Source organism: Petromyzon marinus, chromosome 3, assembly GCF_048934315.1.
Source record: "Petromyzon marinus isolate PM22_M1 ecotype Great Lakes invasive population chromosome 3, UKy_Petmar_22M1.pri1.0, whole genome shotgun sequence".
NCBI lineage: Eukaryota > Metazoa > Chordata > Hyperoartia > Petromyzontiformes > Petromyzontidae > Petromyzon > Petromyzon marinus.
The window spans coordinates 13,551,736-13,623,824 of NC_133669.1; the positions used below are offsets into that span (position 1 = coordinate 13,551,736).

The 72,089-nt window shown below is 41.7% G+C and overlaps 2 protein-coding genes across 4 annotated transcripts; one reads left to right on the plus strand and one right to left on the minus strand.

Moving 5' to 3' along the window:
• The first annotated feature begins 8,600 nt into the window (after window positions 1-8,600).
• On the plus strand, window positions 8,601-42,855 carry LOC116954137 (uncharacterized). Of its 2 annotated transcripts, XM_032974605.2 has the most exons (20): window positions 8,601-8,835; window positions 10,021-10,136; window positions 11,163-11,256; window positions 12,326-12,419; window positions 12,570-12,720; window positions 14,489-14,666; window positions 16,445-16,570; window positions 17,531-17,599; window positions 18,431-18,553; window positions 23,645-23,800; window positions 24,734-24,787; window positions 26,456-26,628; window positions 32,253-32,329; window positions 32,918-33,028; window positions 34,398-34,475; window positions 34,589-34,687; window positions 36,109-36,212; window positions 37,656-37,778; window positions 39,203-39,260; window positions 42,250-42,855. In XM_032974605.2, the coding sequence occupies exons 1-20, from the start codon at window positions 8,810-8,812 to the stop codon at window positions 42,337-42,339; spliced, it is 2,100 nt and encodes a 699-aa protein (XP_032830496.2). In that variant the 5' UTR covers window positions 8,601-8,809; the 3' UTR covers window positions 42,340-42,855. The 2 variants fall into 2 exon arrangements, with proteins under 2 accessions (XP_032830496.2, XP_075930384.1); XM_076074269.1 differs by lacking the exon at window positions 18,431-18,553.
• A 4,159-nt stretch (window positions 42,856-47,014) lies between these two features.
• Window positions 47,015-64,444, minus strand: LOC116954146 (uncharacterized). Of its 2 annotated transcripts, XM_032974616.2 has the most exons (6): window positions 63,791-64,444; window positions 54,059-54,192; window positions 53,199-53,267; window positions 52,695-52,832; window positions 50,993-51,941; window positions 47,015-50,877 (listed from the first exon to the last, which is right to left on the minus strand). In XM_032974616.2, exons 1-6 carry the CDS (start codon window positions 63,837-63,839, stop codon window positions 50,684-50,686), a joined length of 1,533 nt encoding a protein of 510 aa, XP_032830507.2. In that variant the 5' UTR covers window positions 63,840-64,444; the 3' UTR covers window positions 47,015-50,683. The 2 variants fall into 2 exon arrangements, with proteins under 2 accessions (XP_032830507.2, XP_032830515.2); XM_032974624.2 differs by having other exon boundaries at window positions 47,015-51,941; window positions 63,791-64,441.
• Window positions 64,445-72,089: the final 7,645 nt, after the last annotated feature.

Below are 72,089 nucleotides of genomic sequence, written 5' to 3' on the forward strand. Positions count from 1 at the left end.
TACCCTTTGATATGGTATTTGCATCAAACACTTAAAGAATAAAAGACATAAATCTTGACTTAAAGATTTCGTGACTGCAGGAATTCATATGCTTTGAGTCTTTCGGTAAAGTCACGTAGATAGGTTCAAAGAAAATAACAAAAAATAACAAAATACTACGACGTTTCGATCGCAACACAAGCGTTAGTCATCTTCCTGATGACTTCCTGATGACGAACGCTTGTGTTGCGATCGAAACGTCGTAGTTTTTTGTTATTTTCTTTGAACCTATCTACCTGACTTTACCGAAAGACCCAAAGAAGATAAATAAAATACAAAGCAAGTACATTTAAGCAAAAGTGTATATATTTTAATGATTGCTATAGTTTATCTGAACTGATTGGTTCTCATTAATTTTGATCAAGCTCACCAAAGTTGAGAGTTTAATGTAATATGGAAAATGTATAATGTACATTTGATGGTTGATGCAGTAAAATATGAACGACTGCCAATGCCACTATCATTGGACACAAATCAGGATTCCAACTCACTTTTTTATTTGAATAAGTGCTGTTTATTCATTTAAATTTTGTTTAAAATGTTATTACTACTAGTATGTCCTTTCAAATACACATTGTCCTTGCAAAACAGCAAACCATTTATGTTTTGTCAGGATGAAGTGAATAGATCTTAAGTAAAACAAAAGCTTAATGTGATTGTCCACTCAATTTCGGTTCTACTCAGGACTGTTAAAGATTTCGTTAATCAAAGTACACAATGCCAGTAGTGGAAATAAAAGAGAAAAACAATCATTTGTTAGTTACTCAGTTTATTCAAATAAAAACGGTAATTTTCATTCCAATAAGTTGAGGTATATCTCCTACTTCATATTAGAAACGCAACGATAGAAGTATCCAATTAAAGACCTCATGGACCTCTGTGCACTTAGTTGTCTGCCCAAGGGCCTGCAAGTGCTCGATATTGCTGCAGTGTGGAAATTACACTGACCTTAATCAAGTTTGGATGTCTGGTCTATTTATGTAACGTTACTCTTCTGTTCCATGCTATACGGTATACATTTTGTTGTTAATGTACTGAAATGTAAATCCACTGCGAGATGAAGTCCTCCACATGCCATGGTGGTCATGAGTATTGTTTGACCGTACTGTACTTCACCACATCGGTCTGTGCAGGTTGGTGAAGGGGGGTGTCCAAGACCGGTTCATATATCGGCCACTGATGTTTGTCAAGTTCACCACTGGTCTTACATTGCGTGAACCACGGCATCACCACTCCACTCCACATTATAATGTACTGGCCAAAAGGGACTGCCGATGCCTGCATCTGCCATCACCACTGAAGTTTTATTAAATTACATTGGCTAGACTCTTAGATTTGAAGCTTTCGTGACTGCAAGGATCCATACTCTTTGGTTCTATTCGGTAAAGTCACGTAGGTAAAAAATAAAAACAAAAATCACGACGTTTCGGCCACAACACAAGTGGCCTTCATCAGGTGAAGGGACCAGACTGTCCAGAGGACAGGGTTTGGGTTCGAGGCCAGGGTTTGGGTTCGAAGCTAGGGTTTGGGTTTGAGGCCAGGGTTTGGGTTTGAGGCTAGGGTTTGGGTTCGAGGCTAGGGTTTGGGTTCAAGGCTAGGGTTTGGTTTTGAGGTTAGGGTTCGGGTTTGAGACTAGGGTTTGGTTTTGAGGCCAGGGTTTGGGTTTGAGGCTAGGGTTTGGGTTTGAGGCTAGGGTTTGGGTTCAGGGCTAGCGTTTGGGTTCAAGGCTAGGGTTTGGGTTTGAGGTTTGGGTTTGGGTTTGAGGCTAGGGTTTGGGTTTGAGGCTAATGTTTGGGTTTGTTTGGGTTTGAGGTTAGGGTTTGGGTTTGAGGTTAGGATTTGGGTTTGTCCTCTGGACAGTCTGGTCCCTTCACCTGATGAAGGCCACTTGTGTTGTGGCCGAAACGTCGTGATTTTTGTTTTATTTTTATTTTTTTACCTACGTGACTTTACCGAATAGAACCAAAGAGTATTGGCTAGACTGTTTATTAAATTGTCCTCTTTTCTTGAGCAATACTTTAATCCTGCCTTATGTCCACATTGTGTGCTATCCCACGGGCTGTGAAGGGGAGAGGCTGCTCTTTTCAGCTGTCACTTGTGGGTGAGAGGTGAGCTGCAGTAGTAATTGGATGTCCGTGCAGTTGACCACCAAAACAAGCTTCTGAAATACTATCACAAGAGGACAAACATGTCAGTGCAGAAAGTGGCTTGAAAAGCGGATGGGGAAGGAAGGGTCCTGAGCCCAAGAGGCCTGTTGGGGCTGTCTTCTCTATAACATGTACTTATATAAGATACGCAAGCTACATGACAAAATACGAGTAAAAATTGCACTGTTGGTGTGGTACTTACCACTGTATATACAGCATGTATGAGTGTCATGGTGGCGAGATGTTAACTACCTCGCCTGAATCTGACCCTGATTTCTGTATATTTGGAGTTTGCATGATTGCCCCATTGTCGTGTGGATTTTCTTCTCCGGGCCCTCCAGTTTTTCCCTCCACATTTATAAACATGCGTTGAGAGTATTTCGCTGCTATTAATATCCACATGATAAGCCACTTATTTGAGCTATCATTTGTGGCCAGGTCGCTTCTGAAAAAGAGCTATATAGCTCAGTGGATTTTACCTGGTAAAATAAAAAAATAGTTTCATATGAAGCAGAAATATGATGTCGAGAATAATGACAAATACACAGCCCTTGATCAGTCCGCTGCTGAATAAAGTCACTCACAGGGGTTGTTTGAACATACTTCAAGCTGGTCAGTACGGGTTGGTGAAGGCGGTAAGGGGATTCAGGCTCAGTTCAAAGAGCATACACTCGCCACTGCGAAGAACTTTGACTGGGAATCGACCTCAATTGGCCAGCTTCATAGTGAAGTGTGTTAACTACGATAACAGCACTCCACCCTTTAAAAAAAAATTGAACTCTTTCTTAAAAATTTCCACGATACATTTCTAATACTTTCTGTAAAATAATTAAACACCGTAAAGTCTTTTAATTTACATATTTATGAGATTAAAGTGGAGATAATGTTCTTACATGTGTAGCGAGTCTACACTTTACGCAATACCGTTACACATGGGACCAAATACACATATTCATTCTAGATTTTAAGTTTTCGTGACTGCAAAGATCTATATTCTTTAGTTCTTTCGGTAAAGTCACTTAGGTGAAAAAATAAAATAAATTCAATCACGACGTTTCGATAGCAACACAAGCAATCATCGGGTGTGACAACCACAGCAAGAATTTTCTTTACTGAAGAGTACTTCAGTAAAAAAAATTGAAGAGCACTTCAGTAAAAAAATATATTGCTGTCATTGTTACACCAAAAAAATAACCGACGTGACTTTACCGAAAGACCAAAAAAATACACCTATTATCACTCTTGTTACTCATAGGACCACAATACACCTATTTCTCTTGCATACGGGATAACTATAATCGGGTCAGAGTAGCCACATGCTGCCTGACCCACGATGTCAAAGACGGGGATGAAGACGTAGCACTTGGGTTCCACTTCACCTGCAGACAGCCCGGACCTGTGATCGGGGCTTCCCTTTAATCTCTCTCGGCGCGGCGGCCTGGCTCCACCCTCGGCCGCGTCCTACTTCCAGAATATTCCCGACGGCTCCAAACGACACCGCACCTGTTCCCTCTCTGGCTCCGCCCTTAACCACGCCTCTTTTCGGGAACTCTCCAGACGTTCTCAGCTACTACCCCCGTGGCCCCTCGTTCGCCTTTGGCCCACATTACTCACCCCGGCCCATCACGTGCTTAACCCGGTGCCCGGGTGACTCGTCCTCACATGGCCCTTACCACCAGCCGCCCCCCACCGCACTCTCCCAGTGGCCCCCTCTGTGGTGATTCCCTGCGGCGCTGGTGGATGCTGCAATCCCCGAGTCTGCCGCTAGGACTCGTCAGGCTTCCTCCTGCTCGCACCCAGTACCATGCCCCTAGTGGCCCACTGAGTGGTACTGCACGGTGTGTTAGCCTCTGCGCCTGTTTCAACGGCACTTGGCTCTACGCGCCGTAGTGATCCATTCAACATCACTACACATTTATAGAGAAAAACGCATTGAGGAAATACTGACACCTAATGGGCAATGTGTGTCAACAACATGAAACAAGCTGTCGTGGCAATGTGAAATTTACGAGTTCCAATCGCAGTTAGGTTTCGACTCAGCCGATCATTCCTTTAAGATACTTTATACATGTACGATTGTTTTTGGTAAACAGTGGTTATACTATGCAAACGCTACCCCCTGTAAGTTGATAACAGAATTTCACAGTGAACTTCAACCATCATCTCTCCGACTCTTAGTCCTGAGATGGAACAATATTTCTATCACTCCATCTGTTCGGTTTGCATCCTCTTGCACACGTTCCATTCCTTTGTCACTCTTTCACTTGATCATTGGCCATCAGCCCTTCTCGTGACGCGTCCTGCCCAACCCACTTGTCAGAACAGTTTTAATGAGAGTTGGCAGTGCTCCGGCCATCTGGCTTTGGCTCCAGAATGGCCCCAATAGTTCAGCTCTGGGCTGGTTCCACAGCTGAAGGAGACCTCTCTGCTCCATCTGCAGCTCCAGGCTGGCTCCAGCAGCCCCTGCTCCAGCTCTGGAGCTACCAAAATTCCAGTTACTTTTACCCGGCTCAAATTCTGGAGCCCTAGGAACCCATAATCGGCCATATATTTTCTTGACAGTAACAGCATCGTCCTCTTGCAGTTTAAAAACAAAAAATTGTACATAGTGTAACCATGTGATAGCTTAAATTTATAATCACGCAAGGGCATCTTTGGGAGGTGTGTGCATGGCGTCTGACTTTCACGGTGGCCAGAAAGGCGTATTCATTTAGCGATGTTTTTTATTGTCAAAGTTTTGGGTAACAATTTAATCAATTTGTAGTTTAAGTTGTTGAAAGCAACACAACTTTACGTGCAAATGTCCCTCATATTGGCGCCTCGGAATGTCCTGTTCAAGTTCAAATGGTGCGCGTTAGAAATGACCCGTATTGATGAGACAATTGGCTTTGATTTAAAACTTTCGTGACTGCAGGAATTCATAGGCCAATGAGACAATTGGCCTTCTCAGTCCAGCTACAGGTATGAAAGCAACTCCTAAAATAATGTTGTTGCACTGCCCTCTGCTGCCGACCACGTAGCTCTGCAGCAGGATAACTTAAAATATCCTGCGAGCAGGTTATCTTGCACAAACTATGAAACAATAACAATTTTTATTTTTACCAAGTAAGTCCCACTGATATATCTAGCTCTTTTTTAGAAGCAACCTGGCCCACAAATGATAGCTCAACGAAGTGGCTTATCATGTGTAAATCTTTAGCAGCCAAATACTGTGAACGCTCGTTTCTAAATGTGGAGGGAAACCCGGAGGGCCCGGAGAAAAATCCACGCGACCACGGGGAGAACACGCAAACTCCAAATATACAGCAGGCTTCAGGGTCGGGACTGACCCCACCACCTCCTGTATACCTGGCGACATAGTTAACATCTCGCCACCGTGTTCAGCTTCCGAAATTTAATGATATCGGGAACATCACACATGATTTGGTCACAGGCTAAAAAAAAATCATCATAATGTCCTTCAATTAAATTATGCTGAAGGGATTACAGAGCATTTTTTAATGATGGAGGGTATTTTCTTGATCATTTTATCTTCTTCGTATAGCTGATGTTGACGTAGAGCAACAACTACAATTTTATATTGAGGTGGTTGAGCCGGATAACTTATCTCACCTTATATTGATTTATATAGTGCCTTATTCCAAGGTGCTTTGCAACAATTAGGGGAAAATAGTACATCAAATGATAGCGGTTTGGTGACAGGAGGGAGTAGTTAAGGTGTGGTTGGGGTAGGCCTGGTCGTAGCTAGGTGGCCGGGGCAGGGAGTTATCGGTAGCAGGGTGGAGCTCGGGAGACGAGATGGAGGTTGTTTTAAGGGAGGAACGGAAGCAGGGTGGTGAAGGTGATTGTTATATGTGCAGTGGGAGTTGGTACCAGTGAAGGGGAGCAAGAAGAGGAAAGGAACGAAAGCGAGATTGAGAGCATAGAGGACGCGATGGGACATAGTAAGATATGAGAGAAGCAACATAATGTATGGCAAGAGCGTGGAGGAATGTGTGGTGTCACGGCCGCGGAGCAACTCCGCAAGTGCCGCGACTCCCCACAGCCCCCCACCCTGAGCACATGCACACACGCAGCACACACACGTAGTGTCTCGGCGGGGGATCGCCTGGCACAACGAGTTTTCATCCGAAGGGCCTCTAGGTGGGAAGTCCCGCGGTTTCCCAGTGCAGGGTTTTGCGCCGTGAATAAAAACGTTAGCACAGAGCATCGGTGCAGTGTTTGTGGTTAAGTCTGTTGGAGTGGAGTGAAGGCGTAAGCAGGAAGACCGAGACGAGACGAAAGTTGTTAGGAAGTGAACCACGAGTTTAACAGCACAGAGTGAGATGAGGTGATGTATTTTTCGAATACACCTGATTCGACGCGTCTGCCGTGTGCATTGGAATCCAAGAGAATCAACGTTTTGATTGAATATCTCTCGGGCAATTTCGCGAGTCCATCGCGTGCGTACGTTGACATTGCGGGGGAGCGGTGGTGTCTTGGTTAGCGCACTGCACTGCGAATTCATCCACCCGAGTTCGACTCCCGCTTACTGCCACTGCCGGTGATGATTATCCGAACCGGTACTGCGTCTCCTCCTCTAGGTCAAACGAGTACCTGCTGTGTGTGTCTGTGTGTAAAACATTGTCACTGGGGTGAGGCAAAGGCAACTGGGCGGCGTGGTGCTGGCCACCCACCCTCCTCTCGTGTGCCGTGCCGGCCTTCGTAGGTTCTACTCGCTAACAGCACTTGCCCAAACAGTCTTTTAAGTTTAACACGCAGGCTTTTGCGACCAATATTCATAAAATAGGTTTTATGGGTTCGATCGCGTAAATATAAATGTGTCGTTAAACCCGCCACAGCCAAATTAGTAAAGAGGATTTCCCCACAAATCTGACTGTCGCCTGATGAAGCTAGTTGTAATTACTGGTGAAACGTCATACTCAAGATTGTAAATGTTGTAGCTTGGCTCTCCAACACACCGGTGTGCTGTACTCGTACCGAATTGGCACGTTCCGTTGACGTGACAAACCTTACTAGTTGGCTGTGTCGGGTGGTGGCAGATTTTACGACACATTTAACTCAAAAACAAGAGGGATAAGTTGTCTGTTGAGGCTACACGTGGCGATGGGGTTGTGATTAGTTTAACACGTAGGCTTTCGCGACCAATATCATCCATAATAGATGTTTTTTTGTTAGATCACGTAAATATATAAATGTGTCATTAAACCTGCCACCACCCGACACAGCCAACTTGTAAGGGTTGTCACGTAAACATAACATGCCAATTCGTCATAGTACAGCACACCGGTGTGTTGGAGAGCCCAGCCACATCAGAAGTGTGGTCACCACATCTACGCCTCTATATAAGGAACGAAACAGGTGGACCTCTCCACAAATCTGGCTGTCGCCTGATGAAGCTAGTTGTAATTACTGGCGAAACGTCGTACTCAGATTGTAAATGTTATGGCTTGGCTCTCCAACACCGGTGTGCTGTACGAGTGACGAATTGGCATGTTCTGTTTAAACTTGATTTGGAGCTTTTGTGACTGCAGGAATTACTCTTTGGTTCTTTCAGTGAAGTCACATAGAAAGAAAAAATAAATTAAATAGCATACGACGTTTCTATCGCAACACAAGCAATCATCATCAGGTACAAATGATTGCTTAATTTGAGATAGAGACAAAACAGACACGGAGACACATTTCAGTTTCAATTTCATTTATTTGGTATAGACCTGTGAGCCATTCGGCTCTTGAATCGGGTGCAACCACAACAAAGAAAAAACAACATCTTAAAGTGACTGTGCAAACAGAAAATCCAGGAAAAACACAGCAAAATGTTCCAGAAAAAGCACCGTACACCAACGCTGTGTGCAAAAATCCCAGTGGGATGCAAGTCAAACAACAACAACAACCACAAGACAACTTAGATTAAGGCCATCAGTCTAACTCCGTACTACAACAAACAAACATTGCCAAACCCAAAAAAACTTTTCGAAATCACCAAAAATAAAGCCATAAAAGCAATGTAACAGTGATCATAGGAACTTTGACCGAATTTTCACAATAAATCACATAAACATAGACAGACACATAAGCAGAGAGAGAGATAACACAGAGACACATAGAGAGAGACACACACAGAGTGTTATGTTTACGTGACAACCGTTACTAGTTGGCTTGTCGGGTGGTGGCGGGTTTTCACGACACAGTGCAAAAACAACGCCACCTAACTCAATCCCAACCTCAATTATGGGGTTCGGGTTTGCTGTGCGTGACGTCCCGCCCATTGACCTTCGTTCCCTCCCTCTCGGCGCGCCGATTGGTCAATAAACTAAAGTCCCCCCCCCACCCACCGATTCGCCAATGGAGAGCGACTACGCGCTGATTGGCTGTCGCGCGCTTCCCGTTAAAATTCAAATATCACCCCCTCCCCCCACCACCCAACTCCGTTCACTCGCGCTTCGGTCACGTGGGCGCACGCCTCGTCCGGGCGCGCGGTTCACCACGTTAACCACGTTCACGTCTTTTTATGTTGCTGTTCTTGTAACAACCACTTTAAGCCATCGTTTGCATTGACACATTTATCTCGTAAGAGCGGGGAACTGCGGCGACGCCGCGGAGCAAAGCTTTCGCAACAAATGACCGCCGCAGGACAAGAGCGAGAGTGAGCATAAGTCTTCCCGCGCGACACACGGAGTTTCCGTGTTTCTATCCCTTCCTCTTTGTCACCTTTCCCCATCACTTTCCCCCACCTCTCGAGTCGCTAATTACGTCGTTGTTCTTCATGGCGTGCGTAAAAATGCGGAGGCTGTGTGGTTTTTTTATGTTAAGCATCGTGCTGTGTAACGTTTCAATGGGAATCGCTCGCCCGTGCTCGATCCCAACTGCTGGGCGGGACGCCATGTTACGATCTTGTTGTTCACATTCTTAGTACTTTCGGTAAAGTCACGTTGAAGGGAAACAACAAAATAATAAAATATATATAAAACAATAAAAATTCTCACGACGTTTCGACCATAACACAAACGGACGACCGTTTTATATATTTTATTATTTTGTTGTTTCCCTTCAACGTGACTTTACCGTGACTTTACTGAATTACTGCAGTCACGAAAGCTTTGAATCAAAAGATCTTGTTGTTATTGTTCGGGTCGAGGTGAGGTACGTTGCATTTCTTACCGCAACATCGGAGTTGCAAGAGGGTCGTAGGACCTCGGAACCAAATACAAAAAGGGGTTCGGTTAGTTGCGAGTTCGCGAGTCGATGTGAACACAATGCTTTCCCAACCTGATGCTGGACGCTTGTGTTGCGCCCGAAACGTCGTGATTTATTTTATACCTGCGTGACTTTACCGGAAAAAAACAAAAAAAACAGAGGTTTTTTTAAGATATGTATCTCTCATGGGTGCTGATTCGTAAATTGCGATTTGTTCGTAAGTAGTCTATGACCGGTGAGATATTGTCTACCTCGCCTGGTTTCCGAGAGGTCGCGCGTTCGATACAAACCCTGACCCGTCGCGATTTTCCCCATCCACATTTAAAATGAAACATGCGTATTTGACAAACGATCAGCCACTTTGTTAAGCTATCGCTTGTGGCCAGCTCGCTTCTGAAAAAAATAGCTATGCAGTATAGGGCTTTACCTGGTAAAATGTAAAAAAAATGTGTTTCGTTTATAGTTGAGATGCTTTTTAAAAGCCAAATGGCATCGTTTTGTTATTGTATGTTTGCGATATATCAGTTGCTTTGCCTTAGAATCCTACACACAATATCCGTGCGCATTTTTGACTGCCACACAAAGCAAATGTGCGTGCCGACAGCTGTGTTGATGTCGTGATTTGTGTTCCCAGAACTCATACCAAAGCGGTGCCCTCCATGATGCCGGACAACGTGGACGATGAGTCTGTGATCATAATCGGCGATGTTGATGATTTTAACCAAAGCAGCGACAACTTGTCCATACCGTGTGAGTTGCAGTGTGTGACTATAAACGATGCCATCCGTGTAATGGGATGTGTCTTGGGCACTTGCAGGATTTTATGATCGCTCTGGTTGCCGCATGATCATGTTTCACGATGCGATGTAATATAAAAGTTTTATATATAAAATGCCTATGAATGTTAACGTTCGCAAGAACTGAAGTAATATTTTATTATTTATTAAGTGTCGGGTTTTTTTTCTTTTCTGCATTTTATATACAAATAGACAACTTAGAAGTTAGAAAACTGCAGTGAACGCAACATAAGCTTGCCATAGGTATATTAATCATTACAGTTGACATATCACTTATAGTGAACATGCTACACAGGACATGATTATATAATACATACAGTAACACCCCAATGTATGCCCTTTCACTTTACGTACTTTAGCTGAAACGTACTGAACGTCTCAATGACTGTCTGGCGGAATATGCTGTTCAAAACTAACGTTAGACTTCGAATTTATTTTTATTGCCGATTTTCAGCTGAATTTTAAGTCAAAGGGGACATTAATTGCACCCCCAATGTAAATTGATTAAAAGCTCGGTTTAACACGTAGGCTTTAGACCAATATTATCCATAATAGAGGGGTTTTTTTTGATAGAGCACGGAATATAAACGTGTCGTTGAATCCGCGACCACCCGTCACAGCCAATTAGTAACTTGTTCAGCACACTGGTGTGTTGGAGAGTAAACTTGAATTGTGAATGTTGTGGATTTACTCTCCAACACACCATTGTGCTGAACGAATTGGAACGTGGCAAATCTTACTAAATGGCTGTCGGGTAGTAGTGGGTTTAACGACACATTTACGCGATCTAACCCAAAACAAACCTCTTATGGATGATTCAAATATCCTACCCATGCCTTTTAAACAATGGAATATTAAGCACAGTGCACTTTTAACACAGGTAATCAATGTCATAGCAATGACAAGCCGCCAATAATTTCAACTATTGCTTAAGTTTCGTGAAATGTACTGTTTTTTCTTGGTCTTCACATGTCTACAGCAACTGATGCAGACAAGAGCATCATTGTCACCTACAGCAAGAAGGCTGAAGTCTTGCCTCATGCCCGCTGCGACTGCACATCCAATATTTTTAGGTGCTCTACATACACTTTAATCCATTTGTCTGAGTAACTCAAAATAAATAATAATTCGCGTCATTTGTGGCGAATATAAATTAAAACAAATTAAAATAGGCAGACAATTGATATTTCCAATATGTTGTCTCCATGTAAAAAAGTGAAGGCATATCTTACATAACCGATCAGCTGCAAAGCCTTCTATGAATACTTTGTTTTAAGACCAGCACACTAGACCAGTTTCAACTGTTTCATCAGCTTGCATGGAGCAATGCTGGTAAACTGCTGATCATATTGGCAAGGACCCGTCCCCTTACAATATGGGGGTCCCAGTTAGATGCAAAAAAGTACTTATACAAAACTTAACTTAAAAAAAAAACATTCGTGTCATTGTGGAGAATATAAATTAAATAAAAAAAGCAGACTGTCTTTTTTTGCATATCCAGCTCTCAACATAAAAAAATGTCTGACAACCCATCAGCCGCACGGCCTTATGGGAGTGCATCATTTTAACAGCAAGAGCTGAATCGGACTTAAAACAATTAGATTTGAAAAAATATTGGTGCATGGAAAAAGATTTGTGTTTATCACGATTGTACCGGTGAAAAATTATGGGGAAATATTTTTTTTCTCTGAAATGCTGAACAATTACAGAACATTATTTTTGTAATAATAGGGTTTTTCCCCTTTTTTCTGGCAACAAAACTGGAACCTTCTTTGCGAGTACCTATTATATGTTGGTACTGGCAAAGGAGGTCTAATGATGTAGATGCTCACCCCGAGCCCTCATTACTTTGATAGTGCATTGTCTTTGAGCTGCACGCCTTTTGGCGTCATCTGGTCGAGCACCAATTGGGTCGAGGCTCAAAAGAAAGCCGTCCCTTGGTGTGGACCAATCAGTTTCAAGGACAATGCATATATTATCATAGTATGTTTTTGTTTGCATTTTGACTGCAGGTATTGTGGTTAATGCAGACATGAATCCTTGTAAGAAGGTTTCAGTTTTGTTGCCAGAAAAAAGGGGAAAAACCCTATTATATTTTGGTACTGGCAAAGGAGGTCTAATGATGTATTTTTGTATTTGCAGTCCTGCAGAAAATGAACGTTCTTGTCCATTGAACATCAACAGTGCATTCTGTGAACAGTGTTACTGCTACGTTTGTGATGGCCTGGCTTCACAGGTATTTGGGCGTGCATTTGCTGTGCCTGCACTAACATAAACGATGAAATGTTTTACCTGCAAAATTGTATTAGCCATTTGTATCACCAGTCCACGTTGGTGCACAGGTTGTGAAATTTATGATTACAAATTTGCCCTCCTTTTTTTTAAGTGCAAGTATTGGACAACACTTGGAATATTCCACTGCAATGCACACAACAAGAGCAGTTTCTGGAAGGAAGCACGGAATCTGGCTTCTAATGGCACCCTTGCAATGTTCCACCTCAACGCCAAGCTGATTGATGCTGACATAAGAGATGCAGGTTTGTACTTGTAATACATCTAGGTAACGCTTTACGGAACATTTTACCACTTCCCCAATTTGTGTTTTACCAAACTTTACGCACACTCGTTTTGCCACTGAACTTTTACTGCATTTTAACATATGAAATGGGGCTGCCGCCTTGACTTGAGATTAGTGCAGCAGTTCTCTACCTGTCGATCATACCCCTGGGTGCACTGGCGGAGCCAGTGGGGGTGGGGGGGCACGTCAATGGACTTTATTAGTAATAAATCGGCATTTTGTGACCCCTATTGCCACTGTGTAGCATATTATTATGTGCCAGGGACTCTATGAGATGATAGGACAATAGTCCGAGTCCATAATTGGCAATAAGTAGCGGCAAAGCAGTTATAAGTGACTCGCAGAATTGTGCGCAGTTGCGTATACAGTACACGACTTCCCTGAAGGTGGAATACCTTCAGCGAGCGCGATGCCGATCACACAACGCGGTTCAAATTCGACCCTCGATCAATGGCTGCGCCATCGCCGCACACGCGTCGAATAAAAATCAAGGGACAAGTCCTTACTAACAACTCCAATCATTTTTCATTGCTGAAGGGGTTGGCCCCCCCCCCTACCTGGAAATCCTGGCTCAGCCATTGCCTGGGTGGCATTAAATCCTTTAGGGGGGAGGGGCATGTTGCAATATGGTTACTGTGCAATTGGGAGTAGTTTTACAATTATTATCGAAGTTTAATTGAGCATTCACTTAAAATGTTCAATACGGTATTATAATTGAAGTCTCAATACAAAGGACGCTTTGGTAGGGTAATTTTTTTAAATTTTCATGACTGGTAATCAAATATTCAACAATGCTCTTTGGTTTTTTCGGTAAAGTCGCGTAGCTAAAAAATAAATAAAATTAATTAAAGCTAAATTAAATCACAAACGCTACATTGTCCCCACCTGAAGAAGGATGCTTCTGTTGCGCCCGAAACGTCGATTTAATTTAGTTTTCATTAATTTTTTACCTAGCTGACTTTACCGCAAAAACCAAAGAGTGAATCCTTGCAGTCACGAAAGCTTCAAATCTAGAATTCAACAATGCCCATCCTATGCGATACGTGGTTACACAATCTTTAGAATCTGTCACTTGATTCAGTCAGATCAGTTCAGATGAAGTAGCCCAATGCATTTCGTTAAAATAAAATAATTCTAATGAACACATTTCCATATTTGATGCATTTGCAATAACACGAACATAGTGTATTGCTTTTGATATTTTAAATACTCTGTTGCCTGTTTATGACATACTAGCCTTTTTCCCGTCCAAGGACGGGTGTATTGCAGTAAATCTGAAACTTGCAAGCGAAAAGCAGACCGCGACGTGATATTCATCGCATCCATTCGTGTGCAATTTGTAAGGCTGCGGTGACGGACATTTCATTTAAAGGTTATAATCCCTTGTTCATTATGACGTCCTTTTTACCTCTATGTCTCAATAGCGTTACGGAGATCGCGTGACGTGAGGGTTCTGCCTTTGTAGTGAGGATTATAAGTTGATGCTGAGAAGGGGGGAGGAGGCGCCTCTGCCCCCCATGTGACGTCACCCGCTAATTATTATTAATGGAGGGGCAGGTCCATGTGGAGGACGTAACCTGTTCATAATTATTAATGATGGGGCTCGGCACAGTAGGACTCGTAGCTAGAAATCATTTTTTTCCCCTTTTGAAAAGGGGATTTGGTTATGTTGGTACCGAGTTGGATTATTGTTACTGATCTGTGAGCGATACGTCTGGTGCATGCAGGAAAGCTACTGGAGACGTTCCTCATGACCTTGAAGCCTTTGTATTACCAGTACTTTATCGGTACACAAGAGCCAGGAAATGCATGTCCCTGCACTTGCCACGCTTGCGAAGCCAGCAATCTTCCCGTATCATCCTGCCAATTCTGCAATTTGCACCACTTCACTGTCAAGGAGCATTTGTAAGATAATACACATTTTAAAAAATATGATTTAATGAGTTTAACCTTTGTAAAATTTAAAAGAGCATATGTATAACACTGCTAAAATATATTTTTGGAATATGCCTGTACAGCTGGTTCTGAATTAATTTTAACCAGCATCCTCATCAGATGTATTATATTCTCCCCATACTTTTAAAATGTCTCATGATTCTGTGATATTACAATCCATCTCACTCCTACATATAAACTAATAAAATCGCACCTTGGATTAGCATGGTTGACTACGTACAGGGCGAAATAACTTCAACATACATCACTCCATGGCTGTTGCCATTTGAGGTGCATTCTACTCCCATTACTATTTTTGTCAAGCATACATCATCCTTTTTAGCAATATCATACTTATTCTTGGTTCTTTCGGTAAAGTCACGTAGAAGGGAAACAATAAAATAATAAATATATTAAAAATTTAACATTCTCACGACGCTTCGACTGCAACACATGCAATCATCATCAGGTGTGAAAACCACAGCAAGAAAATTTGAAAAAAGTGGCGGTTATTTTATTGTTTCCCTTCTACGTGACTACCGAATGAACCAAGAATATGAATCCCTGCAGTCACGAAAGCTTTAAATTAAAATTTAATATCATACCTGTTAACCCCTTATCAGTGCCTGTCTTATTCCAGACCAATTCGGACCTTATTGGTCACCACGTGCCCTTATAAATCTCAACGTTCATCCTACCAAGTCCCCATCACGAGAGAAACCCCCAAAAAATAGACAAAATTTGTTTTTACTCGCGTTCCCGTACAAGAATACGGGTAAACTGTATGGGTTGACAGGTATGCAATATGGTCCTATCTACTTTTATTAATAATCGGTATGACGTCTGACTTGCATTTGTTACAATATCTGTGCCATTAAACATTGGTATAATTAAGTCGTTTTAACAGAACTAGAAGTCTGAATGTTTATCTAGGAATAGTTGACCTATATTCTGATTAGTTTTACATTTAATTTAATATTTATCTCTTACATGCTTAAATATAATTCTAATTGTTTCGTTTCAAACAATAATAAAAAATGGCAAAATTGATAACACCTTCAGAAAGTAAATTTAATTTTAGAAATCTGTTTGTCCAGGAACAGTTAACCTAATTTCTAATGTATTTTACATAATGTGTTTTATATTTAGCTTTAAAAGCACGCATACAACATTTATTTTCGTTCTATAGATCTTCCATGCAAAAGCAATATGAATATTGTCTCTTACATGCTTAAATCTAATGCTAATTGTACATTTTATTAGAAAACAATATAATAAATGCAAAATAGATAACACCCTTAAAAATGTAACTATTTAATAAACATATTTCATATTCATGTTTTAGTATAATGCAATTGTAGATGAGGAATGTCCTTAAGTAGGTTTTTGTTTGGAAGTGTACATGTACAGCCTCTTTATCAATCCACTGCTGGATGAGGGCCTCCCCCCGCTTAATGTGGGCCAAGGAGCATTTTTTTTTACCATACTTAGCCATGCTGGTCAGTGTGCGTTGGCGAAGGTAGGGAGCAAAGACGTGGAAACACACCAGTGATTTATGTTGCCTCACAACCGAGCCCCCCACAGCCCAATGACAATCTGACAATCTGTTTTGTGCATATCAAAACTCAAACCCGGCTTACCTTATGACATCTGATGAGATTAGGTGCATTCCGGGTGACTTGGTTGTATCGGCTTGTCATATGTATGCATTAATATATTTGTCAAAATATCTTGTTATCTGGCTGTAGTTACCAGCCTGTGTTTTCTGCAGTGCAGTCCTTCCTCAACGTCTTGGGTTCTCTCGGCCCCAGCGGGCAGCTGGTGGCCATGCTGGGGGTCGCAAAAGAGATCATGCTGCACGAGGAAATGCCTACGTATGTAGCCTTGCTGCAGTCATGGACATTAACGTCTTATAAAGTTTTCCAGCATGGAATAGATTACCCCCTCACAATTTAATAAATTGTCAAAGTGCGATTAAAGAATACAATTTTTTTAAACATTGTAATGAATGTAACTCTTCCTGTGGCTGCAGAATTTAAATAATGCAATTGCATGCAGCATTCAAATGGGATATAAGTGATCCTTAACCCGATTTGATGCATGCACCTTGAGCATGAGAGTACATTTTTATAAATTAATCCATTGTTGCCTGCAAAGTGATGGAATATTAAATCCAGCTCTTAAAGGATAGGTTCACGAGTTAACACTTACTATTATTTCTGACTTTTCAATACTTTGGCTGCAATAAATGTATCGTAACCTAATGTTCTCTACATATAAGATTATAAAATATATATTTTGTTAAGTATCAGGGATGTGGATTATCTCTTAATTGTCCCAAACCTTATGAGTTGCTCATTAATATTAATGGTTTAATATGCTGGATAAAAAAGTGTGCTGCAAAATTACTTGGAATAAATCATTTAGTGGTATCAATAATGAATAATATGGTTTGGTTGTAAATTCCAATCAATTGGTTTTGTATAATTTTGCACAATTGTCTGTTTAATTGTAAAATGGGTGACTTTCAACAATGTTTCGTCACTGGGAATGCGCTCTTGAAAAAAACCAAGGAAGCCACATGCGTCCCATCAAGTTGCTCAGTCTGTGACTAAAAAAATAAGAAATGGCACATTTGTCTAATTACATTTCCCTAAAGAGGAAAAATGTAATGTGTAATCGGTGACAATTTAAGCAAAAATCATTTCAGTTCTGTTAAAACGTGAGCTATTTTATGTGTTGGTGCTCTACATGTGTACATCGGTAGCATTTGCAATGATGTATTTAATTTTACACACAATTTAAAATAATCAATGGCATTGTTGTTGCTCTAGGACTTCCTCTGTTATGGGGTCAAGATGGACAAACCTGTTAAAACCAGCTGTCGTGCACTTGATGGAACTGTAAGTTTGATCATTTGTTTTCATTTTAATGTCTACTTAACATAACTGGGGCCTTCACCAACACACACTGACCAGCAGTGAATTATAATCGAATAACCCCCACGACCTGTACGGTGTGCATAGGCCCTCTTCCTTCAGTATTTTCACCAGTGCTATGCAATTACATAATTCAATAAGTATATATTAAATTAACAAATTCGTGGGGTATATAATAATATTGTGTCTGACATACCTAAAAGAAGTATTAATTTGAAATGGTTGTCTTACATGAGATGCATAATAGTGATATGGACGTCGTTTGTGTTTTGTGCTGTTATTTTACATACATTCAATAAGTCTGGCTTAATACAGTTTAAATATTTGCTTTTGGCTATTTGCTTTAACTTGATGCAGGCTTTATTATTTTATAATACTGTATAATAAACAAAGTCACCTTAAATGTTTCAAGTGTTTCCCTTGGAATAAAAATTTACATCGATAATGTACCCATATATGCAATAAGCCCAATGTTTAAAATTGATAAACTGTTTAAACAAATATTTACAAGAGAGATGAATCGGCTCAATGAAATGCTTGTTCTTTTGGAATTATATTGTCTGAACAGAGGTGAAATTTATTTTAAAGATGAATGCCTATTAACATATTTTGTCCGTAAACATATTTCATCCACTGACTTGATTGTTTCATGTACCGACGGTGAACTAGGAAATATTTTTATATATTATACCTACATTTTTCCTCAGGGCATTTATTCAAAATGACAAATTAGCTTAATAAAGTATTATCTGCACTAGAGCTCTGCATTGTAACAATTGTAATATTGTTAAATAGGATCCAGTCAAAGGCCCGCATAATACAGGTTGAGCATAAGCTGCCACCTGCGTTACTTAAAGGGCTGAAGAGCTTCTTCTCTGGCCTGTTCTTCCCAAGCCACTGCATTTGCTTTTTAAAGAGGTGAGAAGGGTCAGCGCTGCAATGAGACACACACTGATCTCAGTCAAACATGGCAAACAATAACTGTTAGCACCATGGCAGATACAACCCATTTTTATCATTCTAAATGTGTCAACCTGCCCAGTAGCTCGACATACCCATTTGCAGTCAGCTATAATATGAACAAAAGTGTATTTTTCCTTAAAATATATCATTCAGAGGTGACCTGATGCCTGAGATGGCTGAGACTGTCAGAGGCACTGCTCATGCACTGCTAGAATAATGGGTTAGAATCTTGACAACCATTTGTAATTAAACTGGTTTTATTTTCTCAACCAAGTTTTCACTTAATATGGATCACATTTCTATTTTGATTGAAATGTAAACAATGCCTTTACAGCAGAGCATGGAAAAAGTTCAGGGAAAAGGTTCAGAGAAAGACGCACGTTCAGAGATTGAGGGTTTTCAGTTTTTGTTATATGACCTCAGTGGCTATTCTGATAAAAAAAAAACATTCTGGAGGAATTCTAAAGCTAAAATTGTATTCTTATGACATGACACCAATTTATAACGAGCCAAACTACTTTGATATCTCACCTGAAACTATTCTACCAGTGTAATCCAACGGTATGTCATTTTGGATTTTTTTTTTGCTGGTCTGGTTGGGAGAATTCACATTTTGACTTGAATGGCTTTGATCCCTTTATCCATAAGCGTGCATAAGCAATATAATCTGTCTCGATTTCCATGTCAAGTTTCATGGGTTTTCTGTTTTACCAAGTGAGAACTTGGCAAAACAGGATAGTTGTTTGCAACAAGTTATACGAGTCCCCAAAACGACAAGCAATACAAATAGAACAAGTATTACAAATTAATACAAATCGTACCAAATACCACGTTATGGGAGAAAAAAAGATTGCACGAACATAAATTGATATTACATTTAATACATATCCTGTATAGAAAATGGCTTGGTTAAATTACTTTTACAAACCGTTGATAGAACATTTAAGTTACAGAAACATTAAGATGTATTTAGGGGGATTATTGCACTAAAATGTAAACACACATGTGAAATACAATTGTATGCAGAGTCGACAGTTGAGTTAAAATTGTTATTTAATGTTATTGAAGCAATGGAATGATGGGTGGTCAAACCATGTGTATAGTATTGTTCTGAGTACAATGCACTTTACCTTAAATTGGTAAGAGACTAAATTTTGATTTAAAGCTTTCGTGACTGCAGGGATTCATATTCTTCGTTCTTTCGGTAAAGTCACGTAGAAGGGAAACAATAAAATAATACAAATATAAAAAACAAAAATATTGTTTTTGTTGTGGACTCACTAAATGTAATATAATTGGAGGGAACCAATGTTCCCAACGTGCTAATAAAAGAGTACAAGAAAAGGTCGCTGTCTTAGGCACAACCGCGTTCAATAAATAATAGATCTTATGGGAAAAATAGGGTTACCATACCTGGGTCTGAAATGATCATTCCGTCTGTTTAACTGATTTTACATTATTTCCCCCCCCCCCTTTGTTATTGCAATCAAGGGTGCCAAGTCACTCCATTTCTTGTGTGTACACTTTCATACTCTTTGGTTCTTTCGGTAAAGTCACGTAGGTAGAAAATTAATAGATCACGACGTTTCGATCGCAACACAAGCAATCGTCATCAGGTGGGACAACCACAGCATATATCATTTCTCTCTTTTAATTTCGCGAGTTCAGAGCGTTCATCTTTGCTGATGTGCTAAGAAACCCGTTAGCAACATCAGCAAAGATGAACGCTCTGAACTCGCGAAAGTAAAAGAGAGAAATTATATAGTCATCCTCTCAGCCGACAAGGGCAATCCCACTGTAATTATGGATAAAAACTCATACAACAATAAAATTCAGGACCTACTCAATGATGGGAGTTACTCTACTACTAACAGCCTAACGATTAAAACCAACATGATCATCACAAATTCGACCTCCCTAATGGAATCAACCAAACGTCCCTCCCTAAAACCCTCCGCTGCGAGACCTCCTAGATTCTATGGTCTTCCCAAGATCCATAAATAAGGTACCCCACTACGACCTATCGTGTCCACGATCAATTCCCCTACCTACAAACTGGCCTGTTTTCTGTCAGATACTCTGCTTCCTTTTACTGGCAAGACCTCGTCAGCAGTACTTAACTCATCCCAATTGGTCTCTATGGTCAAAGACATTGTACTGGCCCCTGACTATGTCCTCGTCAGCTTTGATGTGATTTCTCTGGTCACCAAGGTCCCAATACCTGACACCATTAAAATAATTGAGGATCTGGTCCAACATGGACTAAACTCCGAGGTACCTACACTGGTTAGGCACTGCCTCACCAACACCTACTTTACTTGGAATGGTATCTTTTACAAGCAAAATGAGGGTACTCCCATGGGTTCCCCCTTGTCACCAGTGATAGCCAATGTTTTCATGAAGAAATCTGAATCGGACACCATCCAGACATCCACCCTCAATCCTTCCCTGTGGAAGAGATATGTGGATGACACTTTCGTCATTTGGCCACATGGCCTCCCAGCTTTGAACCTTTTCCTGGACCACATCAATTCCAGACGCCCTTCCATCAAATTCACCATGGAAGTAGAGAAAGATGGCAAACTGCCATTCTTGGATGTTCTGTTTGAGAGGTCGTCTGATGGCTCATTGGGACATTGTTTACAGAAAGCCCACCCACACAGATTCCTACTTGAAACCGGATTCCCACCACCACCCGGCTCAAAAGAATCTCTCATCAAAACTTTATACCATAGGGCTCATTGCATTTCGGACCAACAACACTTGACCAGTGAATTAAAATTGGTACGGCTGGCCCTTAAGAGGAACGGATACTCTGACCGTACCATCAGCCAAGCTGTTTCTCCTACCATACAGAAACAACCACTTGATACTCTGATCAAAACCATCACACTACCATACATAGCAGGCGTTACTAAAAAGATGTCCAAAATTCTAAACAAACACAAGATCCAAGTCCAGTTCAATACAGTACACAAAATTCGTGATCTGATCCCATCCGTAAAGGATGTCATCCCTGACTTACAGTACCCCGGAGTTTACAAATTGAGTTGTACCTGCGGTGATTGCTATATCAGGGAGACGAAACGACATATCTCTGACCGAATTCGTGAGCACAAATCAGATCTGAAACACGGCAGAACGAATTCAACAGCTGTAGCTGATCATTGTTACAACGCTATGGGTGATCATGAGATTGTCTTCTCCGATACCAAGGTATTCTGTAAACCTACAGGTTGTCACCAGAGATTTGTCCACGAAGCCATTCAGATACACAAACACAGGCATAACTTCAATTGAGAGGATGGTTTCAAATTAAGCAACCATTGGAAAAACGTTTTAAATCATGCCAATCGTCAACTAATTTCTAACAGCAATTTCAAGTAGTGGTATACCAATCATATTCCTTCCGAACTTTCTAATAAACCCTTTTTTGCTACTCCCCCCTTACAGCACATTCTTGCCGACCTTTAATTTTTTCTATTTTCCGTTTCTATTGCACACACAGTTACCCATCACCCTCTACACAACAAAAGACGGATTAACTCAGCCCCGCACCCCACCAAGGTCTCCTACATGGCTCCTCCCACCCCCCCCCCTTAACCTGCATTTAAGCGTTTGTATTTCCCCTGTTTTCTACTCCCCCCGTTACACCACATTCTTGCCGATCTTTAATAATTTTTTTATTTTTTCGTTTCTATTGCATACACAGTGACCCACCCCCCGCACCCTCTACACAACAAAAGCATGCTAATCCCCCAGTTACATGCTAGTTTTCTGACTTTAACACCCTGCTGCTTCAACACTTTAACACAACTATTTCAATGCTAATTTATCCTGTTTGATATGTAAACTCCTTTGTCAAGGCGCTCTGCTCCTCCCACCGAGCTTAAAAGACGCTGCGAATCTTAGCAGCGTTTATTGAAGCGCTGTCGTCCCGACAGTTTTGTTCCTTCACCTGAAGAAGGCCGAAACGTCGTGTTTTATTTTTTTATTTTAATTTGTTTTTTACCTACGTGACTTTGCCGAATAAAACCAAAAAATATATTTTCAATAATCTTATCACTATCAGACTACGTATAGCCAAAACATCACCCCCATGTTCTGGAAAACAGACCTCATTAAGTAGCCAAAACACGCGTTCAATTAAACCACATTCAGCGTGGTTTTTCCTGTTTCATTAACTCACTGTTTTACACGGAGTGACTTTGGGACAGTGTATTTTTGAGATTGTAATAGTTGATTGGGGTGGCACACGCTGTGCTATGACCTTGGTGACCAGAATTTGATTCCCAGTCATGGCTAACATCTAAAACTTTCCAGGATCCCCAACATTGCCACCTCAGAATCAGAATGTTTATTTTCTTGGAGGAATCCGATAAGCTTTAAAGCTTTTTTAAAACAAATATTCAGTCGGGGTGGGTCAGAACATTACAACAAAGAAACAATATAAAAACACGATAGGAATGCAAGTATAGGGAAGGTAAACAAATTACTTTAAAAAAGTATACAAATACAACGTTTTTTTATCTTGCCAGGTAAAGCCCACTGAGCTATTAGCTTGTTTTTCAGAAGCATCCTGGCCACAAATGAGCACTCAGGAAAGTGGCTTATCATGTGCAAATCTATAGCAGCAAATTAATATAAATCGTCTAAATGCACATTTTAACCTACACTGACTAGCATGGTGAAGTATGTTCAAACAATCCCCACAGATGGGGGGGGAAGGCTCTCAGGCAGTGGATTGATGGCTCCAAGTTTTAATAGTTGATATAGTAAGCCAAGTCAATATATTTTTGCTTAACGTGGTGCCTTTTTGGCAAAAATCTGCCACCCAAAGCGCCATCACACCTATAAACATAAACAATATTATCCTGTTTATAGCTGTTCATAACTAAACTTCGATTGATAAATTATTATACGAGTTGACAAGTAAGGCAGTATGCTGACATTGCTTATTTTATCTATTTTATGTAATGTGCACATTTGTTAATTGCATGTGTCTTGATTTGTGGCATAGAATTTTGACTCTCTTTCGCTTGCCAGCATGTTTATCATTGGCTGGGATGAGCCCATGCTCTCGTCTGTGATGAGGGGACAGAACATATCTGGCATATTCCGCATAAAAGGAAAGCGGAAACTCCTACATGAAAACTTTGACGTGGTGATGGCTCGCAAAAATAAGCTGGTGCAGGAAGAAAAGTAAGTCGTTTTTGTTTCACTCGAATCCACACTACTGTAATTGCGTTTAATTGAGGCTGTCGAAAAACTAAGTATTAAGTGTTGATTTAAAGCTTTCGTGACTGCAGTGATTCATATTCTTAGTTCTTTTGGTAAAGTCACGTTGAAGGAAAACAATTAAATAATATATATTTTATATATTTTTTATTGTTTCCCTTCAACGTGACTTTACCGAAAGAACTAAGAATATGTATTAAGTTTGAAGGCTGGTTGAATTAAATTTGGGGCAGTAGGAAAAAACGCTGGCATGACCTGCACAAAGCACTTGGGATGACCTCTGCACCTGTTTATCTGAAGTAAACCTTAACCACAACAAACACGTTAAAATATAAAGTAAATGCCTGTGTATATTACATGCTATTTAATGACAATTGTAAACAGTCAATTCATATATTTGTAATTGTAAACAGTCAATTTATATATTTGTAATGCTTAAAATATGCTAATCCACATAATTTCCCAAAGAGTGAAAGCTTGTGAGTTGACGATGCACAATAAATACCCATGGGCATAGCCAGTGAATGTGGGTGCAGTATTGATTATGCTACCTTCATCCATGAGACTAATGTTAATTTGAACATTTTGGGTCACATTCTTGATGGGGTCCCGTGCAGCCTGGTTCTTCATTGAATAGTCACTTCATTAAAATGGCTACTCAGCGACTTTAATAAAATAAAAGTGAGTTTTTTTCAATGATGTGAAATGCGGCAAATTTAATTTACTGGTGTATACTCATCTATGTTTTTAACTTGGGTGAAATGTTATCATGTTTATACTTTGTGCTTTCGGTTTCTTTAATTTCTCTTGCATCAAAAAAATTATTATTATTTTTAAGGTTAAATGTTTTGTGTGATATTTTTAGAGAGCTAACTGCCTTTTTGATCCTGTGCCCAGGTATCAGGAACTAATTAGATACCTCAAGGTTGTGTCTACGGACAACAGAAATGGGTAAGGGAATGCATTGAACAATAATTGCTATAAACATTCTAAGGTTCAATGTGTTTATACATTCTGTTCGTTTGTCTCAGAGCGTCACACTAACGTTTATAAACATGATCTACTGTGCATTTTCATTAAGTGTTGATATTACATTCATGCTCTATACAAGACCAGTCAAATTGTTCCAAAAAAGGGACACAAAGCGAAACTTCTTGAGACGGCTGCCTCCCAGTAGCGCATATTGTACAATAACGCCTTTTTCTGGCGCTACCTGCCTAGATTGAAACTTCCTATATTGAATAACTTATAATAGTTGTACTATGAGGATGCATTTCCAAACTTCGTAACTTACCATTTCACACTAAACACTGCATAACTTTCCATACATATTATAAACAGATAATATGTAAATGTAATATATATGACAAATCAAAGAAACGGTGTACTATATAGGCGTGTCTCCCTTATTGACCACTCTTTCTACGAGAAGTCGCCATCACGAGCAATTTCATTTTAGACTCATTTGTTCGCAAAATGTTCGCTTATCGAACAATGTGGTCGTGTGGGGGGAGGGCTCGTGGTGGCCACTAATGGGTGGGTGGCAGGACGAGTGGGTGGCAGAAGGGGGTGGATAGTTGAGTGGGGAGTGGTGGTTTAACGGTTAGCGCGTGGCACTATGAATAATGTTTTCTACAAGCATGGTGCAATTTAAATACATAACCTGCTTATAGGTCATTTTTGGTTAAATGTATTTGATAAGTCCATGAATTTTATTTTGAACTCGAGTAGTTTTTATGTCATTGCTTGCCAACTAACTGGAATTACATGTTTTAACAGTTAATAAAAAACAGTTTTAATTGACGAGCATTTATACTTGTTGGAGTAACTGGACTAAAGTAAAATTTGTTTAAAGGGGGAAAATGTTATTACAGTGAAACATTGGATTGCGAGCATAATTCGCTCTGGAAACGTGCTCGTAATCCAAAGCACTCGTATATCAAAGCGAATTTCCCCATAAGAAATAATGGAAACTCAGATGATTTGTTCCACAACTCAAAAATATTGTATTCATATAAAAATGATTAATACAAAATACCTTTTTATATTTTCATTTAAATTTAATGTAAAGTAATCAAATTTATTCATTACATTTAATAGTGGCTGGTGTGAGGGAGACGGGAGAGCGGAGAGGGGGGTTATTGTGTAGGACGACTTTCACTTGCAGTACAGTTACTAAAGAACAGTCACGACACTTGGACACAAAATTAAAAAAATGGTTTACGCACACACACGTGGTCACAACACTATACTGTAGTAAACAGTATACGCTCGCACGGATGTTGACCATATGAGTGAGGCACGCCGACTGAGACCGAGCATAGGAGATGATTATCCACAATCCCGCAGAGAGAGAAGAACCATTGGCTCAGTTGTGATCACGTGACGCTCGGCAGACAAAGCGTATACTGTACGTACTGCTCGTATTGCAAGACATCGCTCGTTTATCAAATTATTCATTTTAAAAATTTGCTCGTCTTGCAAAACACTCGCAGACCAAGTTACTCGCAATCCAAGGTTTCACTGTACTGTGTTAAGTGACCATGCGTGGGTGTACAAATGGATATATCTTTCTTATTTGCTTAACTCATCTCCTTGCACCCTCTGTCTGTGGTGCAGATTGCAGAAGCTAAGGTCTGAGATCCCAGTGTACCTTTGCAAAATGAACAAGTTGTTTGATGCCTTGCGGTGGATGGCATCATCCCCAATGTGCACCAGCAGTCTTCCTCCCACTGTCATCAAGACAATGATCGTTAATGCCTCCGAACTCATCCATGACACAGCGGCTCCAGGTACCCTTTGTTAATGTTTGCTCCTTTGCACAATTGTGTCGTTTCTGCATTAGCCCAGTTGCTATCACAAGTGCAGCCATGAGCACACTGGGCTAGCAATCCAGAAGTCGCTGGTTCAGTCTTCAAGCTCGAACATAAAAATAACGGGGCAGGGTTTTATTATTGCGGTTTTGTGTCTGCGACGAATTAATTTGGAGTGCAATTTGAAATTCACGGGGTTGTATTTGTAATGTTTGCAGCCGTAGCACATTTGGCGCAGATTGTAAAACCGCGACAGATCCCCACACGCACCTCTCCCTCATTCTGTCTTCGTCTGCCACTGATTACACTCGAGTGCTTTCCTTTACAGTTTTTTTGGACTTGCGTACTGTGCAGTATAATATTCCTTATATATTGATATTTGCACTTGACATATATTTACGTTATTATAAAAGGTAAATCTTATAACACAATCGTACAATACGACGGTGGTTTTTGACCTTTTTTGACTACTGTACCCATTGTTGAATTTGTTTCTACCGACTACCCCTTGCATGACCCAACATGGTTCTGAGAAATAAATGTATGAATAATGAACGTCAGTATTTTAACCAATTATCCATTTTGCGAGGCATCCTAACTAGCTATCAACTGCAAGTGAATAAACAAATGCAATGGATGCTCTGCATGCACGACGTAATTTGCTCGCACTTGCTGGTTACTCTTGGAAACCCAAATTGTTTATGATCAATCAGTCTAGAAAGGTCTTTTATATCATTCTAGGTTACCATATGGATTAATATTTTATCCTCGTTTATCTTGGCGTATTCTTACATAATTATTTGCCAATGATTCTAATCTTACCAATGTAAGTATTTTTTTGTCTGTCTGCGTGTCTGTCTGTCTATCTGCGTGGGTACCTTAAGACGTTTTTAACTGACAAACTGTCAGGTTTACATATCAAAAAAGTACACTGATACCACGCCGTATGGCCCGGGACGAAAAAGTTATTTGTATTTCACATCTGTCAAGTTTAAAGTACAGTGGTACTCCGGAGATCGAACTTAATTCGTTCCAGAAGGCCATTCGAACACCGATTTGTTCGAACACGAATTAATTTTCCCCATAAGAATTCATGTAAATTACATTAATTGGTTCCAGACACGAGAAATCTCTCAAAGCATTTTACACGACGTTTACAGTGATTGCATGCATAAAATCATACAAAAAACAAGAAACATAATAAATAAATATATGGCACAAATTAAATCAATGAACATTGAACTTCACTTTACCTGTAGTAAGGAGAGTTGATGGCTTGAGTGGATGGTGGTGAGGAGGAGGTGGTAAAACCTTTGTCTGGGCAAGCGTCATGCACGCTGGCCATACGCGTCTCAGCCGTACAGGTTCTTTCAAGTCGCGATTTCCAGTTCGACCTCCGAATTTCGTTCGTTTACTGGGGCAAAAAATGTTCGTAAATATCGTTTAACACCGATTTGTTCGAGTTCTGGTGCGATGGATCTCCGAGGTTCTACTGTAGTTAAATTACCAAATGTATTCCCTTTTATAAGCACAGGGTGGCGCCAGAGCACGCATCTGCGCATGTGTAGTGGGTTTGTATGGAGACAGTCTTCTTAGGAGGCAACACATATCCTAAATATAAACACCCAGGTCTGTCATTCTGTCATTGTGACTAACACGGCACGGATTGGTTGAAGTGCGTCACATGACCGGGACCAAGCAGCCAACCAGAGGTGCGCCCCTCACAAACATGTACGCCCCCGAACAGGCACGTGTGGGATGACGTCCCCGGCGTGCGTGTCATCACGCACGTATGGGCGTTAACGTCAGCTCTCTTTCACAACACCTCAGCCGCGTTTGTGTGTAATGACGTCACGCCTCCAACCACGACAAGCGCACAGCCTGCGGTAGGCCTTCATCCAGCAGTGCATTTGAACACTAAAAAAAGTACAGCACTCATGTACAGTGCTGACTTTTTCCACTATTAATGTCAAATAATATAACAAACACAGTTCTGTGTGTCATTATGTCACTAACGCGTAAACGTGCCAAAAGATTTGTATAGAAGAAACTAGGTTGTTTATAACAGTAATAACGGTAACACCAGGTTCCTAACACGAAGGGGTAATGGCCCCTTCTACCCACAACCTAATGAGGTACAGCCTCCGGGCTAATGTGCCCTAACCACTGGGGCTAACCACTCTTCAGCCTTCCGGCTAGCGGGACCTAGGGGAGGCTGATACGACCCTCGGGTCTCGACCGCTGACCCACACAGACCCGGCCCTGAGAAGGATGTCGGATCGGGGGATCCTCGGAGTCCTAGCCTATTGACCACTGGCCTCACTGAGCCCCGGCCCTTATAAGGGCAACAGGGCTTTGGTGTCCAGGGTCCTATCTTCAGGTAGGCTTCTGGGTCTTCGGCTTGAGGCGGACTTACTCGAGCTGCTCTGGGGTCTGGCTTTTATGGGGCTCCCAGGGTCACTCCACCCTTGGTCTCGCCCATCTGGAACCTTCTGGAGGGACCTGGATTGTTGTGCAATCCGCCCCAGCCCCCCACCCGGGGACCTGGGGTGTCCCCCTCCGGTTCCCAACCGTCCCCCCAGGTTGCCTGTCCCACTTCCTGCTTGGCACAGGCCGGACTCGCTATTGCCCCCTGTTGGCCCCTGACTGGAGGTGCCTGCTAACCCATAGTGGTGGCGGCGTATTACGCCTAACAATTACCCACCACACATGCGCGAGAAAGCCGGGTCCGTGGTGGTTGCCCTAGCAACGCACACACGCGATCGGTGGGGGGGAATTCTCATTTGCGTAAAAAAATATACTGCTGAGGTAATTTTTTTACAGTGTGATGTCCTCTTCTCCCCAATATGTGCACTCATAGTCCGTAGATAATATTATTGTAGGGCAGGGGGGGGGATGGTGGGGGGGGTAGCAGCCCAGCCCCAGCCTGGAAAGGTGCCACTTCGGCCGGCTGGACAATCTAGGGGAGGCCGAGGGCTCTGCACGGGACTAGGCCTCACCACCACTCTGTGAAGTTAGTATTATAGAGTTGATATATAGTATTATAGAGTCGGTTTTTATGACTGTAGAGTAGGTACATACTACTGTAGAGTTTGTAGTTACTGCTGCTGTAGAGCGGGCATGGGAAGGAGGGGTATAGCAGCCCCAGCCTGCCAAGGTGCCACCTCGGCCGGCTGGGCAATCTAGGCAAGGCCAGGGGCTCTCCACGGGACTAGGCCTCACCACGGCACTTTGTATACTTACTAGATACTATTATAGAGTCGGTAGATACTACTGCAGAGTCATTAGATACTACTTTAGAGTCAGTATTCACTACTATAGAGTTGGTTGATACTACTATAGAGTCAGTAGATACTATTATAGTCAGAAGTTACTACTATAGAGTTACTACTGTAGTGTTCTTCACGGAGGCAGAAACTTTGACTTGGAGGCAACACGTTTATTACAAGGCCCCAACAGGGCTACTACATAAACGTACACACGCTAATTAGACTCCAACAGGGTAATTACCGTATTTTCCCGCATATAACCCGCAGGGTATACCACTTTTTACAAACAAAACAAGACCCTGCGGGGTATATGGAGGTGCGGGCTATCCCAAAAATATTTTACACGTGTGACATGTCATAACTCGTTAAAAAAATTTCATGGTAGGACTATCCACTATGCAACACTTTGACTAAAGCACTGCTGAATAAACCACTCGCACTAAAATTACACGTTATCACGTTTTAAATTAATTGTTTGTACAATTAAATGACAGTTTTTGAAGTGCGTGCACTGTTTACCGGCGACGGGAGAGCTGGGGTGAGAGGTGGGGGTTAGGGGGTGGGGCAGCTGGGGGGAGAAAGAGGTGGGGGTTGAGGGAAGAGAGGTGGGGGGAGAGAGAGGTGGGGGTTGGGGCAACTGGGGGGAGAGAGAGGGTTTGGGGGCGAGGCGACGGCATTACCGTAGTGCTGCTATTATCTGCGCAGTGCAATCTACCAATGCTAAAACTGTGCTTATCTACCAGTTATGTGTTACTTATTCATTGGATATTTACTTTTGTTACTTATTTACTGTTTTAAGTTCACTCGTTTCCGGTTAGTTTGTCTTTGTGCACGTTATGATTTAAATGTTAACAATTGATAGTGGAATGTATTACAAATGTAAACTTCGTATTAATATGATGGAATTAAGCTGCGGTAACGACGTTAAATATATGAATGCATTCGGGGTATATGGAGATGCGGGCTATCTGAAATTAGTTTTACACAAAACGCAGTTTTTACGGGGTATATGCATATGTAGGAAAATACGGTACACAACCAGATCAGTCAGGAACATCCTGACTGACCCACAGTATCACTCTTGTGACAGTGGCTGGTGCTAACACCACAGTGACACCATTAACGTCACTACACTACTATAGTCGGTGGATACTAATGTAGTGAGTTCAACTGAGTCACACACTCAGACTTGGAGGCATCGCATTTATTTAGTTCCAACACACGGGTTAAACCTTCGCCTTAAGACTATAACAACCTAGGGTGGTGACCACCCGGCTAACTACACTAGTTAACGTAACTGTTAACTACGGACCTGGGACCAACAGCATACTACCCAGGTCCACGTGCTGGAAGACTCTGAGGACGGAGATCGTAGACGAAGGGATTCTTTACCGGGATGAACAACCTCGATCCCTCTCGGGACTCTGCTTATATTCTTTACGGCGTGGCTGGCTCCGTCCTTGGCCACGTCCCCCTTCCAGAACCATCGGGAAGAACCTGGGACCCAATCACGTGACCCTCCTAGCTCCCTCTTGGGGGCCCCCCATGCATCTTAACCGGTCACGTGTCCTCCCGTGACAACCAGAGTGCCATGGCCTCACATGACCTTCCCCTTAGGTCGGCACACACACACACCGTGCCCTCTAGGGCTGGCATTGCACTTAGAGCATGGTACTATTCAGCGATGTTACTCCACGCACACCGTGCCCCTCTAGAGCCGGTACTGCCCCGACAGCATGGTGACATCCAGCGATGTCACGACACTACTGTAGAGACTATAGTCAGTATGTACTGCTGTTGAGTTGGTATATACGACTATAGAGCAAGTAGATACTGCTATAGAGTCAGCAGATACTACTATAAAGTTATTAGTTACTACTATAAAGTTAATAGTTGCTACTATAGTCAGTTGATACGACTATAGTTATTAGATACTACTGTAGAGTCGGTATATACTACTATAGAGTTGGTTGATACCACTGTAATGTAGCTCTCAGAGACACCGTCTTGTCTTCTGTATATTTATCTTGAATAAAGTCCACTGACAACTCGACAAGTAACTGCGAGTGACTCTACACTTGGGTAGTGAGACAACTCTATTCAGAGACAACATAGTTTCTAGTCTCAAGACAACTCGCAGACGATGGAGACGACCCGATCCAAGGCGGCGACGACGACAGTTTCCCAAACCAAACAGCCCACAGATCCGGCTCGCGCTGGTTCTTACTCTCGCCCGGTCCGGCCACGCTCTTTTTCCCGAATTCTCCTCGCCGCACCTTTCAACAGTAGATGTCCTTCTGATTTTGCAATCTGTTTTATCCATGGCCTTCACAGCATCCCGGGAGAAGGCATCTTTGTTTCTCAGTCTTGCACTGAGAATATTTTTTCTCAATGAAGATCTCAAAAATGACGTGAGTCATAAAATATACGTAATTTCTCTTCGTGGAACTGTTCAGTCATTTATCAATGCCTGTTCTGGATAGCAATTTAAATTAATACTTTAAAATACAGCTTGACCTGGCACAAACTTGAATATAAATCGTTTATTTCTATTAAAATTTCAATAACTAAGCCTTGTTTCCAGGCATAATACGTTTTTGCATGCTTATTATAGGTGGTATGCATGTTTGGACATCATTGCTGCTGATTACATAAATGCAGTCTTTTTTGAACAAGTTAAACGAAGTATCTTGAGATTCTCAAGCCAAACACATGCTGTTAGCGAGTAAGCTAAAGATCAGCTTTTACATCCAGTGCTGTGAAGTTACACTGCCCCCCCCTCTGCTTACATAAACAGTGGTTTGTAGTATTACTCTTTCCCTTAGCAGGAGTGATGTGAAGCTGTAAATATACACTGCATTACTGAGTTATAATTAAACACTGGCCAATGCAATATGACAGTTTTGTATGGAGAGCTTTGTTTCCCAGTTAAGTATATGACGATCATTAATGTTACCTGTTGAGTGCTTTACTGAAATGTCTCTTTTTTCCCCATACAGATTAACTCCCTGGTAATGCTGGTCAAGTTGCTGTGTACCCCTCCAACCCCAGCGGGTACTAAATGTGCACACATTAAAGCCCTCGGATGTCCACCACCAGAGCTGTTTGAGGCAAGTCCACCTATCCTTGTCAATTCGTGCCCAAGCAAGGTCATGACTGATTGCGGTCACAGTTGCTTCTCACTCATGTAGATTTTGAGTGGTATATGATTTCAGTAGTTTAGAAATATGTCCAATCTTCCTTATTTAATGTGCCACTTTGCAATTATCCTGGCTGTTGACACATACCATTAAAAAATTCTACCTGCAGCTGTTGCACAGTCGGCACCCAATCTTCTGGGTCTGCTTCTATAGTTTTCCCCCCATTGGTTGTATGTCTTGTCAGTGTTAGCAATCCTCCAGGTGCGCACCCCAAATCCTTTCTCTTTGTCTCTTTCTCTCTCCTTTACATTATCTTGCATCATGGTTCTACAACTATATTTTCCAGCAAACCACAATAATTTGGCATGTACTGGCAGTACATGCGGTGTCATTAATAAGGTCATGACATCCTAATGTCTACATTGTACCATGAACATGTACCTCCACTCCAGGTTCTTCATCTGTCTCTTATTTATCCTGCTATATCTGTATTCCTTTGTCTTGGTGCGCTATATCTCCCGGCAGTCTACTTCAAAAGTTAAACATCCCTCAATTGTGCAATCTCTGCAGTGCCTTTCATTGTATTTTTTAACCATGTTCACAAATGTGGTAGGGGTTTATGTAGCTGTTTTGTATGACTCCAGTTTGTTTTCCATGGCTTATCACCGATTTAATAATGTACTCAATACCACATTTTGTATACAGTCTGTTCTCCACTAACTCCAAATTATGGAAAAATCGCGTTATAATGTATATAATATAGAGTAAAGCACAGCCCACTATCGCGTGAGATGCTTATGCAGGCTGAACAAAGACAGGCGCATGGGTAGCATCCAGCAGCATCCCGCTTTGTGTGATAGTACGCCAAGGCAATTGTACAACCGCGTATTCCTACTTGGGTGACGTAGTTCTGTTCACTCAATTGCGTAATATCCAATTCGCAATAAGAAAACATGCTTTATAAGAGAACAGACTGTATTTATGTTCTCCTTATTGTGTTGTCATAGTTACGTGCAATTGATGCAAGTTTACCGTTTTACACTTAGCATGGTTGCTTCAGTTGTTAAGAAGACCAAGCAGATTTGCTGCAGAATTTTACAAAAGTGTATCGTGCAAAATGGGGAGGTATCCCCAATGTGGTTTGCCCAGAAAATGTTGTATTACTATTTTATTTTGAAAGTCATTGCTGCATTCATGGTTAATCAGCATTATAGGCTCCTTAAATGGTATTTTACAAACGTGAATTGTAATGTGCTGTTGTAAGTTTGATCTGCGATGGCAAGGGCAGTTGGTGAGTGAATTGTTCTGTGTTGTTCTCTCTCCCCATACATGCATGCAGAAGTCCCATGCTATTGTTGAAGACCTGACTAAAGTAAATGGACACATCCCCAACATCCCATGTGACTTCTCATCACTGGTAGAAATTTTACCTTTACTTGTTTCAGATTTTACTGCCCAAAAGTAAATTTTACACCTGAATAGATATTCTGCATTGATATTAATCATGTACATTTGATCCTCATTTGGCAGGCTGGCTGCGTTGTCATTGCTACAAACGTTATTGTCCAGAACTTCTCCTTGCAACTGTTGAGGCCTGAAAACTTTTGGAACCTGTTGCTATCCTATGGGGTATGTTTTTTTCTTCTGGATACTCTTGAGCATATTCATTGAGCCCAAAGCACTGATCATGTTTCTTTTGAATAACCACAAAATCTTATTTTCACCATGCTGTTTTGTTGATGTAATTTTGATAAGATGGCCACAGAATACTTTGTATCTACAAGTTTATCTTGAAAGATTTTTTTTGTATTGCACACTGAGTAGAATCCTGGGTGACCCAGAATATTGAGGTCGAGCAATTACAGCAAAACATCAGCAAAAGTTTAACATCTTTTTAACATTTCAGAAAACAATGTTAGCCATTAAAGGCAGGAAATGCTTGTGATTATATAAAAAAAAATTGCAACTGTATTGATGGTAGAAACATGGGTGACAATCACTCGTCTCATAACTCGTTTTTTGGAGGGCACTGCCAAATGTTTACAGGGGGTGATGAATACTAACGTTAATTTAATTGCATAATTTGCAGATCGTTTTTCATATTTAGACTGCCAGCACACAACGGCCCTGCAGTTGCAAACGACCTCACGGGATCTTTAGCGTCCAGTGTAGAATAGACGGCACAAACTATTGTCATGGTTAATACACCCACAGTATTGATCAGGGTGGCCTCTGAATTCAGACGGTGATCATCTGCAACAAGTTTCAATTGTGCTACCGCTAGGCCATGTCATTAAAATGACATTGTTTGGTGCTTTTGCTCACTTCATTTACAAGGATGTAAATAAATAAGTAAATTGTTCATATTCAATTTAACCATTACGGTAATTGATCTTATCGTTATACCTAGCCTTTGTAGACTTGAAACATCATTCAACATGAGTAGAAATTGATGTCGGCCTTGGTTTGTAGTGCTCACAAACCAAGGCCTTAGATAAAAAAGCAAGATATATTCTTGGAATTACATTAAGAGACAGAAACACACAGAGTAGAGAACAAGTACTGTTCAATAACATCTAACGGTTAAAAAAGGTAAGCCCCTGGGCAGCACACGTCACTAGAAAGATTGATCGATCAAGAATAATAATGGAGTGGCAGCAAAGGAATTCAACTTGTCTGAGAGGACATCTATCGAGGAAATGGGACTTTAAAATCGCCTTATGTGCAGGTGCTGGGTGGGACCCCATTACATTGCAGGATAGTTATAGATGGTGGTCGCTTGGGTACACCTTAATCCATAAAGCAGTGGATTGACCATGGATGATGAAAATGATGGTGGAAGATTAGAACTTAGATGGGATTTCTAATAGCTTTCCTGGGAACATAAGCTACTTAGTTGCATGACCTAGAACTGGCATGCAGAAAACCTATCAACTAAGAATTGTGTCTTTGGGATATAACAGAAAACCTGAGCTGGTTCTGAAATGGCAGTGTTGTGACTTGTAATAAGTAAAAATAATAATTAAACTTCTTTTTTGTTATTTCCACAGCCAAACATGTGGGCAGTGGAGTTTCTGCTTTCCTCCGTCCACCTAAATTGGACCTTTGTTGGTGATTTGCAAAACTTAGCCTACCATGAGGGGATAGTCGAGAGGTGATGCTCATTCCATTGCACACTGGGCTGGCTTTGTGCTGTTTTGGTGCTTTTGGATTAAAGCATATCTATAAGCAAAGTGGTTATGTGTAAACATTGTCTCCACATGTAAATACAAACTGTGATCGTTCTCCACAACAATGGAAATTACTTCGCATACAATTTTGATATTTAAAGTGAACATGGCTCCATTATTTATATGGAGTGCTTTTGACAATGCAGGTATCCCCCACTAACTTTACACTTGTTTTCCGCATGTATGTTGCTGATGAATCAGGGAACATATTTGTTTATAAGTTTAATGGTACGCATGTGCCTTGCTTTGAAGAAAAAAATTACGAACATTTTTCGTGCATTCTAGATTTAAATCTTTCGTGACTGCAGGAATCCATACTCTTTGGTTCTTTCGATAAAGTCATGTAGTTATAAAATTAAATAAATCACGACGTTTCGTTTGGAACACAAGCAATCATCAGGTGGGAAAAACGTGACTTTACCGAAAGAACCAAAGAGTATTTTTCGTGCAATTTTAAACTCTGAATCCACGCGGTGAAAATAAATTATTTTGTGATATAATACTGTATTGTACACGCGTAGCATTTCCCAGGAACGCATTTGTGCATCAATAATATCTAGTGGGGGATTCCTGTAATATACGTTTTACAACTCTGACTGACGATGAGACCGAGAAAGTAAAAACAAGTCCATAGTGCTGCTACATAATTTTTGCCTTGAAAGCCAATAAGCTGATTGACTAAAACATTTCTTGACATTGCTTGGACTTGCTAATGTGCTTTCCTAACGTGCTATGTTCTGTTTACCTGCACCATTCTGGACCATGCTGGTTGAAGTCATAATTTACCACATACAGTCCTATAGATCATGCCAAATTAAGCTACGCAGACATAGGTTGTTTTCACGTAAAATGTTATCGTCATTTTGTGTTTGTAAATGTGTCCAGCAGCTATAATTGTCAACCGAAAACTATTCTAAAATACAATGATATTGTACATCTATCCACATAATGATCCTAAAAGTGAATTATTTTGGACCATATTCTTAGTTTTTTCGGTAAAGTCACGTTGAAGGGAAACAACAAAATAATAAAATATATATAAACCAATAAAAAATTCTCACGACGTTTCGACCATAACTCAAACGGTCGTCTTCAGGTGACGACCGTTTGAGTTATGGTCGAAAGGTCGTGAGAATTTTTAATTGTTTTATATTTTATTATTTTGTTGTTTCCCTTCAACGTGACTTTACCGAAAAAACTAAGAATATGAATTACTGCAGTCACGAAAGCTTTAAATCAATATTTTGGACCAGTTTCTAAAAAGAAAAATTATTGGGTACATTTCTTCTGCTAAATAATTCATGTTTGGGGGAAAAAGTCCAATGTTTCGCACCTGAACTCTGCTTCATCTGCTGGATTTCTGACAGGTTGGCTGTGCAACACCTTGAACAAATGTGTGCTCTGGCTGACTTGTTCAGGAAGGTCGACCATGCAGAGTTCAACTACCTTGGCATTTACTTTTCAAGCCTAATCTTCTTCTTCATGATGAGGCAAGTGCTACTGAAGCAGTTTTTAGCACAAAAACCGGCGGTGAGAAAGACAATGTTGTTTTACTTGTACCATTCTCTTTCATGCCATCATGTATACGCTCATGAATGACAGCCTCTGCATGACGTTGTCATATGTCGCCATTATGCGATGCATAAATTACATGAACTCCTGTACATCAGTTGATTTTATTACACCGTCTCTGGTAGATACCTACTCAGGCATGTTCCCTCTTTTGACTGCCACTCTTACGAGTCTTGACTTGTGGCCATCCATTCTAGGGACGTGTCCTACTCAAGCCCCCACTTAACTGTTCTTAAGTCAATGTGTTTTATTTTAAACCATGTGGTCTCAAGTGTCATTCCAAGCATGCACTTCTCCATGCACTGTTGAGCTTTTGTTCAATTTGTAAGTGTTCCTCATCCGTATGTCATAGCAGCGCACCGACTAAAAACATTCTACTGTAGGCATATAGGTATGTTGATTTTAAACATATTTTAACTGAGGTTGAATTATTAAATTTGTTTACTCTGTCTTCAGATGATCTGGTAAAGTTGATTTAATATGAATTACATTTTATTTTTAATTTTGCCCTCCTGTTAGAAATCCTCCTCTTAGATAACCAGGATGGTGGTACTGCAGTCAGTGCTTGACTAACAAATGAACCTTATGGTGGGACCCTGGGGTCCCGAATAAACGAAAGTCAAAATTGTAATTAATTTATTTTTGGCGACTCCGTCCCCACAGCGCACATAAACGCTGCGACCCACCGGGCGCGGATCATTCTGTTGTCATGTCGTCCAAGCGCAGCGAGGACAAATGCGCAGAAGAAACAAAACTTTGATTAGTGTATAGTGTAGAGCTCGTCGAGAGGAATAGATTGCTGTATCGTTCACCTTCAACAGACATTAAATATTAATCATAATACAGTTAAAATGTTTTTTATAACCCATCCATGAAATGTGTGTGACGTCTTGGTGTTCATATTCTTTGGGTCTTTCGGTAAAGACACGTAGATAGAAAAAAATATATAAAAATAACAATATCACGACGTTTCAATCACAACACAAACAATCGTCATCGGGTGAACAAAATATAGCGGGGATAGCTGCCGAGGCAGGAAAAATATATGGCGGGAGAGCTGCTTAGGCAGGATGTTATAAAGGTTTGAGATGGATGTAGCCCAAGGGTAAACGGGCGGAGCTCGAGATGAAATTTGCATATAAATGTAAGATCGGAGAGCTGAGCCATACCCACGACGACGGTGTGTGGGTGGCCATTATATTGTGAGAGATTAGAATGTCATTGTAAGAAATTTGCATGTAAATGTAAAATCGGAGAGAGCTCGGCAAGAGCCAGTCTTGGTGTTACATTGCATTTCTGTTCCTGAATGTTTGGGCGCTTTCTCAAATGTTTTCTCTTTTAGAAGGAACGTTTCCACCGAACCAGAGAAGAAAATTGTAAAAAATTGGATGGCGTCCACGGTAATATATGTTTAAAAAATCACCGTTTTGCTTTTATTATATTTAAGAAAAACAAAGGAAATAAATCGGGGTTTTTTTTGACAGTTAATAGAGGTTGTAAAATGCTTTAATGCCAATCATACGTTAGGGAATTAACCATTACAAATTTACAGCATTGTCCATTTAAATTGTTGGGACTACGTGTAATTTTGTTGATTGTGTTATTACGAGCTCAATTCTTGCTACTTTGTACTTAACACATTTCAGGCCAGTGAATTCTGAGAGATGCGTCTTTCACTTTTATGTGCCCTGTTACAATATAACAGAGTTTTAAACCTGTGCAGTACGTACAACTCTCACTGCTGGCAGTGAGTGTCAAATATGAACACACCTTGTCACTGAAATAAAAGTCCCTTACAGAGAGATGTGGTAGCATTTAGTTAGATGCTTTATATAAGCAACTTGTATTTGTATTAATTTTGTTTTGAGTCGCAGCATAATCATCTAATATAACTCAATGGCCACAGTTGGAAGGTTGTCACAGTTCATATGGTTCAAGTGGCATTCCTTTCGGTGCTATTGAAATTGGATTATTCATTTCTGAAGCCAAAAACTATATGGAATAATGTATTTGTATAATACCATATTTGATCTTCAAATCACAAATGTTCTTGACATGAAAAATACCAGGTATTGTCTAACTTCACCCAGAAACAGTATATTTAATGTTGATATGTTGAAAGGATATTTTTGTTGTATCTTGTTATAGGTATGAATAGCTATTTTACTATTTTAAATATCAAGTGTATACACTATGAATTCACAGCATTTTAAACATTTAACCTTTTTTGTGGCAGATTACTGATAAGATATAAGTTTCAGTATTTCCCTCATACTTTGCAATTGTGGTTGCAGCTGCGGCTTGAATTATTAAAAAAAAGTACATTCGAGCCAATTTGTGGAAGTGAAAATGTTAAATTCATTAAACACATGACAATCTATAATAAATAAATGCTGCCTTAATTCTACTCAATCATTTAACAATGTTAATTAATCAATTAGTTGCTATGTATTATGGTGCTTTTGGGTAATTATATAATTTTGGATTTCAGTGATGTCAAGCTTGGGTGGGGTCATGGGTAATTTTAGGCAAAATGTATCTTGGTCTATTTTGATAATGGTACGGTGTCTTATGATCTACACATTAACATAATTTATCCAAGATATGAGCTACATTCTACCAAGTTTCTAAGTACACATGTATCACTAAAAGGCATGTAATGATTCAACCCTCTTCAAATGAGTTGTTACAATTCAGGATTGCCATTCATCCTAATAATCCATTGCTTTTAGTCTTTTTTACACTGGTTTGCTTGTATTATCTTTCTCATGTTATACCTTGTTTTGTACGTGGTCTAAGATGCAATTCACATAATTTGAATTAAAAGTAGAGTAAATAGTCTAATGCAGCTATCCCTTGCCAACCGCGGAAGTTGGGTTTCCTGGAAAAGGTCACTGTGGGCATCAGTTTAACACGTAGCAGGAGGCTTTCGCGACCAATATTATTCATAATAAAGGTTTTTGGGTTTGCGTTACTTATAAATATGTCGTAACCCTCCACCCGACACGGCCAAACAGTAAAAAATGTGTCACGTTTACAAAGGACATAGTTCACTACTTTAGCCCACCGGTGTGTTGAAGAGTGAATCAACATCATTTAAAATTTGAGTACGGCGTTTCGCTGGTAATTACATCCAGCATCATCGGGCAATTCGCCAGAATGGTAAAGCCCTCACTTGCTACAAGTCTTAAATAGAGCAGCAGGGTGACGTCATCATTTAACTCATTCAGGTGCAGTGATTTGAGGCGGAGGGGGGGGTATTGTAATTATATAATCGATTGGTAATCAGTCAATGGTTATGATTAGTAATGAGTTGTAGATTAGTAATTAGTTGTAGTGTGTGTTATTGTCATTATATGCTACGTTAGTAATCCGTTAATTAGTATGTAAGGAATTGTAATATGTATTATTTAATAATACGCTTCCAAGCCAGACAGCCTGTAGCTGTCAGCGATTAAAGTTATTTCTGTTTCTCTCAATTTCAATGGATTCTCTAATTATTCTTTGCCAGTAATAATTAGTTTTACACAACACTTCAAAGTTATCAAAATCAATTGAGTGTCCTTGTTGACAAGCATGTTCTGCCACTGCCGACAGTTGTTTGAGAATTTAATATTTATTTGGTGTTCTTTTCGTCTTATGCTGATGTTACGTCCCGTCTATCCAATATAGCATCTGCCACATAAACAATTAATCCGATATACACCTGTTGATAATTTAGATAATTCGTCTTTAGTGAAAGATACTAGTTTTTTAATTGTGTACTGTACCAAATCTTACTGTAGTGTTTTGCTTTTGCATATCCTCAGTTGGTAAAGTACATTACACAATGTAATAAAACATAAATGAACATTAAATTAACTTTCTATTATTTAATACTGGGGGTATAAGTTAATGATTATGACAATGAGATGATGGGGGAAGGGTGGTTAGAAGGAGGTGCTCAGTCCACAACAAATAGAAGCAAAATATGTGGTTGCGATAATAATAACAACAAAACGGACGGCTGATAAGCTACCACGCAGCGCCACGGATTTCCCGGTGGCTCGGGAGAACCGCGGCCCCGAAAAATGTGTAGATGCATGTTGCGGGCCAATGTTTACCTGTGTATATTCAAAATTGCCAGGCCGCGTTTGGCCAGCGATTTGCTGTACACGCCATTCTATGAAAGTATCATGAGCGTACGAATATATTTAAATAAACAAATTGTTCTATACCTAATGCATTAGATTCTGCAGAGCAATGACAAAATGTGTATTCAAATACAAAAAAGACAGGAGGATTTTTGTTTTATCCTGTGGGTAATTAATCCACGAGTAACAAATGTGACTTGCCTTCCCTGCCTTTGAAATAATGGACTGTTATGTGTCCCTGTGTGTATGCATCCAGGTGATTCCAACGCTGGTTCGTTTAAATACGAAAGAGAGCATTGAGCTGCAAAAAGCTGTTTGCCTATTTTTTTTCAATCATCCCAGCTAATGAACGCATAATGAATGCTGTGCCAATTGTCGCACTTCCAAACCACGTGAACATTTGTGTTTTGTTCGATTTTTGTATTGCAACAAATGGTTTGGTAAACAAACGTGGTGTCGTTCCACCAAATGACGGGTGTGGTTGTAATTTGTAGCGCGAGATTTACTTTTATACTGTTGACTTTTACATGTTTGCCATAATTGTTACGTAACTTTCAGTGTATCTGTGCTTTACATGTTTCACAGATGTTTGATATTTTTTTCCCGAAATGTAACCGCAATATTGTTAAGTTATTGGACTTTTGGAGTTTATGCAATGCTTAAATAGAATTAAGGTAAATGTGACGTAACCAGCCACACTCTGCCATATTCTGTGCTAACTGGTGGCTTATCTTTCTGAGGACGTGGCAAATAAAATAAAAATTGAGGCTTCTATTGAAGCGTAGCAACAATTCTTGATTTTAAAAAAGAATATATAATAAAGAGTGTAAAAAAATTATTGAATAAACCTGATTTCACTCTCTTCCATTGTCATTTATTCTCCCTTTAATAACATGACAGGTTCAGGTTCATGGGTATTTGTCATCGTGTTTCCATATAAAATAACCTTTCTCGAATTATGTATTCATGTACAGTGCTTATTAACAGCATGACAAGTGTTATGTAAGATTGCAATGATTATGTACGTTGAACGTTTGCACTACGTAGCCAACCGTGCAAATCGGAGGTGCGATTAGTGGACACCAGAAACGTTTTACACATGCCACACCATGGGAATGGCAGTACAGACAAGGAAAAATATATAAAATGTCATGCTCGTGTTCAATGGACTGCAATTGAATAACTTAAGTAATCATCCATATCGCAAATACTGCAAAGCAAAAAATAACATAATTAGAAATATTTAGGAAAAAATTCGGAAACATTGCAATCATTGTAAAATTTATAACAATTATATCGTGAAAATTACCGTGGAAACCCGTCATGGACATTTGCCTACGATTTGGGCATACAAAATACGACCGACAAGGTGCCAAGACTGAAGGCACTATCTGTTCTGGGTTCGAATGTAGTGTACAGTGTGTGGGACCACAGTACAGGCACCTTCTCGTCTTGGCGCCGAGTGTTTATCTCACCATTGCTGGTGGGTGGGATCAGCGTGTTAAGGATTTGAGAGGACTCCCCTGACCTCGCTGCAGGGTTCTTAAATTACACTCGGAGTAAATGTCAGCCGCAGCGTCGCGTCGCCATCGTGTGCACTGGGGGAGTCGATGTTGCTGCACGTGGGAGACCCTCACCATTGCTTGTTGCGCTGTAAAAAAAACAACTTCTGCCCGTTTTGTCCTCAGTCTCGCAATAATCCTATGTTCCACGAATAGGTATTACCTTGCAGCTCCTGTGAGCTCGCTATTGTGCATTTTTACTCTGTACGCACTGACCTGGCTTGTTAATTGCCATTAATCGTGGCTCCGAAGCGTTCAATGGGAGAGAGAGGTGTACGTCTGCACTGTGCTCTCTCCTTGCATCTCCCGAGGAGTCATCCTGAATTCCTCACCATTACCACCACCTCCATTGTCGTCAAATCAAAGTTAATGGGAAAAAAGGTTATTATTAATTGTGTAGTCATTGTTATTAAACATTTACCATTCCCCCCCCCCCCCATATGTTTGTGGGGGCTCACTAGCGCGCACACCTGCGAGCGATTACCTCAACGAGCGTCCGTGCACGCCGCAACTCACGCAGCACCGCCTGCACCTGCGGGCGATTATCTCAACACGCGCGCACACCACGGCCAACGCCGCATGCCCACGCCCGACACCTGCGAGCGATTACCCGCCGCGGCTCCGCGTCCACTCTCGCAGCGCGTTTTCCCACGCAGTCGCACCACACAAATGACAGACCACACCGATGCTCTGTGCTAACTTTTATTTGCGGTGCAAATACACACTACCTGGGGGAATATTTTGCGAGAAGAGCCGAGGCTGCTGCTGCTGATTAAGTGCCCAGTCACTCAAACGCCCAACCACGTACCTCGAAGCTGTACTCAAGGCATCGCACGGACGCTGTGAGAATGAGTGAGAAGGACGAGAGAACTTTACCTATCACTGCCTCGTAGTAGCACTCGCTGGCATCACGGATGCTGCTAGCAGCGCGAGGAGGCAGGATGGCAGGGAGTGAGTCTTGGTGGCTCAGAGGTTGAAGACAAGGGCGAGGGTCGTCCCGGGCTCCCCTTTTTATACCCCTAACTTCAAAGGCCTGGGGTGACGTACCGCGCGGCCAATCGGGCGCCTACCTCTGATTACCGCTCACTTGGACCTCGTGCCACGGGAAGTGCTGCTGCTCCGCCTACCCATTGTTCTCCCGTGCTTATTAATTCTGACCTTGTCTGCCCTTGTCTAATATTCTACCCTCAGCCTCTCCCAATGTCGTGAATGACCCATTGCGGCTGGCCCAGTGAACCTTTTTGCACCCATACAATTTTAAGCCAACTCAGGGGCACCGCAATGTGATCTGTCCTGCGAAGGTCGGCCAATCTGGCACCGGGAAATCGTGGGACTTTCCTCCTAGGGGCCCTTCGGATTAAAACCCGTCGTGCCAGGCAATCCCCCGCCCAGACACTGCGCTGCGTGTGGGTGCTCGGTGTGTGCTCAGCGTGGGGGCCAGGGGGGAGTCGCAGCGCTGCCCAGTTTCTTAAAGGCCGTTGCACCACATGTTCACCCGTACCAGGAACAGAACCCCACTTTTTCTCTCTGGAACAAGGATTCTGCATTTGCGAATCTTGCACTCCCAAACATCTTCAAGAATGTAACCCTGGCAAATAGAGGTTACTGTTTTGTTAATTTTGCACCATGAACCCTGCCACCCGAGTTTGATTTCTCAGCCACGGTTAACATCAGTGGCAAGTGCTGTAATTTGTGTGTGTGGGGGGGGGGGGTTAAGGAGAATGTGCTAGAGTGTACACGTTGCGATAATTCGGAATAGGTGGCCGGAAGGTACTGTTATAGTTTAAGACACGTGCCGTAGTGGTGTGCAGGGCACCGTCCGATCGGCGAGGGGCCGAGCGGGTATAATAGGGAAGGGGAGGCCCGCGATCTGGGTGCTTGACCGGGTACCCCAATGACCGAATGAAGTGGACGACATTGGGGCTGACCGAGCGTGGAGCAACAAGGTGGAAACCATTGGGGCTGACTGATAGCGGAGTAATTGCCGGCGGAGTTGTAATTACACTCGAAGTTGACTACAGTACGTTACCTTCAGAAATAAACTTTACCTTTTTTGAAAATGGATGTCTCCAAGGAGCTTCTTTATATATTGATGGATTAAAATGGCTGCATTTTGCTTTAATTTTAATCAAAAAAGTTACTTGTGGTTTCACTTGCATGGTATCTGAACGTGTTTTTAGAGGTTAAACCACATTCGTGTGCTTATCAGTGCCCAGCAATGAAAGACGTTTCCTTTCTGGATTTCCAACCACATTAAGGGGTATTGATAGACTACGTGCTTGACTGCTGCACTCGTCAATGCTAAATGGTAGTTCGCCATCGTTTAACCTCTCTGCAGTGCATTCCGTGGCGAATACATTTTAAGAGAAGTCTCATGGATCTGAATGATTGGCACGCCTTGGAGAGGCCTTCAACTAGCAGTGGATTGACACGGTTTTAAAGTACTACGTAAATTTTTGAATGGTGGATTGTGGAGTTTGTACTTTGCAGTCTCTGCAACAGAACATCAAGGTTTATGAATTTTACTGCCAAATAGGAAGCACTGCAATGCACCCAGTCAGGCCATTTTACGTCTGGTTTAGATTTTATTTCAGACTCACGGGAAGCACGCAGGCGTTGCCGGGTACTTCCCGTGCGTACTGACTGGTGGTACCTGCTATGATTACAGCAGTGCATACTGTGGTGGTACCTGCTTTCACTGCAGCAGTGCATACTGTGGTGGTACCTGCTTTCACTGCAGCAGTGCATACTGTGGTGGTACCTGCTATGATTCCAGCAGTGCATACCGACTGTGGTGGTACATGCTATCACTACAGTAGTACATGCTAACTATAGCAGTATTTATCGACTATAGCACAAAGTACTCACCTGAGAGTGGCGTGGTGAGGCCTAGTCCCGTGCAGAGCCTCTGGCCTCGCCTAGATTGCCCAGCTGGCTGAGGTGGCACCTTTGCAGGCTGGGGTTGGGCTGCTACCCCTGACCCCCCCCCACCAGCCACGATCTCCCCGGCCGCTCTGCAGTAATATCTACGGCCAAAAGTGATAGCATCTAGCGACTGTATATAGTAGTAACTGCACGCATCGGGGTGGGGGGGGGACATACAGTGAAGATTTAAGCTCAGCGTTGTGTATTTTATAGCATTTGTAACGCGAAAGAAAATGTCCCCCTCACTCCCACCGAAGGCGTGCGACTTGGCATGGGCCGTCCCCCCCACCAAAAGCGCGTGAGTTGGTATGGTCGTGCGCACGTCATAAATAAATAAATAGCACGCAAAAATCGCACAAAATCGCTAATGAAACTAATTCAAAGTTGACGGATGTGAAAAAGGAATAGTGCTTGCTCACGGCGGGGCTTACGGCATGGTACCTGGCTATTTTTTATTTAACGTAAACCCCACCGTTGGAGAGCCAAATCCTTCCCAAGCGCGCGAACACACACAATGCCACACACAAACCCACAGACCATTTTTGGCTTTTATATATAGATAGATTACAGTACACCGTTTGCATCGATATTTCAGCCAAAGTATCAGACATTAAAAAAGCACGTTTGAATCATAAAAAAACACATTCACAAAGCAGAATGGTGATTTGACCAGTTTTATGCAACAAAAATGTGGTTCAAATTGCCTTTCTGCGAACACATTAATTAAGCTGTACCTTTACTTTTGGTAGAATAAATAATTAGGAGGAAATCTCTATGCATTACATTCGAAAGTACAATTCCCATATATGGCTTGAGGAACATACTTCGATGCCGTTTGTAAAAAAAACATGAATATGTACAACCGTTACCTTAAAAAATGTTCATTCACATTACAAAGAAAATACATTCAAAGAACAGTATAGGATGGTACAGGCATTCTCATTACGACAAAACATTGTACCGTTTGTAAATGATGATTACTGATAATATATTATGATTCACGATTGCAAATGACTATTAGTGATTGTAAATGACAATGATTAAGGATTGTAAATATCAGCAATGGCTGCAAGTGCTCGTTACGTATATAATTAATGACAAAGATTTTGGAATGATTTGCACCCTAAACTACTTTCACTCTTGGTGAGTTCAGAGAACATGGTGTAATTTCTTACAATGGTGAAGCTCAACAAACAGGATAAAAAAAATTCAAGTATACATTTTATGAAATACATGGTGCTTTAAAAAACATGTTAACACTTAATAATAGGGTTTTTTCCCCTTTTTTCTGGCAACAAAACTGAAACCTTTTTTACAAGGATTCATGTCTGCATTAACCACAATACCTGCAGTCAAAATGCAAAAAAAACATACTATGATAATATATGCATTGTCCTTGAAACTGATTGGTCTACATAAAAAAAGCCGTCCCTTGATGTGGACCAATCAGTTTCAAGGACAATGGATATATTATAATGTTTTTTTGCATTTTGACTGCAGGTATTGTGGTTAATGCAGACATGAATGCTTGTAAAAAAGGTTTCAGTTTTGTTGCCAGAAAAAAGGGGAAAAACCCTATTATTATATTGTGGTACTGGCAAAGGAGGTCTAATGATGTTAACACTCATGCGAATTTGCAACAATACCACTAAGAAATGTGCTGCTGCCTCCAGGCTCTGGAGACCACCTGGAGAAGATTCCAGACGTGTTGACAATGATGGCGAACAAGTGTATACTGACTTTTTGAAGCTATTAACATACATTTGTTATCATGTTACAGTGCATTATCTATTCTTTTTCCATCAAAAACGATAGTCCCATGTAAGTGTTAATATTGTTTTTGAACCACCCTGTTTATCACTGGCACATTACAGGAGAGATGCTTAACTTTCATTATATTTACTTTTTTGATTGTGTACGTTTATCGTCGTCCCCCCCCCCCCCCCAGTTTTATCCCAAGTATGCTTTTGGAATTGTCACAAAAGATAAAGTATTGTGTCCATTTTAATTAGCAACAGTGCAACCTTCTTCACCCTGCCGTGTTGGAGAAGTCCGAGAAAAGAGATCTCACGGAACTGCTTCTTAAATCTATTTGAACAACTCGAGCCTTTTGCCTGTCACCGGACGGGTGTGTATTGCAGTAAATCTGAAACTTGCAAACGAAAATCAGACCGCGACGTGATATATTAATTGCATCAATTTGCGTGCAATTTGTAAGGGCGCGGTGACACAGACCTATTTTATTTTAAGGTTATAATCCCTTGTTCATCATGACGTCCTTTTTACTTTGATGTCTCAACAGCGTCACGGAGATCACGTGACGTGAGGGTTCTGCCTTTGTAGTGAGGGTGAGATCACGTGACGCGAGGGTTCTGCCTTTGTAGTGAGGGTTGTCAGTTGACGCCGAGGGGGAGGAGGAGGCGCCTCGCCCCTCCCCCATGTGGAGTGACGTCACCCGCTAATTATTATGAATTGGTGGGGGGGGTGTCCATTTGGAGGACGTCACCTTATGATTATTAATGAGGGGGTCCATTCGATGTGGAGTGACGTCACCTGCTCATGATTATTAATGAGGGGGGAGGGTGCTCCATGTGAAGTGACGTCACTTGCTCATGATTATTAATGGAGGGGGGGGTGTCCATTTGGAGGACGTCACCTGTTCATGATTATTAATGAGGGGGGCTGGTCGACGTGGAGTGACATCCCGAGTGTTAAGGACAGACATTCCTGGGTGATTATAGTAGGTATGGCTGCTTATGAGGGGGCATCACTTTCCCATCCACCTTGCGAGAGAGAAGTGCTCATCGCATCACAGTCAACCAGCATTTTAAATGCTCACAGGGGGAATTTTTTTTGCCAAATTAGGTGCCGAACAACATCTGAAATGGGGTCGGAGTTAATGCACAGTAATTGGTGACCAGGCTGAGAACATCAACTCAACACGTTCGAGAACTCGAGATAATCATGGGCGGCTGCCCGGATTTGAACTCAACAATGCCACTTCAACATTTACCTGAGCCACCCGGTGATCTCGCTGAAGACATACATCAAAAAATCACTCTCAAACAATGCTTGAGAATGATTTTGGAATATAACACGAAGCTATGATAGCCAAATGTTGCAATACATTCTACGGTGAGCATATACGGTATATAGCCAGTTGTCTTAGCTATAGGACCCATTTGAAGTAAAATGTAATTTACAGTTTACATTTTTCACAAACTGTTCTGCCCTTTGGCAAGCCGCTGCTAGATGACATCTTCCATTATTGATCGTGGAGGATGTTTGACGGCACACTGGTCGGTGTAGACCAGTTCAGATATATAACGCGTCACTGCTGATAGCTATGGCTGGGAATTTAACTCTGATCACCCGATTCATAGTGCAGCATGATAAACACTGTACTATCACTCCACCCCTTAAACTTATAGAACAAAGTGTCTTAATTGCAACTCTAAACCTAAGATGTGTCATTGCTCACTAAATATTATTCTTACGGCATTGAATAGAGAATGCAAGCTGTTCAGGTTATTACTTAGCAGAATGGTTGAGAAAATAATTTATAACTGCAATGTTGAAAAAGGACAATGACTGTACACTTAAAATTGGCTGTGTAAAAAAAAATGATACAAAAAATATCTATTTCATGGATTTTTGGTAGTTTCCACGGAACAAGATATGTTACTTTTAGCTGAACTAAATAGTATTATCATCATGGGACCCTTTGATAGTATCAAAATGATGACAAAGGAACAGTTACCCTTGTCAGAAATAATACATGTGTTAAGATGCTAAAACACCAAATAGACACTTATGGCAAGGCATCAAGACCGCATTAATCACACGTTATTTAACTGCTCAATCCGCATCATCAATGCTGTGATATTTTCATTGCCCTTTGTGCTGTTCACCCTATGGCCGGCCAATCTCTAGTCTAACACCGATGAGACAAGGCCACAAATGAGGCTCTCTCTGGTGTAGGCCAATCAGTTTCAAAGACAATGATTATATTTTATATCAAATCATGTTTTACCACAAGTATGTGTGAGTAATGCAGACTTTATGCCTTGCGCAGGGTGTATATTTGGTATTTGAACATCTTAACACCTGTATTCATGGCGGAAAAGGGTAAAGGCTTTTTTTCCATCAGTAATACCACAATGCAACTTCACACATCTTTCGATGGCTGTACAATGTAAAATATTAAAACGTATTAAACACACGACATTCGATTTTTTTTTTAAATGTTGCAACTCCTAGTACATTCTGCAAACACCACATGTAAATCCCCATTATCAAAAATAAGACCGTGTCTGTGTGAACAGTGCGATTCGCTGCAGAGGTGGAACACTGATGACGCTGATCTGCTGGCTTAAGAGGATCGATCGGTGGCCCTTCTGCAATGGAAAAATATGTACGTTTATTCACCCCTCTGACCACTTAATCTCAATCAGTGTTGAACAATTTAGTCTGAAGGCGTATGTTTGCCACGATGCCTGTTTGCTTCCGTACCATTGTGGCGCTTTGCTGGACGAGGATAACTGTCGGAACTTGGGGGTAGCTCGCTACCATTTGCCAAGGTGGGGACAGCATCTGGTCGCTTGGCTTGGTGGTGGTCTGTGGTCGTACCTCTGCTCGTTTGCCTCGTGCTCTCGGTGGGATGCGATGCAATGTTTTTTGACGGCCTGGTGCTCGACTCTATTTGTTCCCTCTTCGTGCTCGACGAGAAGCTGGGCTCACTCGGACTTGCAGCCGAAAAGTTTCCAATAAAGCGCGGCGTGCCGGTGGCATTTACTTGCTTGTCGGGAGATGTGCCGAGATTCAGATCGCCGTCTGAAGTAACTTTCGACGGTGCAACAGTTGCACCGCCCGTACCAGTCTGGGTAGAATCTACTGAGTGCCCGCTCACCGTCGTGCTGTCGAGGTCAATGCGTTCATTATTTGTCGATGCAGTAACGCGAGTGACGAATGAGGTCAAGAGAGTCGAGTCAGAGGCATAGGAACCCGTGGAGTTTGTCTCCATGGGTGGGGTGGCCACCTCCCTATGGGACACTGCGCTGGAGGTGATGTTGGCTATGGCCTGGGCTGTCGCATTGGATGTCGCGTTCACTTCGTCTAAAGCCATGGAATTGGTGAACATGTTGCGTACACGATTGAAAGTGCCAATAGTGACGCTCTGGTCTAAACCACGAGCAGCTGTGGTTTCGTGTTGATTGTCTAAATACATGGAGGTGTTGGTGGTCAAAGTCTCGTCTGAATACGTGGCAGTGGATAATGAAATATGTGTGTTACCTGCCACTGTCGGTTTTTCAGTATGATGTAGGAATATGCAGGACTCTAAATGATTTTGGAATGTTTTAAAATCAGCTTTATATTTCTTCAAATAGCCTAAAACCGATTGTAATTTGTAAATAAGTTCTGAAGGAGATATCTTTGTCTTGCTGTAACTCTTGGTGATTTTCTGAGGAACAAAAACATTGTTTAACCAAATATTCGCTCACAGTGTACCGTAACTGCAATATTTATTATTTTCAACTCCATGACTGGCAGTAAAAAAAAACGAATTCACGTTTTTTAGCTGGGATTATTACAGCTCTTATGTATGCGTGAATGCGTGTTGAACTTTTTTTTCGCACTGTATGTAGCCAACCGTGCTAATCGATTAGCTCATTAATCATAGCATGTTGATATAGTTTGTTGTCCACCCCCGCACCTCTTATTAGCAACATACAGTAACAAGCAGCACACCCGTCCTTCGGACATGACTGATACGTCGCACACAATTCCGAACATCACAACTAACCGGAAAGTATTAGGAGAGCTATACAGCACCACCGCAAAAATACTGCAAAAAACCTACGCAGAAGAAAATTGAGTTTGAGTTTGGAGTATAGCTTGAATGCTCATACACTCAGCAGGTCTTTAATTACGTTTGTCGCTATGCACATTTGGCGGTGACAAATGTTGAACTCGACCCAACAAGCGACCTCCGTATTGATTTATTTGGGTCCTGAGAGTGGGTGCTTTTGTTATATCATCACCTCCCAGTGACAGCTGTCCCCGTGCAGCACTGGCTAGTAGGTGAACATCCGGCTGCCAGTAGGGGGCGACGTTGCTTAGTGGTTTCTCTATTGAGTAGTTTTTGAGTAATTTGTGAAAGTTGCCAAATTTGGACATGACACCGAACATAAACGGGCAAGTCTTAGCGTCTTACCTTTAATATGTCGAGGACGCTCATTTCATCTAAAATATCGTTGATGTGTTTCTGAACTGGATGCTGTTCATGCAGATGGCTGTTTAGATGTTTCAAATCGTTGTTCAGAAGGTGGAAAGACAATCCAGTTGTACATATCTGGTTATGACAAAAATGAAACGTACAGTAATTCAATTATACTCATGAATCGAAATAATGTTTATTTTCCCACACTGTAGTACTTTTGCAAAGTCTTCTCTCTGGGGTGAATGCCGGACAGCAAAGCAGACGTTCCACACAGCCATCGTGATTCCACCGCCGAGCTTCCAATATATGTTGCCTCAGTTGCATATGCATTACGTACTATTGGCATATTACAATGTTCATGGATGGACTACAGGCGAGTGGATAACATGAGAAAAGTGAAATTATACGAAGCGTGACGGGATATATTAAAATTGAGTTATAAAACATACGTGTAAGCAGCATACAAAATGTTCTGCTTTTATAGATGGTGTGACTCACCTCATCCTCAGCCTTAATATCAGGCAACACGTTTGTCTCGACCTTGTAGTCCAGTGGAAATAATACCATCTAAAAGTACAAAATGTTTGTGGTTATATATTGAACAAAACCCATTTGAGTTTGTATACAATTCCATTCTCAACACTGAACATCATTCATATCCTGCACTGCACTGGTGCTCGCGGTTGTGCTGGACGGCTCTCCGTTGTGTTTTTGCGTTGTTACCACGTGCTGTTCAGCGTGATGTCCGACATTTTTTTCTACACATACAGGGAGCTTCGGAAATTGAATTCAGCAGCTCAAGAGAGTACATGAGTTACTAAATGCAATCCCTTAAGAAGCTCTGAGCTCGTGGAACGAAACGTCGGACATCATGCTGAACAACATGCAGCACAACCCGAATACACAATTGTTAATAAGTACCGAGTGTCACTGTGGTCTAGTTTGCTATTGATATATCAGCCTATTTTATCTTCTTCCAATATGAAGTACTTTTCTGTTAATTGGTGTTATAAGACTGTAAATTGCGTGTGTTTGGAGTGTGGATTTTCAATTATGCCTGCACACCATTGCCAATTCAGTCTTAATATTTTCTCTAGTATCAACTATTATGCTTAAATCAAATGTGAATATTAATTTTGGAAGGAGATTTTTATTTTATAAATTTGGATTGTTAAAGGAAAACTAATGGCCCTGACATTTCTTGCTCCACTAGGGGGAGCTTTAGAGAGCCATTCGAGAGAGTATTTTGCTTGCTGTTCCACGCTGGAATTACTCAACACATACGTCAATAATCAATGTGAAGTAACTACAATATTGAGTGAAACAACTTGTGTAGGAGTGAGCTAAGCGATTCTTACCATGTTGTTTTTAAAATTGGGCATCGATATAATGCCCTCAATCATTTCCAGATTATTAGAATCATCTTCATTGGCAGGATGAGCGTTCGTACCAGGCACTTGCTGGTACTGTAGTAGGAGGAGAGTGCAAAGTGCTGTGGGGAAGGAAAAAGACAAATTATTAGATTACATGACACATTATTTTCGTATGCCAATTATTCATGTATGTTACAGTGTATATTATTACGATAATGTGTGATCTCTTTTTACCTATTCAACATAACGTTACATGGATTCGATGTTTTAATGTATAAAATATCTAAAGTTAAAACATGGATTAGAAAAAAGTATTTTAATCGAGGTTTTTTTTGTTAGGGTTAGAATAAAAATATATTTTACCAGTTGGTAAAAAATACAATTTTGTTAAACCATTGCTTCCACATGCAACACAAACATGAAGGATATTTTTGTAATCCTATTACGTTATTTGTTACCTTTGGCCAATTTTTACTCATCTTCTTTGGTTCTTTCGGTAAAGTCACGTAGAATGAGAATAAAATAATAAATTGATAAAATAAAATAACACAATAATATTCTCACGACGTTTCAATTTATTAGTTTATTCTCATTCTACGTGACTTTACCGAAAGAACCAAAGAAGATGAATCATTGCAGTCACGAAAGCTTTAAATCGAAATTTTTACTCAAATAAATATTTAAAAGCACAAGTAAAAAACAGGAAAGCGTTCTCCATCATTATTATAATCTTGAAATGTTTATCGATGCTGACGCCATCCCTCGTGGCCCAGTGCTGCTGCCATCCTTCTCATCCCCGCACATGAACCGATCTCATCTCCACATCTCTGTGGTGGTCGTCCTCTTGGACGCATTCTCTCCTTTGGCTGCCATTCGGTCAACAGTCTCATGGGTCGGCCATCATCCCCACCCAGCCATGCATCCTGCCCAAGCCCATTCAATTGTCTTAGTTGTCAAAATGAGTTCTGCCTTGTCTTTGCTTCAAGATCGGCATGCCAGTTGTCTGTCTCTCAGTGTAATAACAAGCATGCATGTCTTCAAGCTTCTTTACGGAATGTTCAACTTTTATTCCATCTTTTTTAGCCTCCATGTGTCTGATTAATGTCAAAGACAACAGTGTGTACTGATTAAAGAAATGGTATTCTTCAGATACATTGGTTTGCTTCTTTTCATTATCATGTTCCACTTCTCAAAGGCACTCCACCCTGCTTTTTTTCTCTCTGCTTTACTTCATAATGTTCATGTCTAGCTGCTTCAAGAACAGCCCGAGGTACAAATATTACGTCGTGTTTTCTTGCGTTGTGTCCCTTCGACGGTAATTGTTATTATATTGAGCAGGTACTTTTTAAAACATGAACAAAAATCAAGTTATAAAAAAGTTGACGTGGAAATTATCTTTGAGTGTCATCATTTATTTAGTCTTACATATCAGCTGATCGTGATGCCCACTGCTGCACACAAAAGTCCCAAAACTTCACCTAAATTACAGTTACGCCCAAAATCAACACTTTTTTTAAAAATCACCTACATTTTCTCTTTAGAACAGAAACGTATAAAGTCTGATGAATTATAGACGAGATAGGTAAGAAAGTATGTCAAACCAACTTCATGTTACATCAATTTGCGAATCAATATCCTTAATACCATTCATCATACAGAGTGATACATTTATAGATGTCCTACTGATTTATAATGACCCTCTAACTTTTTTCTTAACAGCTGACTGAATATTGAATGTTCAAATGTTGAATTCTTGCATTGAGTTTTGGTGGCAAATGTGTTGAGGCTTGAAATACAATGTTTTCTCTATCATGATTCCCTATTATTTTAGTGGGGTATGTAAATTACTCACCCCTACAATACATTTGGGATCTATATCGCATCTAAATTCAACCGCTTCTCAACACCATGATACTGTAGAATAGTACTTATTGACACCAAGGGTAAATGTAGAACCAGACGGAGACGAGGATTCTTACTTAAGGCTGCTTGCCGTTTATTCACACTCATACACACTCTGGCTACTATACACTCACTCTCTGCACTCGACACTTACACCCATTATGGCGCACATCAGAACTCTGTCCATTACGCGGACATCCCTTCAGCTATCCACGCCCTTGTACGGCTCCACTTTGTCTACCCCCTCGTCTGCCCGGGGCGGGGGATCATCCAACACCGCCCGGCGGCGAGGTGAGACCTCCACATCTCGAGCCCTTCTTCGGCGGCGGCTGGGATGTCGTCCACGCAGGCCCTCGTTCCTCTCTCTCCCAACGGCTTCACTCTCCCCAAGGCGACCCAGAACTCACGCACACTCCTGCCTATAATTGAATCGATTGGCGGTGACCTGGGTCACGAAAACCTCCATAACTCCGAAACCAGAAGGCCTATGAAGACCGGAGATGTCACTGAGCCCGATACGCCAAATATGGAAATAAAAAAACGTACGCAAAACACCCATAAAAACGGGGGGCCGCTGGGGATTTGTGCGTGGCAACGGCTGTTTATTGCTTGTTTTGAAAGTACATCAGGATGCTGGTCTGGTCATTCCCCAGCACGTTCTGCTTCTTACGGGGGCGGCCACCCTCCTTGTCTTTGGGAGCGAGACCACTGGGAGGCAATGGCGCACCAGGTGCTCTCTTGGTACGGCCGGCGGTCACGGTCGTGCCGGCAGGATCGACATCGTCGTCATCATCATCATCATCGCTCCCAGCGTCGCCCTCAGGCAGGACAGGGTGGCAGTACCAGCGATGCTCCCAGAAAAAAAACCTTAAACTAAGCCCGGCCCACCAATATTTTGCGGTGACCCGGGCTACCGCCAATCGATTCATATTATATCCCCCTTCATTCTGAGTCCGCACGTGCTCCCATGGCACCAACCCCGTCTTCCCACACGCACACCTGCTGCCCCCAATTTCCCTCACTCACAGAGAGACTTGCGCAAGGTTGCATCATACATGCCCTTGCACGACCTTTCCACAAGTCACACTTTCCCGTGTTCGTACCTCGTGGCACTCCTCTACAATACCACTGTCAAGCAAAAGATGGCCGGATTGAAAAACATAGAAATGCAATGCAGTGTATTTATGCGTAGTATCCTATTTTCAACACTTTTTAAAATATATATTTAAATAAGCTCCATCAGCACATGCAGCGAAACATCAGACGTCGTTAATTCATTCAGAAAATTGTAAACGCGCACTAATTGGACGTACATTAAGAGAAAAGTTTTAAGGCAATGACGCCGATGTGCAGCGACTGGAGCTGCGACAGAGAATTGTCGTTTGCCTCGTCTGCTCCGAGAGACCACGGGCTCGACAAGGAGGCCACTTGATTCAGATCGTGCCAAACAACACGTGGTACAACCCGCAAATAGATACGCAGTCGCTGCATTCAAAACCCCAAAGCCATCCGAACAAATCTGTCCGCCCACCGCTTGCTGTGACAGTTTTGTGTGTTGCGTACCATTGCCTTCAGCATGTCTGGTTTGATAGCAGAAGAGGTCAGTCCGGATTTGGAGGAGGTGGGGGGGGAATATTTATCTGTTTATCATCACATACAGTATTCAACTTTATGCATGAAAAGTCTGTGGAACATCGACAATTTGTAAAAAAAAGGCATTTTGCTTAATTCATGTAAAACGTATAAGCACTCATTTAAGGATGGGTTGTCCAGTGGCTGCAAAACGCACGAGAGCGTCACGTTCCTGCAGCTGGTAAAGACGATGTGCAAATGTGTGTCCTGTGGACAGCCAAAGGGCTTCACCAAGTAAATGTGCAATGTTGAGCCAACGTTGGTATGTGGTTGAAACCATTGGACTAACTTTGGCCCAACGTTCTGTGTTTACTGTGATCCATTGTCTCACAGGTTAAGACATTCATCAAAATTTGGCATTCTAGAGATTTAAATACTCATCGTTGCTGGGACCGTTTATTTTGCTTCAATCTGTAGTAGCATCTTTCAATTGACTGCACTATTTTCTACTCTGCAATAATAAGTACTACTGTACAGTGTATGTGAAAAAACGTCCACAGGAATGTAGGCTGCAAGCAGCAATGATAGAATGAAAACAGAATGTGTAGATGACTGAGGCCAAACACCACACAATTGCCACCTTTTTTTTTGCTCGTCAAGAGGAATTTCCCGTACAAATATATCCAAAATGAACCCGGGAAAATCCTGTGCAGCACTGTGGCTGGCTCAGCTGTCGCTCAGAACTTTCCATCCAACCACAGAACCACTCCCCGTCGGATCCCAGAGATGACACTTGAATCGTTTGTTTGCATGTATTTTCCAACAAATGACGGGCTATTTTTTTTATCTTACCAGGTAAGGCCCATGAAGCTATATAGCTATTTTTCAGAAGCGACCTGGCCATAAATGATAGCTCAACGAAGTGGCCTTTGTGGACATTTATAGCAGCCAAACACTCGAAACGCCTGTTTCTAAATGTGTGTGTGGGGGGTGGGGGGAACCGGACAACGTGGTGAACACTCTACGTGACCACGGGGAGAACATGCAAACTCCAAATATCTTGGCAAGGTAGTTAACATCTCACCACATAAAAAGAGAAACAGAGTTTTGGTCGACTGGTCTAGTTATAGAAATATTTTCTGAATATTTTTTTTTCCACCAAAAGTGTCCCGCGTGTTAACTGACACTTGCGTAGCTAACAAGTAACGACATTTATAATCTATAAATTGCACAGTATGGATTTTTTGCAATGACTATCACACGCAGTCAAGCACATACATAATTAAGTGGTGCACACCGCCGGTTCGCATTGAATGTAACCTAGCCATGACAGTTAAAAATGGCGTGCGAGTGAGTTTTAATGACATATAAATAGGTAGAGACTATTGGCACATTTTAGTGTGTTTGGCAGATTGTTCCATGTTAAAGCAGTTCTGTGTCTGGAAGGCAGTGCGTCTGTTTGGGTTTCATGTATACATGTGTACATAGATATTGGGCACCCGGTGAGCCAACCTCCTAATGTGGGGGAAAGCCATATCAGGTTTTCATACACGTGGCAGTGATTTTGTTATGTAGACACACTATAAGAGAAACCTTCAGAGAGTGTAGATAGCATCTACGTTTTTAAGGCAGGTATGATAAAATACAACGGCAGTATAATCTAGAGCTGGGGTGAAATCTGGACAAAATCTGGTATTTCCAACATTCGGAATGCAGTCAAAACATTAAAAATGCCCCTTTCACTCTGTGAACTATAAAAGGCGTGGTTTTTCCCACAACATGTTTTCCTGTCCTTCCCCCGCACCTCCGATTAGCACGGTTGGCTATGTATGGTGCGAAAGAAATTCAACATACATACATACAACTCTGTGAGTTATTAATATTCATCATATTAAAACATAAATTCGTTTAGTAATACTCTGGTCATTGAAGGGGGTTGTCTGTTAACCAAGAGCTACTATGAGGTGGCTGTTCATATGCCAATTTAATACTGGTTATGAGAAAACATTTTTTTTAATGGAATTCCCACCAGGCTCAAGGGTGTAAAGTGCAGTCTTGACTCTCTCTCTAGTGGCCTCTCTATGTGCTAAGGAAGGGCCATTGACCAAAATATTACCTATTATATATTTTTTTTATTTTAAGGCCAAAGCATTATTGATGAAAGCGTTGAGTGTTTTGTTAAATGTGGCTCTGCACCACTGCCAACGCAGCATCACCAAATAATGTTTAATTTTAAAATGAATTTATTATAGACATTCTCAGTCCACCAATAGATGAAGGCCATCCCCACACTATATCGTTTTGTTGTATGTATGTTGAACTTCTTTCGCACCATACCTAACCAATCGTGCTAATCGGAGGAACAGTTGTTGACCATACTCCACCCAAATAGTCAGTGGGTGTTGGCAAAGGGGGTGAAGGTTCCAATATCACTTGCAAGTGGTGTTAGCTATGGATGGGCATCAAGCTAAACGAAACTTTTTATTTTACCAGGTAAGGCCCACTGAACTATATAGCTTTTTTTTCAGAAGCGACCTGGCCACAAATGATTGTGCAACAAAGTAAATGGCTTATCATGTGGGAATGTATAGCAGCCAAATACTCTGAACGCATGTTTGTAAATGTGGAGGGAAAAACCGGAGGACCCGGAAAAAAATCCTCGTGACCACGGGGAGAATACGCAAACTCCAAATAATACAGGTGTCATGGTCAGCGATTGAACCCACGACCTCCTGTATACCAGGCGAGGTAGTTAACATCTCGCCACCACGGCACAAGAGGTGTCCAGGTTCACCGTGCAACTCGATAACCGCTCCAACTCTTATAAAAAATTACTGGGACAATTTTCATGAGCAGCAGAACACGAACGCAATTCGATTACGATTTGCGTTTGTGTTCTTTTGATTCTGTCAAAACATTGACGAGGAAAATGGAAAGGTTTGCTCGCTGATGCAGTGTTACATCATGCCTGTATAATAACAATGTTTGCGGGTGGCAACAATTTCCAGATTTCGAATAAATTTTACTCTTAGGAAATTGGTCTAGTACACAACAGTACTTTTGTAGTGTTTATGTTAATAAGTTATTCTTCTTAGTATTTATCTCATTAAGTGCAGATTACTTTCTGAATCGACTCTCTCCAGTCTTCGATCTATAGCCATCACCACAGTAACGCTACCGCATGCTCTCATGACCCCCCGTTGACAAATTCTCGTCATGTCTTCTTTGCTCTGCCATTCTCTCTCTTTTACTAAACTTTCATATGTTACAACCATATCTGTCTATTCTCACTCAACTTCTCCTCTCTCGATGATATTAATTTTACTCGTGCTACTTCTGTGTTGCTCACATGCTATCTTCAACTGACTTCACAAATCTATCTCAGCAATATCATCTCTGTCACCCTTATGTGTTCCAGACCATGTTTCTTTCCCAGAACTCTGAGCCATACATGGACACTTGTGTAATCACCGTCACTGTGCACTACTCCTTTAAGTTACATGTTATTACAGTACAGTATTATTAAATATCGGCATTGCATAAACACAAATATTCATATCACTTGAATATGTATTGGAATCATGTGTTTCCAACACTGTAATTATGCTTTTAAAAAAAATACTCTCTGGTTCTTTCGGTAAAGTCACGTAGATAGAAAAAAAAAATTGAAAAAATAAAATAATAAAAGAGCACGACGTTTCGGTCGCAACACAAGTGTCCGTCATCAGGTGAGATTGATTTCAGAAACTTGCCCACCGAATTTAATCACTAGTTGATTCAACGACCTAACGTCAGTTTGTTTTTTTATGTTTCCTATCATTTGTATTCCGTGGGCATGTACTGTTAACATGACAAAAAATGTTTCGCGCACAAACCCGCAAAAACAAAGTCATAGGAATATACAGATACAATAATCTTTCCATACACTGTCATGCTTGCACGTGCCAGATTGACGACGCAAAGGGGCTGTGATGATAAATGCATAGATAACCAAGGTACCCAACATTCTTTCTATTCCAATTTCCATGCCCAGCCATTTAAAAATAAGAAAAAAAGGCTGTGTGCAGTTATAAAGATGCCTTTTGTTGTGATGGTGCAATGGTCGGCAGGCTGAGTTGGCAATCCAGAAGTCGCCTGTTTAATCCCCTGGCATGAAAGATAAAAAAGGGTAATGGTGCAAGCCACTGCCTGGCACAGAAGCCACCACTACTCTTCCACGCTAGCCAGATGTCTTGGAAGAGACGGAGAGTTACTCACACTTTAATCCACCACACGTGACCTGCCGATCGACTAAATTACACGTAAATTTCGATTTAAAGCTTTCGTGACTGCAGGGATTCATCTTCTTGGTTCTTTCGGTAAAGTCACGTAGAAGGGAAATAATAAAGTAATACAAATTACACATTAAATATTAATGTATTACTTCCCTTCTACGTGACTTTACCGAAAGAACCAAGAAGATAAATAACACTTGCTGGGTGGACTGAGGCGGGATCGAAATGCCAGCGTGCTAACCGCCGCACACGACGGCAATTTTATATTTCCTACGAAGATGCAATGCAACACGTTCTGTAAGGCAGCAGTGTCTGGACACAAATATATATTTAACTTGGCTACGTGACACGTTCCCTGGCGGATTCAAGCGAGATGACGCAGCAGTGAGAAGGCAATCAGCAAACATCTGGCGAATAGATTTGACAAGACACAAAGAAAGATGAACATTGCGTGTACAAGAGCTCGTATCCAGACCACAGAGTTAAAAGAACTAAATGTGTATGGATATTTTGATGTTTCGACCACCAACTCAAGGAGTTTCAAGGAGTTGAGAGAATGTGGCCATCCTTATCTCAATGCACACGATGAGGAGGCCCATTGTGTAAAGGTGTAGTGTAAACTAGGATTTGATATGGGGAATGCATTTTGATGTTTTAGGATGTTTAAATCTAATATTAGACAATTCGGATTGTGTTATTACCTCACTATGTACCCTGTTGAACTGTAATATAACACCTCTGTTATTTTTACATCGCAATAGAACCCCAGTTTCCTTATGCTTCAATAACACTAAAATAGAACACACAGAAGTATCGTTATCATGTTTACTTTAAGACCTAATCTCCAAAAGTATATCCACCCCTCATAAACAACATTGATTACAATTTATAACGTAAACAAAAACGGCCTTTTAATTTGTAAGACTGTAAACTTCTACAACTGATGCTATCTGACCGAGGTAGAAGTAGTTTCAAAGTTTGATATTCGCATGACATTCACAACTACTGTATATCACGTTGACTCTTTAAACCATGATGTGTATGAAACTGGCCCATTGCAAATAGTTTCATAACCTTTGCTTACGTAGAAAATTATTGAGTGTGCTCAGAATGTGTGTGCTGTTGGTCGTGTGTGTGTATATATTCAACAGGTGCTTGCTAACAGCACTTGCCCCAAGTCTGTTAAATGCTCAAATGGGGGATTCATAATAAAGGTTTTTGGGTTAGATCGCGTTTCTATGATTGTGTCGTTAACCCACTACCACCCGACACACCCGACTCGTAAGATTTGTCACGTACACGAAACGTGCCAATGAGTTACTACTTCAGAAAATGCAGTGTGTTGGAGAGTAAATCCACATTTTACAATTTGCGTACGACATTTCGCTTGCGGTGTCGAGAACCATCTTTACTTGACAACCCCTACAAACCCCTACCAATTGGCGTCTGTCATGCGGTCGTGGTGGGTTAACGCCACATGAATATTTTCCGCGATCTAACGCAACAACAACAAAAAACCTTTACTATGGTCGCGAAAGCCTACGTGTTGTATCAGGAGGGTTTGTGTCTTTAGAACGGTGTGTGTGAGAGTGTCGCGACTTGGTTTCGCGACGGTGGTGGTGGCGGTGGTGCTGATGGGAGCCCCAAAGCGAAGTGGCTCACTCAACTCGCGTCACAAACCACAACGACCTCAGTTCGATTCGGCCAAGGTCAGTGGCAAAACAAATATCGGGTCTACTCGGCATTAAATGAGCGCCTGGTGCGGTGTGCATGAAAGATCAAGGGCGACCCGAGGCGTGGTGCTGACCACGCTAATGCAAGATGCGTGTTCGCTCACGGCAACTTTCCCCCAACACGCTCTCAACAGGCGTTTACGGGTGACTTGGGAGAGAATATTTCATCTCCGTGTGGTTTGAGCTCGTTTATGTACGGTGAGCATGCGTGCGCTGAAAGTTGTGTTGGCGCCTACCTGCAGGCAAGCGGGGACGTCTGCATCCACCTCGGCTCATCGGCAGCATCGTGACGGCTGTTGCAAAGTGAATTGCAGTGCGTTCTGTTGGTCGCTGCTTAATTGCTGCAACGTGCACTGAACTCTCTTGCTTCTCTGTCTTGCTGCTCTTGTGTGCTTGCACTGCGTGCTACAGACACGCACTTTCACTTCCTCCAGAGCCACCGCGCGCTCTCTCTCTACGTGCGCGCCCTTATGTAGTGGAGGATGTCACATGATGTTGGGGAATTCCCCACAATGTCCATCCACATTCACACTCCCCTTTTCCGGGGATAATTCATGATTTTATTCTTGCAGTACGATAGTATAGCAGCTGCGGAATAAGGGCACTCGGGGTCTCTTGCCAGGGTTGTTCATATCCGTGGTGGGTGTGTTTGGTTGCAATACTGAGAATGTTACGAGCTTTTTATGTGTGTGGTTTGAGTTGTGACTGCGCTGTGAATTGTGTGTGTGTGTGATTTGAGTTGTGTGACTGTGCCGAGTTGTGTGTGTGTGTGAAAGAGTGCGATTTGAGTTGTGTGAAAGGGTTGTACATCTTGGGCCCCCGCGGTGACGAGATGTGAACTACCTCGTCTGGTATACAGGAGGTCGTGGGTTCGATCCCGACCCTGATGCCTCTATATTTGGAGTTTGCAGTGTTTGATAATAGGGGTTTCTCCTTTTTTCTGGCAACAAAACAGGTGTTAAGATGTTAAAACACCAAACTGAAACTTTTACAAGGAATCATGTCTGCATTAACCTCAATGCTCGTGGTCAAAATGCAAACCAAAAACATACTCTGATAATATATGCATTGTCCTTAAAACTGATTGGTCCACACCAGAGACAGCTTTCTTTTGAGCCTCGTCTCAAACGGTGTTAGTCCAGAGGACGCCTTTTGGCGCTTCTGGCTAGACCAGAGGACGCCTTTTTGAGACGGGGCTCTAAAGAAAGCTATCTCTGGTGTGGACCAATCAGTTTCAAGGACAATGCATCATATATTATCAGAGTATTTTTTTTGTTTGCATTCTGAACACAAGCATTGTGGTTAATGCAGACATGATTCCTTGTAAAAGGTTTCAGTTTGGTGTTTTAACATCGTACCACCTGTTTTGTTGCTATAACAAAAGGGGGAACCCCTATTATCATATTGTGGTACTGGCAAAGGAGGTCCCATAATGTTTGCAGTGTTTCTCTCTCTGTGGTCGCAAGGATTTTTCTCCAACTGTTCCGTGTTTTCCCTCCAGATTTAGCATTTGGCTGCTATAAATTTCCACGTGATAAGCCACTTCGTTGCGCTATAAATTGTGACCAGGTCGCTTCTGAAAAAGAGCTATATAGCTTAGTGGGGCTTACCTGGTAAAATAAAACTTAGTTTAGTAGGACTGTGAGTTGATCCTTTTTCTAGGAGTGACCCTGGATGCGTGTGCATTGGAATCAGCTGGAATTAAGGAAACAATGCAGATGTGAAATAGCCTCTGAGTGGCCTAAGCTTAGGAAAACACCACTGAAACAGTGAAAGTGACCACACTCAGCGTCCTGTGATAAGAAATGTGGTTAACTAGTTGTGTTCCCGCAGTATGCTCGTACAATTTCACCTTTCCTCTTATTTAACGTAATGTAGGCGTATTCGAAGCACACTATCTGGTTATATCTCCCGGCGTGTCAGTTGAAACAATGGACGCTTTTTTTCAATCCTATGACCTATGTTCATCCAGCGGTATAATAGGGTGCGGTAAAGAATGTATACTCCCACCTATTCAGAGACGTCCAGCTCGCGTGGAGGAGAAGGTCAAATATCCACGAGAGGGGCACTCGAGAACTCTTTCTAGTGCCAGCAGTGGCGTGAGAAGGCAATTCCAGGTCTGCTCTTTAACCTTTATAAGTAATCGCATGATTGTTTCTGATAAAGTTCATTATGCAGCGTTTTATTAGAAAATTAATAATACACGAGTGCGTGAAAAGTGCTTAGCTACAGCCTGGCCAAACCTCGATAATTTCCATACAGGGTAAACCACATCCTTCACACGTGTCTACTCCAACCTACCAGCGACCAGGACTGTTGTGTTGTTGTCCTTCCCCCCGCACCTCCGATGAGCACGGTTGGCTATGTACGGTGCGAAAGAAGTTCAACATACGTACAATTGTGTTACGGTGAAATGTTGAGTTCGAAATTGTGCCCTGTGCTTGCAGTTTTTTCAAAGTCCAGTTTCCACGTTGCACCACACTTTTAAACAGCAATTGTAAAAAAAAAATTACACGTTTTTCCATTAGGTGCTTTTAAATACGTGGAACGCAATATGGCACAATGATTGAATACAGAACTCATCTTATCTATGGTATGCGGGAGGTCGTGGGGTTGATCCCGGCTCTCGACGCTTGTTGTGTATTTGGATTTTGTGCGTTCCAGTTGCGCGGATTCTTCTCTCGGTCCTCCGGGTTTTCCCTCCCCGTTTATAAACATGTTTAGATTATTGGTTGCTAATATAAATTCCCACATGATATCAGCTACTTCAATGAGCTATGCTGTGTGGCCAGGTCGCCTCTGAGAAAGAGCTAATAGCTGAGTGGACTTTACCTAATAAATACAAGTTTAGTTGAGTTCCTCTTATTATAATCAGAGTAATCAGTGTAACTGGTAATAGTACGAACTAAACTAAACTTTTATTTCGGATAATTGCACGTAATTATCCGTGGGAGCTGTAGTGTCCGTGAAAACGCATTATCCACAACCCTATTTTTCATATTACGTGCAATTATCCGTAATTTTCCCGTGGATGAATGGAGTAAATTCACAGACACCACCGTGGATAAGAGGAGTTAGGTATATACATAGAGTACATGCTTTAAAATATAGATAATACATAATGGTGTTCGAATATACATTCACTCTTTGTACCAGATGTAAAGTCACGTAGAACAAGTTTTGTATATTAAAAAAAATCGTTCTTTTGTAAAAAAAATAATTGTTCTACATGACTTTACCGAAAGACCCAAAGAATATGAACTCCTGCAGTCATGAAAGCTTTAAGTCAAAATTTATAGTATAATAGTTTGTAATCCCAGGAATAGTTGAAGCTCTTGTTGTTTTCGAGTCTAAGCAATGTCTAAGCCATCTTTAAAAAAATGACAGTGTGCTTCTAAGTACAGTACTGCAGTTGTTTTAGTTCATTCACGTATCTCGTGAATTGTTGTCCCATTAGACTTTGCAAACAGCGTTGTCAGGTGGTTCATTCGATCCCAGAACAGTACAGGGGTTATTTTGATCAGAGGTCGGGGCCTTGTTGAATGTAGTAGGCACTCTTTGTACAGTCTATTTCTATTACTATACGGTGATGTTTTGTTGTTGATCCTTATCTTCCACTGGCATGTTTTGTTTTGGCAGGGTTGATCGTGATTTAAATAATAATACTGAATAAGAACGCCATAACATGTATAAATACTAATATTTTCGCCAACATAATTCCTAATAATAATAATATTCTCAAGATAGTCAGGGTCAGCTCCCCGTCGTCAGCACGTTCTTGCCAGCACTGCATAGAACATGGTTGATTACTAAGACGGTGAACAGTTAATAAGCGTGGGTATTCAGGATATTACTGCACATGACCCACACACATGACCCCAATTTGTACAGGATGTGTCCATTATGTGAAAATATTATCAAAAGAATAAACTGCAATTCAATGAGTGCTTGCTCAAATTATAATTGTCGAAATGGAGAAAAGTTATCTTACATGCTACTGATGATTTGTGCTGAATAACAATACAATACAGTTTTAAGATTTTAAGAATTTGTTGTTATCAGTGAGCTTATCCATAGCGGAAGGGTTTTGCCATGGTGTCATGGTTATCACACTGGACTTGCAATCCGGAGGTTGCTGGTTCAATGTCATAACTCAACAACTGCAACAAGTAGTGTTGTTTTTCTAGCCCCCCCCCCCCCCGCCCACCTCTGTCGACACAACAGTATAGATTGAGTACATCACAATCTATGGGCAAGTGATCTGTGGTGGATTCATGTGTGGTTACTTTCACCTCTTTCGTGACCTCTTCCCAGCGTGGAAGAGTCGACCAAAATATCCTTGAGGGTGGGCTCTCCAGAGCTCCCTCTTGTGGAGGCCCTTACACGAGTGGCAGCGTGAATCAACAATGCCACGGTTGCCCCTTTACCCTTTTATTGCGGTGAGCTTATCAAGGGTGAAGCAAAGCGTTTTGTAAAAAAAAAATTGGGCCTGAGCAGGGTCCAAAAATGTGTGTAAACGCTTTGCAATAAAAAAAATTCAAAGAGGCAGCATCTGTTTATAAATTTGACCTTGCTACTGCGGTCAAGACGTCCAATGTACGTCGTGTTTTCCTGTTTACATAGAATATTCATGATACGATAATTCGAAGAAGTTGCTTGTTAAAAATGATACATTTTTATACAAGAAGTGCCCGTCGCTGAGTAACGCCCTCTCACCCCCACGTCACTTTCTGTCTATCACCCCTTCTAAAACTAATAAATAATGTCCCTGCCTGCCGTTCCCCTCCTCCCTGTCCCACTTTCTTTCCCTCCTTTTTCTATTTCCCCTATTTCCTCAGCCCGCAAGCCTTGGTGTTACCTTTGACTCTTCCTTCGGCCTCTCTGATCACATTTCCGCCACCGCCCGTGCTTGCCGGTTGAATTTGTTCAACATTCGTAAAAATCCGACCGCTTATTTCCACCTCTGCTGAAAAACTCCTCATCCATTCTCTTATCCATACTCGTCTGGACGAATGCAACCCTCTGATGCTTGGTCTCTCCATTTCATCACTTGGAGGAAGTGCCCCCACCATTTTATTCAACATGTGAGTGCTTAAAACAGTGAAAATAGTATGAAAAGCTATGATAAATGATCGTATAATATTCTTTGGGTCTTTCGGTAAAGTCACCCCGAGCTATAAATTCTCTGATAAAGCGTTATCTTTGTGCTGTTCGCCTTTTGGCGTTCTCTGGTCTGACACTGGTGAGACGAGACCTTAAAGAAGGCTGTCTCTGGTGTAGGCCAATCAGTTTCAAAGACAATGCCATATATAATTATCAGAGCATGTTCGTTTGCATGCTCACCACAAGTACGTGTGGTCAATGCAGACTTGAATCCTTGCGAAAGGTTTTTCTTTGGTGTTTGAACATCTTAACACCTGTTTTATTGCCAGAAAGGGTAACGCCTACTCTTTTTTAATATTAAACCTACCCTACAATTCCCATACCTCGACCCTCGTGCAACTGCATTGGTTCCCCGCATACCGTTGCCTGTTCAAATTCCTCACCCTGATAAACAAATCCCTTCATGGGCTTGCCCCAACATATCTTTCCACTCTTGTATCTTTCTACGCGTCGCCTTCTCGCCCATGTACGTTCTCGATATCTGCTGCCTCTCTTTCTCTGTCCCTCCTTCTCCTTGGGCTCCATCCACGATTTCGCTCTTAATCTCTTCCCGCCCTCCTTCACTGGAACAAACTTCCCCTCCACATTACACAGTCTCATCTTAGCTCATTAGTTTCCACTCCTCAAAACTCACTCATTTTCCCAAGCTCACGACCCCTTAATCTCCCCCCTCATAATCACCACCGTTACTGTTCCCCTCTTCATATTCTCATGGCTATTACTCATTCCCCACAATCCATGCATCATCATCATTTACTGTCATAAATCTCGCTTTCACCGAAACCACGCATCACAAATTCCCCCATTGCTTCCCTCTCATCTCCATGATTCACCTCATCACCACTATTACATTCATATGTTCTGTTCTTAATTATCTGTAAAGTGCCTTGGTTAAGGCGTTATACAAACTACGGAAAGATAAAATAAGATCGGATGCCCCCCCTCTCGTGCCCCTCCTCCTTTAGCGCCCCCCCCCCCCAGCGCCCCCTACCCTCGCTGCAGCCCACCCCCACCCCTTCTACCCCCCCTCCTTCTCCTGCAGCCCCCCCCCCCATAGCCGCCCCCAACCTCCCTGCAGCCTACCCCCACCCCTTCTACCCCCCTCCTTCTCCTGCAGCCCCCCCCCATAGCCGCCCCCCACCCCTTCTACCCCCCCTCCTTCTCCTGCAGCCCCCCCCCATAGCCGCCCCAACCTCCGTACAGCCCACCCACAGCGCCCCCCGCTACAGCACCCCCCACCCCTTCTGCAGCTCCCCCTTCCTTCTCCTGCAGCCCCCCCATAGCCCCCCATAGCCCCCCCCCACCTCCCTCGAGCCCCCCACCCACGCGCTGGGCACCGGAACCCCCCCACCTACCTCCCCACGGGGCCCCTCCCCACTGATGTCATGAGCCAATGAGAAAGCACGGTGGGCGGGGTGTGCGTAGCCTCCAGCCAATGAGAACAGTGGCGGACGAGTATAAGTAGAGTGCGCTGTGGCTGGAGAAGCTGAAAGTGAGTTCTCTATTTGAGTGTGCGTAATGGACAAATATAGGAAACTGTTTCTACCTAAGCCAGCGACTGGCAGGGGATCGCAATGAAATTTGTTGAAATACAAGAGAACAATTTGGAGGGTTTTTTTTGTTAGCCGAACTTGATATGGAAATATGAGGTACAAATGTCCCAATACTGTATATGAAAGTGTTGAATAAGTGCCTTTGACCTGCTATGGCATACGATTTAGAAACATGGTCATTAGCAAAAAAACGGTAAAGTGGAATACGAATAAATAAAATGCAAGCTTGAGATTACAATTATAGAAAGAAGAACACATAGATTAGGGAACGTACGCATTTAAATGCCGTCATAAAAAAACACATGTTAATATGGGACAGTCCTCGACTTGCGAACGCAATTCGTTCGTGAGACCTGTTCGTACGTCGGAAAACAATGATGTATTGTATTTAAATACCCATACGGTCAGTGTTATGAAATGTGTTACGGTTCAACAAAAAGGGAAGCATTGTTAAACTCAAAGGTTATAAGAAATATACATTTTCACGTAACACTATCAAAATAATGTGTAGTAAATAAAACGTAAAGTAACACAAATAGAAAAATAATCCGTTTTATTTTCACTTACCTTGAGTCCTGATGCTGGCTTGCTTGTCGGAAGGGACACAATGAGTCCCCACAATTGCACACACACACGGGACACGCGTGCACTCACAAAGACACCGACATAAAAAGACAAAGACACACAAAGACACAAAGACACACGACACAGACTGTAGGTGCAAGTTATCAAGCAGCGCCTATGAAGGCCAGCATGGCACGGCACGCAAGGGGGTGAGTGGCCAGCATCACGCCCGGCTGCCTTTGTCTCCCCAATGGTGAAGTTTTAATCATCGCACCAGGTACTCATTTGAGGCTCAGTCAACCTAGGGGAGGACCAGGACCCATTCAGATACTCGTCACTGGTGTCAATCGTGAGAGGGAATCGAACTCGAGTCGCCGCTTTCATAGCAGAGCACATTAACCGCGACACTACCGCTCCCCACACACTTTTTTTCACACACACACACGTGCATACGCGCACACACAAATACTCAAGCCCGCCACGAGGCTGACTCAGTTGAACAAATAGTTCCTAGGTTCAATTTACAATTGCAAGTCTGCGTTTTAAATCAATGTTAAATAAAATAAAAGCTGGTTCGTAAGTCGGGTGTTCGTAAATCAAGCACTGTAAAAGCAAGTTGGCTTGGGTAGGATAGGTCACTCAGATGAACGATAACAGAGGCTGTTAATGGAATAGTAGTAAAAAAAAGGAAAACATGGATAAGAGAACGACTACTGCAGAGGTGGAGCATTGAGATCAGCTCATGCACGGAAGTGAGATGAATTGTGGCATTGCAAGACTGTGAGTGATGGCAAGAGGCCTACAGTGAGGGAAAAAAAGATTTGATCCCCTGCTGATTTTGTACGTTTGCCCACTGACAAATAAATGATCAGTCTATAATTTTAATGGTAGGTTTATTTGAACATTGAGAGACAGAATAACAACAACAAAATCCAGAAAAACGCATGTCAAAAATGTTATAAATTGAATTGCAATTTAATGAGGGAAATAAGTATTTGACCCCCTCTCAATCAGAAAGATTTCTGGCTCCCAGGTGTCTTTTATACAGGTAACGAGCTGAGATTAGGAGCACACTCTTAAAGGGAGTGCTCCTAATCTCATCTTGTTACCTGCTTCGGGGGTCCCTGACTAAATTAATAAGGCCCTTCATGATGGTAGGTCGGCTAGGGTGAGAGCCATTGCCTGTTTAAGTTGGGGTGCGAAATGGATGTCATCTGGCTCCCACAGAATTTAACATCATCTTCGACTACGTAGT

Coding starts and splice junctions, on each gene's coding strand:
- LOC116954137 (XM_032974605.2), top strand. CDS start 8,810: ATGACCGCCGCAGGACAAGAGCGAGA. Junction 10,137..11,162: donor CGACAACTTGTCCATACCGT/GTGAGTTGCAGT, acceptor ACATGTCTACAG/CAACTGATGCAGACAAGAGC. Junction 23,801..24,733: donor AAGCTGGTGCAGGAAGAAAA/GTAAGTCGTTTT, acceptor TCCTGTGCCCAG/GTATCAGGAACTAATTAGAT.
- LOC116954146 (XM_032974616.2), bottom strand. CDS start 63,839: ATGCTGCCGATGAGCCGAGGTGGATGCAGACGTCCCCGCTTGCCTGCA. Junction 54,193..63,790: donor ACGTCCCCGCTTGCCTGCAG/GTAGGCGCCAAC, acceptor CCTTCCCCACAG/CACTTTGCACTCTCCTCCTA. Junction 50,878..50,992: donor TCCAGCAAAGCGCCACAATG/GTACGGAAGCAA, acceptor TTTCCATTGCAG/AAGGGCCACCGATCGATCCT.